A 72,089-nucleotide genomic window follows, 5' to 3' on the forward strand; every position below is an offset into this window, starting at 1 on the left:
TATTGCAGCCAATATGAAGATTAAATAAACATGCTTGCTAAGAGAGAAACAAAGGTGAGTACTGTATATGTGTCAAAATGTGTCTGCAAAAGTGGTTTAGCTGTTTTACTATTATTGCTCAGTGTTTTTAAGAACCAACAAAGTAAACTGTTGCCCTTAAATAACCTTGTTGTTGTTTTCAGATTGTTGGAGTCTCCAAACGTAATTCTATCTTGTAATGTTTAATTAAATGCTATGAATGGTTCAGGTTACTGTCCAGTATTTTGTTGAATTTGGTTCATCCACTAAGGAGGTGATTCTGATTGAATTGGTCCCCCGCATGTTTGCACTAGGGGCCGATTTTTGGTGACTGCGCATGTACATAGTTATTTATGTGCATGTGCAGCTTTTGTGTGCAAGCGGCCACAGCGCTCGCACATAGAAGTCTTGGTGGGAAGCGTGGGGGTTGTGGGCGGAGCATGGAGCGATGGCGGGGTGATCTGTAGTACACTGGGCCGGGGTTTATGCAGGTTCTTGGGCTCCGGGGGGAGAGACACTTCGGAGGAAGACGGACTACAGCTGCAGTAGAACACACTCTTTATTTTGTTCACCAAGTGAATAAAGTGCAAAACAGGAAACGTCTTATAATACTAAACAATAGCTCTAAACAACAGCGTGATTACTTTTCTGCACATATCGCATAGACAAAGGCACTTGAATCATAATAGGTCAAACATTAGAGTAATTAACTATACCTGAGCCCGGCAGTTCATGTTGACGCTGTTCGATCCCAGTCCTGAGGCCACAATGAAGTATCAATACGGTAAGTTAGGGATGTCACAGCGAAGTTACCAAATTAGGATACCTGAGTTCCACTAAGTATCAAACCAGTGTGTAAACAGCAGTTAAGGATAATCAATACTTGAAAACTGTCACCTTACTTGTTTATCCTGAGTGTGCAAAACAGACCTAAGGTTACCGGTAACCTTGACAACGTACAATAAACATCACTTTACAACACTACCTAATGTCCTGATTTTACAGGCCCTAAGGACCCGACCTGTGCACAGGGGTTTTGGATGGGGCCCGTGATGGTGGTCCTATCTGAATCCGGGGCACGGGACTGAACCAACAATAGTTCCTGGATGGTTACTGGTGTCCTGCCAAGGGGGTACTATGGTAGGCTGTGCATAAACACAGAAGGAGTCACTGATGTGTAGGTCGGTTTCACCGAAGGGTAAGGAGGCCTCCTGGCCCTTATAGTTGCTGTGTTTCCTTACCGGCGAGAGTATAGTGAGAGGGGCCTTAACGATGGTTCCTCCCTGTCGATGGTGTGTAGGGGAAATACTGGCCCGGTGTGCGGCAAGGGTTCTGTTCCGATGCAAATAGGCTCAGCGGGGGGGGGTAAGGGATGGCGCAAACAAAACATAAGTCAGCATGTGTGAAGGAGGGTACGTTCTTCCTGGGTCCCCCTGTGTTCCCTGAAGTCAATACTGGAGAGTGTCACTAAACTTAAAGTGGAGGATTTCGGGTCACTTTATCTCTTACAACTAATTGGGAGACCCAGGTGTATTGTTCCCAGGGGTCCCGGTTCAGTGAGGATGAGTAGGTGGCCAGGGAGCTCGGGTGAAATATACCAGACTGGGACAGGTACTGAGACATTCAATGCCACAAGGGCAGACTCACGGTAGGTGGAGCTGGGGTCACTGTTCTGCAATTGCCGTACCGATGGATGCTGCTGTTTCCACTCACTGCGGCTGGAGTGCATCAGGCACTACTGTTGCTGCTGCTGGTGGACACTGCTGCTGCTGGGCTCTGTAGTGCGGCTGGGCTCTGATGCTGCTGAGTGCTTCTGTTGCTGGGCTCTGTAGTGCTGCTGGGCTTTGCTGCTGCTGGGCTCTGCTGGGCTCTGTAGTGCTGTTGGGCTCTGCTGCTGCTGAGTGCTGCTGTTGCTGGGTCTGTGCTGCTGGGCTCTATAGTGCTGCTCGCTCTGCTGGGCTCTGTAGTGCTGTTGGGCTCTGCTGCTGCTGGGCCTGCTGGCCTCTATAGTGCTGCTGGCTCTGCTGGGCTCTGTAGTGCTGTTGAGCTCTGTTGCTCCTTCTCTCTCTTCTTCTGCACCCCTCACACATGCTTCCTCCTTCACCCCAGAGTACTCACTGCCCACTTCCTGTTTCTGTGTCTGTCTATCTAAGGCAGCTCCAGGTTGTCACTCAATGGCCTTCCCTGCCTCTCCCTAAGGCCGGGTTAACCCCTTTCATGCTGGGGTTCCTAGTGTCTGAGAATTGCGCAATTGGGGGTATTACAGATCCACTCATGGGAACATCCAGCTTTTCATGGGCAGTCCCATGAAAATTCCCCAATGACGCGGGTGTGGAGGGTGGGCAGCTGATTGCAGCGGATGTCAGCTGCCTGCCTGCTACCCGCACAGGGCGATCAAGATCTGAGACACCACAGAGGTTTCTCCGATCTGCGAATGCTGGAGAAATCATTTGATGGTCACAGACCATCGAATGATTTATCCCCCGATCCCAAGGCTGCGACTGGATGATTAATCAAATCATCCATTTGCAGCCTGTGCGGGGGATCGCAGGTGCGAGGGGGAAGGGCAGGTGGCCGTGCAGGCGGGCGGGCAGAGGGCAGTGTCTGGGGGACTCGCAAGGCTGCGAAATTCGAAGCTTTGCGAGTCAACCAGAATAAGGGCCTAAATGTACTGACACAACTTAAGACACAGTCCTGTTCAGTTGCAGATGACCAATGATGTCAATGGTGCTACAACCCCAAGTCGCAATGCCCTGTTAGCCACAGCCCAATTGACAGGTTTAAAGTATATTGGGTGACAGGAAGTGCTCCAGTAAATGGTGATGTGTCGACCTCCGTTATATGGTGCTGAAGTCAGTGGCTGCATCCTTGGAAATAATTTCACTGGCCCCAGCAGCTTAATTCTGCCTGACGTTCTGAGTAATCTGTGGTTTGCTACTGTGACCTATGTTAGCGATTTTGATCTGCCGGTGCAGCTGCTGATCAGAGAAGTGGGCAATGGGCATATTTTTTGCAAGACACTTTCTACGCCTTTTACATATTTTAGTTTAGCCGCAGTGAACAAAGATACAGCGATAACATTTGTGTTCACCACTAAATCAGGCCCAAAAAAGGCTCTATTACACTGTCTTGTATTTCTTTAGTTATAATCTCAATTGATATCTAATACTTACTTTATTGCATACTATACAATGCAAGCTTCAGTACCATATCAAATCCTTATATTTCCTTTACAAGTCAGTATATCTTTATCAGTGGTGGCTCCTACCTTTTTGTGGGAGGGGGGCTGCCTCTGGCCGCAGGCACCCCCTCCTCCTGTGGCTGCCGCTGCAGTGCTCCTCCCATCCCTGGTGCCTGTCCAATGATGACAGGTGTCGGGACTGGCGCATGTGCAGTACAAACATATGTACTGCGCATGCGGCCAGCTTCTATGGGCTGCTTCGGCAACAGCCCATAGAAGGAATCTTGGTCCCGGCGCCTGTACAATATAAATGACAGGCACCGGGACCAGCGCATGCGCAGTACCGATATAGGTACTCCGCATGCGCAATTGACGATTTTGCACGGCAGCCCGAAGAAAAGTGTCCCGGAGGGAGGGAACACCTCCCAATGGGACTGCCTTGGAGACTGGCAGGTCGGACTTCCAATAGGAAGTCACTGCCAGTCACATTGAAGCCAGAGCAGTCTCACAGACTGCATCTGTCTTCACTACAGTGGCGGATATTACCTGGGGGGGGGGGGGGGGGGGGGGGGTGGGCTGCAGTAAAAACCGCCACTGATCTTTACTAGGAAAATATATTTTGTTTTGGTGCAGTTTAGAGAATGCAAGCAGATTTGTGATTAGTGGCCATAGGTTGCAGAACAATTTTACACTTCGCTCCAGGCTATTAACGGAGAACCATTAATTTATATATTTTATTATACACAAAGGTCAAGCTATATTAGAACTCTATTCCTTTTTTGTGTACATGAATATCTTAAAACTGTTAATAAGATGATTTAAAAACATTTTTAATTGTTTTTCAGCCTTTAAATTTAATACCCATGTGGCCTTCTTCAGCGTTTACCTAACAGTTTCCAAGAGAGCTGCATCAAGCTTAAAAACCAACAGGAATTTTGGCTGCTTAACATTTTTTTGTGCATAGCAGCAATTGGCAACTTTTACAGACCGTGTGCAAGGCACACAAAACTTCAAAGGGCCACACCTTACCCTTATGTGCAAAACTTAAAAGAACAGCCCCCAAAGTAACCTTGGACACTGATACTAGGAGGTGTCCCAGAAAGGTGAAGGGAAGTAGTGACCAGTTAGGGACACTAGAGTGTCTCTTGAAAGACAGGATACCAGAGCTGGAGGAGGCCTGGAGAAGAGTCCATCAACCCACCTTTTTTTCTTTCTTCAGGAGACTTAGATGGCCACTCCAGAACCTTCACTTTATTCTGCTGTAGCCAATGACAAGTCTACTTGGCCTTGTGTTTTGGATCATTGTCATGTTGGAACATCCAAGTATGTACCATGAGCAGCTTCCGGGCTGATGAGTGCCAATTTTCCTCCAGTATTTTCTGATAACATGCTGCATTCATCTTGCCATCAATTTTGACCAAGTTCCAGTGCCTTTGTACTGTAGCTCACACATCCCCAAAACATCAGAGGTCTCATAACTCCAAATGACTTTGTTCCAGAAGTTTTGAGGTTTGTCTCTGTGATGTTTGGAGTATTGTAAGCGGTATGCTTTGTGGCATTTGCATAGTGCCTCCTAATTGTGCATCTTGAAACAACCACCCCACTTTTTTTCAGAGAGTCCTATATTTCAGCTGAAGTTATTTGTGGATTTTTCTTTGCATCCCGAGCAATTTTCCTGGCAGTGTGGCTGAAATTTTTGTTGGTCTACCTGATTTGGTTTCCACAGAATCCCTCATTTTCCACTTCTTAATTAGAGTTTGAACACTGCTGATTGGCATTCTCAATTGCTAGGATATCGTTTTATATCCCTTTCCTGTTTTATACAGTTCAATTACCTTTTTTGCGCAGATCTTTTGACAATTCTTTTACTTTCCCCATTACTCAGAATCCAGACACCTTAGTGCAGCACTGGATGAAAGATTCAAGGGTCTTCAGGAGACCAGAAACTCACTGACCTTTTATACACACACACTTATTACAAGCAAACAGATCACAGGTGAGGATGCCTTTAGTAGCCATTCAAACCCGTTTGTTTCAACTTGTGTGCATGTTATCAGGACAAAATCTCCAGGGTATGTAAACTTTTGATCAGGGTCATTTGGGTAGTTTCTGTTTTCATTATGTTTTAAAAAAAAAAATTGTTTGACAATACATGGCTTCACCCAACCGCTAACCATGAGTGAAAGAGTTTGTGAGTTATCATTCATATTCTCTGACCAATGGTCAGAAAATCACAAATTCTGTAAAATGAGCACAACTGTATATACTGTATATATATTCCTCTGTCCCTTTCGGGGAAAAAAAATAAGAATTTCTTCATATAACTTCATTCTGAAATGGCGGAGGAGTTTAAAGTTTTGATCCTTACGGAATAGCGTAAAACATTAAACCACAATATTGCAATGGATTGTTACCTACTGTGCGATATTCAGCCAGATTATTAATTATGGATAAGATAATTGCGATGTCTTCTCCGTTAACTGTTTGCCGAATATATTAAAAATGCACAAATTCCATTCCACATTTTTAGCATAGAAATAAACATTCTGAATAGAGCCCAACATGCTGTACTGAAATGTTGGTCTTTTCTCCCTGGAGTACACCATGGACTTTCCAGTAGAGTAGGTAAGTGTGCTCCAAGATTTGCACTTACATTCCCACCCTCACCTAGATCTAGTATTGGCCGTAATTTTTTAACTAACTCCAGTTTTTTATGGTTATGAAATACTTTAATATGGGGGTTTGTGCAGTAATTGTCTAAAAATTACCAAAATAAAACTCTTAAAATGTAACGTCATTTACAGATATGCAAATTACTTATTATAATTTGTTTATTATAATGGAAGTAAAAACTATACTTTATGTACATATTTGAAGCCTATAACCTATACAGAGTGAAGCTAAAATCCATCAAAGAAAAACTTTCATTGTCCGTTTACAAAACTACTATACTGGGACTCAGATGGTTAATTGGGAAATTAAAAATTCTAAAAATGGTTTAATGGATCTTGACTGACTATTGTTTCAGATACTAGATCACTCCTCCTTTCATTAAAAAATAACCTGGGGCATATACACTCTAATTAAATTTATACAAGGAAAGCGCAAGTGATTGAACAGGAGCTGAAATGCATTTAAAAGTAAAGACCAATTAATGTAGCAGTAATTTTGTATCCCAGAGTTGATTTGGTTTTCTTAACCAGTCCAAAGAGCATTGTTTATTCAAGTGTACTACAAAATGTAAATTAAAGGGTATTACAATAACTCTTTACTATTGTTCTATAGAAAATAGATAGATTGATTGATTGATATATGGATAGATAGTAGAGATGTGCACTGACCCTCATGTTTTCATTTTAATCTGTATTCATTTTAAATTTTTTGGTTTCGCAAAACTACCTTAACGTGTTTTGGTTTTGAATCCGGATAATTTTTTTTAATGTTAAAAACAGCAAAATTTTGACCACCTCACAGTTCAAAATATTGTCACCAATATTAGCCAAAGATTGGCTGGCTAAACTTAGCAACAGAATGGAAAAACACAAACAAACTGCAGTTTAAAAGACTATCGCACATATATGAAACATTGGGCCTTATTCAGATCTGCGTGCATTCGCACGCAGTTCCGATGTTGTATCTGCTCATGTGCAGGCATATGGTGCGTGCCACCCATGGCAGCGAGGGGGGGGGGTGGAGATGGGCGGGGAGCGCCGGGCTGCCCCATTACCATATGGAAATGAGGCAGTGACGCGGGTGTGGGGGGCGGGTGGCTGACATCACCGGATGTCAGCTGCCGGGCATATCCACGCCAGCCTGCACGTATATATACGCAACTGAAAAGTCATTTATATATGCGTGCACGCTAAACATCATTCGATGGTCGGTGACCATCGAATGATGTGGGCGGACACCCCAGCAAAGCGAATGGATGTTTATGCAAAACATCTATTCACTGCTGTGCGGGCGAAGCCGCACTTTGCTGGGGCGGCGGGGGGGGGGGGGGGGGGTGTGCGTTCGCCGGGCGGGGTTTGGTGGACTCGCAAGGCTGCGAATTTGCAGCCTTGCGAATCAACCTGAATAAACCCCATTGTCACAAAGCAGTGACAGAAACGATGGTAGTTAATAAACTATATAGCCACATGAAGGACTTCTAGCAGTTTCCAAAAGTTCCCAATTCATCTGTTTTGCAATGACTTAGACAGACAGACATAAAATAGTACACTGTGGAAAGGATTCATGACAAGTGTTAAATTAACTGATTAATTTATTGATTATTGATTTATTACTTTAGAATACATACAAATCACAAGAATTGAAGCTACTATAAAAAAAAGCAATGTATAAATCAAAAATACAATATTAATATCCACAGATTCCTAACAGGGGTTGAAATTTATTGATTACTTTATTATACAAAAAATACAAAAGTTTGTTTTGCAGCCACTAAGACAAAAGGCCATAAAACAAGAGAACAACATTAACAGCCAAGGATATGAACAAGAGTTGAAATTCATTGGTTACTTTAGAATACAAAAAAGACAGTAATCTGGTTTTCAGCCAATAAGTGAAAAGGCCATAAAACAAAAGGACATCTTAAATAGCCAAGGATTACTAACAAAGGTTGAAAGTATTGATATCTTTAAAATACAAAAAACAGACAAACATCTTTCTTGCAGGTGTGGTTGATGGTCCAACAGTTGGGATTTTAACGGTCAGTATTCCGACATTGGAATCCCGACATTGGAATTCTGACCGTCGGTACACTGGGTGTGAGTGCAAAGAATCCTCTTGCAGACTTGCTGAGGGTTCAGAGGCTGGCTGCACTCACCACAGGTTCTATTCCCCCTCTATGGCGGTTTTGAACCCACAAGGGAGAATAGTCCCTGTCCATCAAGATCCCTATGTCAGTATATTGACCATCAGGATCCTGACTGTAAGGCCGTCATCTGCCACCCCTCTTTTGCAGCCACTAAGACAAAGACCATAACAAAAGAATACAACAAGTATTTAAGAGTTGAAAGAACTGATTTATTAATTGATTAATTTACAATAAAATATATCACAATTACAAAAATTATACTAAAACGTATTGGGAGGTGGAGATGCTGGTCATTCCCCCCTCCTACCTAATTAGGTGACACAAACATGTAGTATAATTATGAGGTGCACCAAAGAGACTGAGAGAATGTTTCTTTCTCCTAAATCTAGTCCAAAAGTGGGCAAGATGGAATTGATATTGCCTCTGCCATTATGCTGGACATTAAAAAGGGCATGCACAGTTTAACAAATAAAGAGCTTCACCAACAGGGAATGACACTTGTATGGCTTAAGAGCTTGTTTTTTCGTCTTTGTCCCCCCCCCCCCCCCCCCCCCACAACAAAAAGTTACTTACAGTATGAGCTTATATCAGCTAATTGTGCTGTTAACCCTCTTTACAGTTGGAAAATGCCATTCTCCCCATCTCGTTCCTCACCCTCAACACTGTTAATATCATTCTCTCCACACAATGGTCCTAATTCAGATCTGATGATCAAAATCGTGTTTACTCCAGCTGAAGCAAATGTACAACATGTACATAGAGAGAAATAGATTTTAGGTGAGGTGTGTTCTAAATGCAATCTATATTGCAGTTTAAAAATAAAGCAGCCTTTATTTACCCTGCACAGAAACAAAATAACTCACCCAAATGTAACTTTCTATGCACATGTTACATTTGCCCCACCTGCAGTGTAACATGATTTTGCGATCAAGTCTGAATTAGGCCCAATTTTAACTATTACAGAAGTTTCTGCACTAATGTCATTGGTGGGAAAGGTATTCTTGTTAATTTTTATGGACATCAGCCACATTTTTTAGGAAATAGCCTCCTATGTCAGTCATTCACAATGTTCCCAGCTGTGCTAAATACTCTTTTCTGAGTAAAGTCACAGCACTACTAGTGAGTAACTGTGGCACTTACAGTACTTATTTTTTAAGTATAGTGCCTGAAGAACAACATACACTTGTTTTATAATAATGCTTTTTCTAACACGGCACAGTCACAGCCATGGCTGCAATCAGAAGCTGAACTGACAAAATAGTCAGGGCAACCCAGAAGAACTGACAAAATAGGCAGGGCCCCCCTTCCCTTTCTCAAACACCTGGAATGCCTGGTGAGATGTCTTCAGCACTGGCCGCACTACTCAACCTCCACATTACTTCAAGTGAAATGTAAACCTTTGGCCCCAGTTCTGTCTGGGCACAGGACTGGGGTACCAACAGTCCCCCCTTATGGCTGCCTTGGTCACAGCACTGCAGCCTCCAGAAGCCTTCACTACTCAATGGGGGAAATTTATTAAGATGTGTATTCTACTTCACATGCGATGTTGCTATGGGCAACCATTTAGAATCTACTTCTTATTTATTTAGCACCCTCTAGAATATAGTAGACAGGATTTGATTGGTTTCCCATGGCAACATCACATGTGAAGTAGAATACACATCTTAGTAAATTTCCCCCAATAAGTCATATAGCAGAGTAGGGGCGTGTTCATGGAAGTCTCCACGTAGGATATAAAAACATAGAATTTAACAGCAGATAAGAACCACTTGGTCCATCTAGTTTCCCCCTTTTTTAAACATGTTACCTCAAACCATATTTGATACTTATTTTTTTGTAAGGATATCAATATGCCTATCCCAAGCATGTTTAAATTGTTCTACTGTATTTGCCTCTACCACCTCTGATGGGAGGCTATTCCACTTATCCACTACCCTATCTGTGAAGTAATTTTTCCTCAAATTTCCCCTGTAAGGATGGGAGCCTGAGAGCCCTTTCACATGCAGGTGCCCTGAATGAGCAGTGTGAGGTGCAGGCTGTGCTAAAGGGTAATATTCCCTCCCATGCTGATCCGCCTGCCTGGAAGTGTGGAGGAGAAGGACATCAGATCTGCAACCCGGCAGGTTGTGGATGAGGGAGGACGGATGGCTAACCTGCTGCATACATGGCGGGCTGTGCGGGATGGAGTGGATGCAGGGAGACCAGTGGCGTAACTATAGCTCCGCAGCCCCCGCGGTGGCGGGGAGGCGCAGAGAAAGTTTGGGCGCCGGGGGTCTGCGGGGCTATAGTTACCCGCTGCTGTCTGCGGGTACCTGCCTGCCGTGCCGTCACAGTCCCGTCTCTCCTAGCGCTGGCTCCTGCTTCTATAATGAAAACGGACACTTAGAAAATGGCTGCCCCCATACTGCAGACTGTTTTCTGTCTGCAGTATGGGGGCAGCCATTTTCTAAGAGTCCCTTTTCGTTATAGCAGCAGGAGCCAGCGCTGGGAGAGACGGGACTGTGACCGCAGATGCAGCGGCGGGCAGGTATGTGCATGGGGGGGCGCCGAGGGAAGTGGGGGGGGGGGAAATGTGTGGCGGGGGGCGCAAAATAAGTAGTTACGCCACTGAGGGAGACGCGTGCAGGCAGCGCTCCCTAGCCCAGGAATCTGGCACACGGAGGAGGCCACAGGAGAGGGAGAGCCGGTGTGTCAGCGTGGGTCCCCGGAACAGCAGGGCAGCCATTTGGTGGCAGGAGGTGGCAGAGGACCACATATAAGGCCATCAAGTGCAGGAAGGACACAGGGGTCAACCAGTGGTCGCAGTATACGGCATATAGAAGGTACCAGCATTCACTAGGAGTATACAGGTAGTGGGGATAAGCATCCCCCTCAGCAGTAAAACTCCTGCCGGAGTGACAAAAGTGAGGAGCCGGGACCTGTTCTATTGAATAAATGAATTCCCCCTTATACAGTATTTGTGATATAATAAGGGTGGACAGCCCAGGATGTGTTGTGTGTTGGTATCTGGGTTACTGGGTGAATAAGTATCCTCCTCTCAGTATTTTGGTGCATTGGCTGGAGTGGAAAAAGTGTGGAGTCGGTACTGTGTTATAATAAGTAAATGAACTCCTCTAAGTTACCTGTGATATACACAAGGGTGGAAAGCCTGGGACTGTGTTATAATAAACAAGCAAATTCCTCTAGTATACCTGTGATACAATAAGGGTAAAAAAAAGCCCTAGCTGGAGATAACATTTAAAAACAGGGCAAGCAGCAACAGCTGCGAAACTTGGGAAATATGCAAGAGGCACCAACAGTCAAACGAGGTCCACAAACATGGAATCCCTGGAGTCTATGTCCAGGACCGGCAACAGAAATTTTGGGGCCCGGAACATTGATATCCCTGGGGCCCCCCAACACCGAATGCGATATATTGAATGTATTTTTTTATTATTAGAAATAAACAGATAATTAATGTTTACTATGCAATATAATAGGGAAGGGCAGATGGGAGGGCACAGCATTGTGCGTTGTGTGGTTTGTGGTGCTGCGTGATGTCACTAAACTCATTAGTACGGTTAGTCAGACAGGTGACTAGGCAGCCATGCTTACAGCCCCTGAGTCCCTCAAAGCCTTGGGGCCCCTCATCTGGTCAGGGGCCGGTACAAGTGTCCCCCTTGACCCCCCCGTCGCCTGCCCTGTCTATGTCACCCAATAAATTAATAATGTCCAAATAGACTCTCTCTGACCCTGTGCCAGAGGCCACTTTTCAAAAACTGCTGAAGGCAATTAATGGCAGTGAAGAAAGGCAATGGGAAAAGATTGAGCTGACCGAAGCTGAAATCTCACTACTCAGACAATCTGTGCAAAGTATACAAACCAGAGTTACTGAAACTGAGGTCAGAATTTCTCAATTGGAGGATACGCAAGCCCCCATTGGTGACACAGGTCAAATCACTCACAGGGTTAATTTCAAATGTACAAAATCAGTTATCTGAGATGGAAGGGCGCCACCGCCATAATAATATCAGGCTGATTGGCATAGCGGATAAAATGGAGGGAGACAATCCAGAATCATGTCTAGTAAAGTGGTTGATTGCTCAATTTGGCAAAGAAATTTTTACTGCACATTTTTTGTGTTGAAAGAGGTCATCGGGTACCGTTATGATCCCAGTCACCTGGCACTCCAGCCAGGCCAATGATTGCAAAACTGTTCAATTACAGAGACCAAGACATAATAATTCATATGGCCAGAAGTAAAAGTCAGCTGACGATTGATGGCAAAATATAATGATCTTCCCAGACTATGCCAGAGAGGTCTAAAAATAAAGAATTAAATATGTTAATAAAAGATTAGGGGAACTTAACATTCAATACTCAATGGTTTTCCCAGCAAAGCAGAGGATAATAGCAGATTATAGAAAAAAATGATTTACTAAGCCAGAAGAGGTCTCAGTATGATTGGATGGATAAGAATAGAAACCAGGGAATAACTGTACCTGATGTCTTTCACAGTGTTTTTTAGTTTTTATTCTCTCTTATTTGCTGTTATCTTCTTAAAGCACAAATAGTAATGAAATTATATATATTTATGCACCTCGTATAAAAATATGAACCATGTTAGGGGTATCATTGATCAGAAATTATTGCCCCAAGTGGAGGGTGAATGTGGTACAGTATATGGCTGGAGAGAGAGATTTCCCTGGCAACCACCAAGGGTGGTTAGAGTGTAGTAGGGTAGGTGGCGGTGGTGGCGGTGGTAGTGGTGGTGGTGGTGGGGGATATCGGATAAAGGTATACAACAACTGGGGTGGAATACAGAGTGGGGAGGAGGGTTAAGCTGGATTTGGTATTAATATACAGCCAAATTGTTTAAAAATACAGAGTGGGGGGGGGGGGGGGGGGGGGACGACAGGAAACACCAAATAGGGAATGGTGAAAGCAGTATATTGGAATGTATAGGGGCTAAATGACAAAATAAAAAGGGCCACTGTCATGAACCAGATAAAACAGTATGGAGCTCAGGTGTTTTTTTGGGGGGGGATTTAGGTAAAACCCATTTTAAAGGAGATAAAACCATGGGCCTTAAGAAAGCATGGGTTGGATGGATGTTCCACTAAAGCTTCTCGAATGCTTCCAGAGGTGTACAGTATCTATCCTAATCCCCAAAAATGTGATATTTGTATGTAAGAGGCAAGAAATAGACAAAATGGGCAGATATGTCTTTTTGCAATGCCAATTATATAACCTGCATGTTTGTATCCTGGCGGTGTATTGTATCCGAGCAGTAGAGTTCATAGGCAAATCTGATGGTGCAGAAATATTATGTATTGGAGATTTTAACAATGTGCTCGATCCCAGTGTAGATAGGTGGAGCAGAAGTGGCGCTATAAGTAATGTAGGAAACAAAGGTACAGTATTGATAAATTAATATTCTCATGTTATTCTGAATCCTTCAATTCTCTATCTTGTATTATTATGGCATTCACGGATGAAAACCTCTAAAATAGAGCAGGTAGAATACCTCCCACAGGGAATATCTGATCATGTACCCAATATGGTCCAGATTAAACAAAACCCAGGCAAGGGTTGAAACCTGTGGAAATGTCATCCCTCTTGGTTGGAATAAATGGGAGCGGGATTAGAACTAAGTGAATGGGAGACATACTTCTGCAGTAATAGGGGTCAGCCGCCCCCCAAGTCATAGTCTGGGAGGCAGGGAAAGCGACCACCAGGGGATCATTAATAAAGAGAATTGCCCAAATCAAAAAGTCAGCCAGACAGAAACATTTGGAATTGGAAAGATGCACTAAATTATTAGAAATAACCAGTAAAAATGGACACCGGCAAAGAGAAACGGCGACATGCAAATAGAGAATGGCTGGATGAATTGCAGGCATATTGTTCCCTCAAACAATATACCACAGATTAATTCTGGGCAGGGAATCACTGTAGATACAGCTCCGGAAATAGCACAGGTATTTGTGCAGTATTTAAAAAAAAAACTATATACATTCACAGTAGAGCGTGAACCACCAGAAACATGCCAATATTTTTTGGGGATAGATTTACCAAGTATTAGCAGGAGGGACTGTGATAGGCTGGAACAATCTATAAAAATCAAATAAGTTAAACAAGCTATTAGGCTATCACCGAGTGGGAAAGCACCGGGATGTGATGGAATACCCCTGGAAGTATACAAAAATATAGTGATCTAGTTTCTCCCAGAATGCCCAAAATGTTCAATACAAGTATGCAGGAGGGAAAATGACCAGATTCGATGAATGAAGCTATAATTGTGGTGATACCAAAGGAGGGCAAAGACCTAAGACAACCCGACTCATTTAGACCAATTTCACTAATCAATACAGACGCAAACATTTTAGTGAAGGTGCTGGCCACTACATTAGATGGGGGAACCCAAAGTATTGTCTATTCAGATCAAATGGGGTTTTGTAAAAACAAGAGCACCGCACTAAATATCAGAAGGTTCTATGTACATACTCAAGTTGAACAAGAAAACGATGAATTGGCTGCTATTACTTCTCTAGACTCAGCAAAAGCATACGATAGTATAGAATGGGAATAACTGTGGGCTGTATTAAGAAAGTTTGGCTTTGGCCCACAATTTATAAAGTTGATAAAACTTCTATACTCTGCCTCTAGAGCAAGGGTACATGTAAGGAAGGATTATACATATGGATCCTTCTTCAACTATCCATTTCTGTATAGTCATGGTGAGCCAAGGCCTATTGTTCTCAGCTGCAGTACAATACATAGAACAATACAGTAGGTCTGACAGCTCTGGCTCACTTAGGGGGTTATTCTGGTTTACTCCTTGCAAATTCCTTCTCAAATGGACAAAACCATGTGCACTACAGATGGGGTAGATGTTACTTGTGCAGAGAGAATTAGATTTGGGTGGGGTTTTACTTCAAAGTGAGATCTATAGTGCAGTGTAAAAATAAAGGGTACTTGTGTAGTTTCACGGCGGCAGTTACGTAGTCAGCGTAGCGTCCCTGTCAGAATCAGCGTAGTGTTCCAGCGGCCCCTGTCAGAATCAGCGTAGTGTTCCCGCGGCCAGCATAGTTATCGTAGTCAGTGTAGTCAGCGTCCCTGTCAGTGTAAGCACCGTGTTCCCTCAGCCGCAGCCAGTGTAGTCAGTATGTTTGAGGATAGCCGAAGCTTACGTAGTTAGCATAGTCAGTCAGCGTTACGCAGTTAGCGTGTAGTCAGCATAGTCAGTACGTTCGCGGCTAGCCAGAGCTTACATAGTTAGCGCAGTTAACATGTGTCATCATCATTGTTTAAGATGGATGACATGACAAGTGTGAATGTGTTCCTGAAACACCCCCACTATCCATGCCAGCCTGGAGCATGGCGAGTGCAGCGTGCCCCGCGAGGGGACGCGGTGTGCGTCCTCCTGACCTGTTCATACCCCCACTATCCACGTCGGCGTGGAGTTGTCTTCATAAAGTGTGGCGAGTGCAGAGAGCCACCGAGCCTGAAGCGTGGCCACACTTCGGGCTCATTTTATGCGTACGCTCGCCACACTTTATAAAATCAACTCCACGTTGATGCACCCCTCTTTGTGCACGAGACGCACGTGCTACCGAACCCCTAACCCCGTTTCCCTGAAGCGGACATGGTCAGGGTTGCCATACCCTGCCGCAAGAATTACTGAGACGAACAAGCGTCTGAGACCTCCAACCACACAAGTACCAAATAAAGCAGTCAGTATGTTCCCTGCACAGAAACAAAATAACTCACCCAAATCTAATTCTCGCTGCACATTTTACATCTGCCCCCCCCCCCCCCGCAGTGCGCATGGTTTTGTCCATTTGAGAAGGAATTTGCCTCTAAGAGTGAACCAGAATAAGGCCCATGGTTTTGTCCATTTAAGAAGGAATTTGCCAGAAAGAGTGAACCAGAATAAACCCCTTAATCCTTTTAAAGGGCTAGAGGAGGATGGCTCTATCTGTAGTTTAACTGTATGCTGAATGTTGTCTTTATGTACATTTAAAAGACATGTAATATTATAACAATGTATGTATTGTCATGCTATATGATAACATGGAATAAAAACACTTTATTTAAAATAAAAAAAAAGATCAGAAATAAGTGAATATATGACCCAAATTAGTGCTATTATAATGTAGTGTTAGACCTACACAGCAGAGACAGTGGTTATGGGGCTGCTGGCTTACCATATGTCATCTAATCTCTCATTTTCCATCTATGTATATTTAACATATTTTTTTAAACTACAGATGTGGCCTCATATAACTATCATTTTACACAATATGGCGTGCTTCCGGTGCTGTGCAATCTCTTCCCATTGTGCTACTTTTTTTTTTACAGTTTTTCATCTCAATTCGATTTTAGTGAACTGAGAGGCTGATTTATTAAGCCTGGGGAAGTGATAAAGTGGTTGGTAGTAACGCAGCATGCCATCAGCCCCTAACTGTCATTTTTCTAAACCCAGCCTGTAACTTGACAGGAATTGATTGGATGGTGTTTTATCAGGCTTAATATATCATATGTTACAAATGAATCATGGGGATCTATCTATCTATATCTATCAATATCAACTCAGCAGCAGCTCAACATCCTCCATATTTTCAGTGTTCTCACTGCAGACTTCATTGGCGATTTTTGGGAGTGGCATTGATTTGATTTATTATGATTATTATGATAATTCTGATTACTATATGTAGGTTTATATCATTTATTTATAGTTTTTTGTACCCAAATATACTATTTGGTGTTAAAAATAGCCCTACTTTAATCCTCAACTCAGAAGACATGTTTAATTTACCAATGACTGGTCAGAGAGCGACTAACTAACTAACTTCATTAGACAATACTTAAACAGCAAATTAATTAACATTAGAAAAAGTATGAACAATGTTATCTGGGGAGTTTACCAACTCCCCTATCATATTGCTCTAATCTTACTTATCCATAGCAGACAACACAGATGATTGACTGCTATGATGTAACTTCTGTTCTATAGCGTAGCAGTTATCTGGACTTCAGTGCATGAAGTATAGTCCCACACTCTCTAACATAATGATTGTAGCCTATGAGACTTTACTCATTGATTTACTGATATGCATATTCAATTTGCTTACTGAGAATGACCACCAAAACTCCTCTGCCAGGGCCAGGAAATTTGCGTCGGATGATGTAGCGCCCTGGCCTGGGTACACCTACAAAAGGGATGGTCCATGTCACCATCTACTATCCACATTCAAATTGCAGCAGCATGTAAATGATACTGCATTGAAGGGAGGCACTGCGAGTGATCTCCCAGAACAAGATTGGGACATGCACAGTACAGATTCAGCACATGCGCCAATTGGGAAACATTGGAGATGCACGTACAGCTGTGAATCAGGCCCTATAAACTTAATACAACAGGAACACCTAATGTAATGGAGACTCGCAACTAAAGGCAAATGGCAGTGCATGAGACTTCAAACAGCTAGTGGTACAAACAGACAATTTGGGCAAAATTGCCTAAAAACTAATGTCTACGAATAAGGCACCTTGGCCGGGAATCCCATTTCAAAAATGTACAAACCGCAAATTTTTGCTCAATTCCTAATGAAAATCATGGTATAACACATAAGTACGAATCAACAGACCATCGGCAAAATGCGGCAGGACTTTCCTTAGGCACCAGGAGAACACAGAAATTTACTATCATTCGTATCAGCAAATTTGGCCGATAATTCAGCTAAAACATGGATAGACCAGCTTTGGCCAGCTAAGGTTGCAGAAGCCTCCATGGATCAGTCAGACCCATGCAATGTGTTTGCATGTAAAAGTAAAAGAAAGAGTTAAATAAATAAATGGCGTGGGGTCCCCCCTCCTAAGCACAACCAGCCCAGTGCTGCTTCCGAAAATACAGGGAATAAGTTGTGTAGGGCTTCCCTTTATTAAAAGAACCAGCACTGGGCACTTGAACTGGTCCTGGTTCCAAAACTATGGGAGACAAACAATGTAGGGGTTCCTGTTAACTTAAAAACCAGCATGAGGCTCCATTAGTCAGTAAGATAATGCCACAGCCAGGGGACTTGTTTCTATTGCTGTGGCATTAGAGTTGATAGTTTTTGTAATAGTAAGCAACACATACATCTTGACAAAGGACCGGAATGTTGAAATGCACAAGTATCTGGTTGCCATGAGGTATTTAATTGGAACACTTTCATACAAGCCTAATGAGTGCTATCTTTTATACAAGAATATCTCTGTCATCAGGTAGGTGGTTTTGTGGGTAAATCCAGATGTTCCTAAACGGGTAACATTCAACAGGTTAGGGGTAGCAAAATAAAATTAAATCTTGCCCTATTCCAATTTTTTAAGCACATGCCCAGTGGTAGCAGCTTATTCTACCACATTTACTTTATGTGTTGATCTGAAACATCGCAATGGACCAGAGAAGAGACCGGAGCCTTACCATGAGGTGGGAGATTTATTATGTGATGTTTAACCTTTTCCTGACAGCCTATACTATAGACCGTCTGTACTGTTAAATCAGTGGCGTAAGTTCGCCCCAGTTGCCCGCAAGATATATATTGGTGCCCCCCCCCCCCCACACACACACACAGCATCTTATATAAATATACTGTATGTATGCATGTGTGTAAATATCTATGTATGTTATGTTTAAAATAAAGAGAGTGTGCTGTCTATGGTCCTACTAGGAGGGGAAGTCAGCCACAGAAGCAATATTGAAGGCTTTCAATGAACTGATTTAAATTTGCAGGGGAGGAGGGGTGCCCCTTCGGAGCAGGAGCCCGGCGGCAGATGACTCCATTGCCTCCCAAAGTTACGCCTCTGTGTTAAATATTAATACTCTCTTTCATACAGTATCCAGTGAAAAAAAGACCAATTTTTAGGGCTGTTACCGCTCCCCTAGACTCCCGTACTTACCAAATGTTCTGCAGATTGGGAGATATTAGATTACATTTGGAAAACCCCCTCTAAAAATCCTGCATTTGCCACTGGGAGCCAGGGATGGCAGCCGGAGCAGCAGAAAAAAAAGCAGAGACTGTGGTGGTGAGTATTCATGGAGGCATTCTGCATAAGGCACTACCGGGGGTATTCTGCATAAGGCACTACCAAGGGTATTCTGCATAAGGCACTACCGGGGGTATTCTGCATAAGGCACTACCGGGGGTATTCTGCATAAGGCACTACCGGGGGTATTCTGCATAAGGCACTACCGGGGGTATTCTGCATAAGGCACTACCGGGGGTATTCTGCATAAGACACTACCGGGGGTATTCTGCATAAGGCACTACCGGGGGTATTCTGCATAAGGCACTAAGGGGGGCATGCTGCAAAATGCACTATGAGAGGCGGGGGGAGTAGCACTGGCTCTTGCTCTCAGAGTTCCTGATACAGAAGGAATTCCATGGGTGACACCAATCCTAGTGACACCTCTGCATTATGCCCAGGTATAGAGCAAACTATCACTAAACATCATAAAACAAAGGTACCTGTTAACAATAAACTACTTTTCTAAGTATTAAAACATAATTTGACGGGGAAAGTGTGATGAATATATATATTCGTTTTAAACTTGTAAATATATTTTTTCATATTTCCATTCTTTCTTTTAGAATTTTCTGTTATTATCTTACTATTTGTTTGTGCAGCACATCTTATTTGACATTTTTTTCAAATGCCAATTATTTCCTTGGCCTCTAGATGGCACTTACTGTTTAAAAATACAGTGCAATACGTAACATGTAATAGGGATTTTTGCCACCAAGAAGGCAGTAGTGCAGCATAGTACTCCCCTCTTCTATTTTGACCACCATAAGGTGCCTTAGTTTTTGCCAAATTTAGTACTAGGAGCAGAAAGTGAACATAATTACCATCCAAATGTGGGCAAGCATATTCATAACAAAAGCATAAAAAACATGCAAATGGTTTTGCAAATAGTGGACTTCCTCATGTCAGCTAGAAGATGTTACAAACTGGATAGACTAGGAAAGGTAGAAAAATAAGGGTTAGATAAGTATTAAGAGATGAGCTGAAAACCAAATACACACAAACTTTGGAGTCCTGAGTTGAGTCATCTCACCAAGGCCCTTATTCTGATCGGTGCGGATTTTACCGCATGCGGACGTCCCGCCGATGTTGATCGTCTGCGCATGTGCAGAGGTCAGTCTGCGCATGTGCAGGCGAATTCGCCGCACGTATTCTTTATACGCCGCACAGGGGGCGTAGAGGGGCGTGAGGGGCTACTTAGCCTCATTACCCTATGCATACGCCCCGCGTTTCATGGGCGTTCCCATGCAAACGCGGGGCGTATGCATGGTAATGAGGCCGTGACGCGTGTGTAGGGGGCGGGCATCTGACATCGCCGGATGTCAGCTGCCCGCCCCCATACATGATTTCACACGGACAAGTGTCCGTGTGGTCTTGTGTGGCGGGACCTGGTGGAGCGTGCGGCCCTGCATTCGATGTTCGGCGACCATCGAATGCAGGGGCAGCTCCCAAGACGGAGGAGGCGTATCCCCGTCCAATTTCATGCGGATCGCCACATATCCGCGTACGGACGGAGGTGGCGATCCGTATGGAAGGCGGGGATTCGCCTGCACGGACATGGCCGCATATTTCTGATCGGGCCGCACCGATCAGAATAAGGCCCCAAGTTTTGATCTCGGGTCTAAAATCTAGCATATTCTACATTCCTCCCTCATGATTTAAGTTGCCATTTGACTCTGACTATAACTGGAAATTAATATTATTGATGTTAGTAAAACTGTACGACCAGAAACAGGACTAAGTGGGTTATTCTGGTTCACTCCTTCTGGCAAATTCCTTCTCAAATGGACAAAACCATGTGCACTGCAGGTGGGGTAGATGTTACTTGTGCAGAGAGAGTTAGATTTGGGTGGGGTTTTACTACAAAGTAAGATCTATATTGCAGTGTAAAAATAAAGCAGTCAGTATTTTCCCTGCACAGAAACAAAATAACTCACCCAAATGTTTTTTTGTCCATCTAAGAAAGAATTGTCCAGAAAACCAAAACATGACCATGTTTAGGATCCAAAACCAAATACAGATGATTTAGGGCCTGACAGCTTTGTTAGCAAAGCAAAAAAAGCACACAAATGGGCAAAACCATGCTGCACTGCAGTTAGGGCAGAGAGAGTTAGATTTGGATGCGGTGTGTTCAATCTGAAATCTAAATTGCTGTGCAAAAACAAAGCTGTAGAACATATGTGGGCTACATGCAAAAACAGCCAGCATTGATCCTGCTTATAAACAATATAATTTATTTTCTCCCATTACATAGCAACATGAGGCCTAATTCAGACCTGATCGCAGGACAAATTTGTTCTTAAATTGACCAAATCCATGATGCACTGCAGGTGGGTGTAACCCTGTTAAAGGGTTAATAAACCAAATACTTATGTAAGGTCTGTAGTTGATAAATATATGCACATGGTTGACGTAAAAACCCTTCATATATTCACACACAGGTAAAATAGGTGATGTTTATCAATGTATATGTATAATATAAAGTGAATATATATTTAGTACCATATTACACACAAAAGCAAACCAGTTTCATAAATAAACCAGCTACCAGGTCTAATGGTGTGTACACACGGCAGATCCTGCAGTGAGATGTGAGTCCCTCACGGCATGCTAGAGGGGCACAATTTAGACTATATAGTGCAGATCTGCACTATATAGTCTTGCCTGCCCACTCTATCTGGCTGCCAATATGTGCTCACACGGTAGCGCGCATCGGCAGCGCATCGGGCTCACAAGCCCTAAAAAAGCATGCGATTTGCATGCGATTTGGCTTCCGATGTTCCCTATATTGGGAACATCGGAAGCCAAATCTTACCGTGTGTACACACTATTAGACTGTACTATAAATATATGTCAGGTAGCAATGGCAGAGACATTATCCTAACAGTTCTAAGAGTGTGCCAGTATACTTACTGGCGTACAGCTGAGGGGGGTCCAGAAGACAGCATGGTATATGTACCAAATTGCCAGTGGTGTTATAAGAGAGATACATTTATACAGAGATTTGCTGAGACTACAGCAAAATAATAGTAACATTTGTGAGCAAAACTGCCAAATCTGCTTTGCTGCTTGTGACCTGATACAATTGTAGCCACACACTTTTATATGCGGTACTTATAGACCAAGAGTCTATTTCTCCTATCGATCTAGACAAATTCTGCTAAACAGGCTGATATGTTAAAGTAACTTCTCCACTTTCAGGACTTCAAAGAAAAGGGCCCCGACATGTGCACCGCTGAGCGCTTTGCTATTGACTACTCATATGTAGACCATTATACTGCAGTATAATTGTTTTATGTTATTTACAAAGTTATATATTAGTTACATATTGTTAAGAGAAATATATAGAAATCTGGAACCACACTGGGACTCCAATGCATTGTCCAGGTGGTGAGAAGTGTGAAGCACGTTGTACAACCCTAATGGGTATAAATGCATTGGATCTGTAGTTATGGCAGTAGTTGGATTGGGAAGTGAGGAGTATGGGTGGAAACCTGTTAAGTTTATATATTTATATTTTTATTATAAGTTAATTAATTCATCATTATAATGTCCCTTAAAGATATTTGAAGCTCATATTTTAAACTATATCTTAACTGGATATTAAGTAACTTTATTATCTCTTCCAATAAAAGTATTACAACTATTGTTTATGTGTTTGTGTGAGCCGTGGTGACGAGGCATTCCAACAGAATATAGAATTGTAGGTAGTTGTATATTTATATCAATGTCATTTATCCAATACCACTATGGGTTTTCCCAAGTAGACCCATTATAACATAGGATTACTTGGGTGGAGGCACTGACATAGAAAGGCAAAAACCCTTTAACCAAAGGATGAGGATGAGTAGCATATTCAAGACATACTGTAGTAAATTAGTAACCCGTAATCCCCATAGTGGTCAGAGAGGGGGGGGGGGGGGGTTACATGGGGATGATGTAAGATGCCCCATGTAAGATGCAGAGAAAGTTAGATTTGGAGGAGTTATTTTGTTTCTGTGCAGGGTAAATACTGTCTCATTTTTAACACTGCAATTTAGATTAAACACACCTCACCCAAATCTAACTCTCCCTGCTCATGTTACATCTGCCCCACCTGCAGTGCACATGGTTTTGCCCATTATGAAAACAAATTTATCCTGCGATCACATCTGAATTAGGCCCATGGTTTGTTCCAAACAAAAAATGACTTGCTTTTTTGCTTTAGCGAATGTGGGCCTTAAGTAATTATGATTTATAACCAAAACCAATACACAGCGTTCTGCGCACATTTCTAGTAACAGTAACCATATTGTGACTTTTTATCTCCACGTTATTTCTTGAAGACCAACAATCACACATGGGAAATTATGGAAAGCCACCAAACTGATACATGTAAATGTTAATGTACTGTATAAATAAAGTTGTGTCAATGTTACACTACCTTGTATTTTATTTCTACTTATCCCTAAATTGTTTAATTGATTACTCATCACATATACAGGAACTGTGATATAAAGAAGGCTTTTCAATTATCTATAAATATGAGTATAACTATTCAATAGAACTTTTGATATATATGAAATAATAACACACTATTGTCAACTTTCCTCTTCATTATATGACACAAGTTAGGTTGGAGCCTGACTGACATTCAGGATCATGTAACCAAATTTAAGGAAGGGGATTGGTCGATATCTGTAAGGCAGACATGTCATTTTGTAGTAACCCAGTTGTCAGTTTGTGCACAGCGACACATTGTGTATTAATGGTACTGAAGTGATGGCAGCTCCTGTGGATCTTCCTTTTTTTCTTTACCAATGACTCTATTAGCTTGTCCATCTCAGGCTGTACCCAGAGGCTAGGCCCATAGACACAGTAAAATGACTTAACATTGATAAATAGAATAATATCACAAAATGTACAGTATTTAAGGGGAGAACATGGATCCAGAGAATGATACGCAGAAAATAATGATCATTATATAAATGGCATACAATGGCATTCAATGCAACACACTTGGCATAATACTGTATATGACAATAGTTAGCAATACTGTAATGGGTAACCAATAGTAAGTATTGGCAAAATAAAAAAACAATATGGGACGACATGGTATTGTCTTTTACAAGACCCCATTGCTAAAGGCAGGCCATTCATAAACACTGCAATTGAATGAGAGTACTCAGACTATGGAAGCTCCTATGCTCTGACCAATCAGACTGCTACCAGTCATTCCTATGGCAGTATCTGCAAGTGACCAGCCTTTATCATCATGCCTTTATGCATCACTTTTCAGAGCATATTTAGGCATTAATATCAGTATCCGCCCCAGTGGAGCTTATAATCTATATTCCCAACACATATACTGTATACTGAGGTTAATTTGTCAGAAACCTATTAACCTACCAGTATGTTTTTGCATTGTGGGGCAGATGTATTAACCCCTTGAGTGGTGGGATTTGCTGGGGCAGGACAAACCTACCAGGGCAGGTTTGTCCTGCTCCAGCAAAACCCACCACTCAAGGGCAGCAGCCAGTCCCGACACCCCCCTCCTGTCACTACCCCCCCCCCGTGATCTTATGCCAGAGCTTCCCGACGTTATTCCCACTGCATCAGTGACCAGGTGGCAGGCCATGGCTCGGGGAGGTTCGGGGCGGTTCGGAGGGACTCAGACACCCGAACTCCTGGTCACCGATGTAGTGCTAATGGCGGTGGGAGCAGCTGCAGGGGAGCTCCGGTGTACGATTGCCAGAGCGCGGTTGTCAGGGGAGAGCAACAGGGGGGGGGGGGGGTTTGGGGTGGGCAAAGGGAGGGTGCTGTTAGAGGTGGTGTGCCTTGTGCCTTTGGTGCACAGCTGGAGGCACCACTGGCGCACACCTACCTGCTGGTGGCATGTTGGGATAGCCTACTGCGGCAGCTGAGCCACTGAAGTGGTTAAGCCTGGTAAAGTAAAAATTTGTTATAAAGGGGTGATATAGTGGAAGGTGACAAATACACCAGCCAATCAGCTAAAAATAACAATTGATTGGCTGCTGTGTGCACGCTTACAGGAAGTCATTGCATCAGCTGGAGTTACAGGAAGGCACGCATCAGCTGGAGAACCAGCAGCCGGGGCTCTGTTTCACTAAACCTGGACCCGCCCACCACACACACAGAGCAGCAGGCTCTGGCTCCATGTATCTGAGGAAAATTCTAACCGCTCAAATCTCCCTGAAAATGATTTTCAAAAGTAGGCAAGTATGGCTGCAAGTATACACAGCCTAGTGAACGGATCTGAATCAGGCCCTTTGAGTGTTGCTCTCCAGGCCTGGGAATGAAATGTGCGACATCATCCTTGTGATCAACACATTCCCAGAATATTGGTCTGTATGGAGTATAAGCATCTTCAGCTCTATGTAAGTACCACAGTCACTCTGCTGATCTTATACAGTATATAAATGAGCTTTCTATAAATATCATAAGTGACCAGACCAATAATAATTCCTCACACGCAGTGGAATGGCACCCGTGGACTCTGACAGCCGCAAGGCAATCCTTGAATTCATTGCTGAATAACTAAATCCAATGATCATGTTGAATTAAAACTTACAGATTTGGCAAGAAATGGAGTAAAAGCTTTTAGCTGGGCCTCTCATATAACAGCGTAATGCTTCCTTCATAGCTTTTATTTGAGACAAAATAATTTACATCATAAGACTAATCAAATCTGTGAAGCTTTTAGGGGATTTTACGCTTACTTAGACAATACTCTACAAAAAGAATACAAGACAAACTTAATTTCCTGGGACCACTGCTTTAACTGTAATATGCAACCAAACAAAAGGGCTCAAGATCATGTCCCGTGTATGAAGGATATTTACATTTATATTTACCAAGGTTTATGTTACTTTAACTGCATATATGGAGATGGTAAGCAACCCAAGAGACAGTAGCGTAACTTTAAATTGAGCGCCCCCCCCGCCCCCGGTAAAATAAAGTCCGCCCCTGTAAAAAAAAGCCTTACTCCCAAAACCCAACCCTGCAATACTCCCGCTGCTTACTGCCGTCGCTGAGTCTGTAGCCGGGACTCACAGATCTACTTGTCTGTGGTCCCGGCTCTACTTCTGGCTGGTTCCTGCTAATGAAAATGACCCTCACAAAATGGCTGCCCTAACAGCAGACCGTTTTTGAGGATGCCGCCGCCTTCTTTAGCATCCTAAAAAAGTGTCTGCTGTATGGGGGCGGACATTTTGTGTGGGCTATTTTTCATTAACAGGAGCCTGCCAGGAGGAGAGCCGGGACTGCAGACAAGTAGATCTGCAGGTCCCAGTGGCAAGCAGAGGGGAAATATTGGTCCGGGGCACCCGGCAGCAGTGCAGCGCATTGATAACCCCACAGACCACCAGCACCCACACTTACTCAGTGCCTCCCCATGACCGCGGGTCTGCGGGGCCATTGTTATGTCAATGTCAAGAGATCATATAAATGTGTCCTTATACACCTAGGGGTAAATTTACTAAAGCTTCTAAAAATAAAAATATGTGATGTTGCCCATAGCAACCAATCAGAATCTGTCTATCATTTTCTAGGATGCAATACAGAAATGACTTGTATAAATATTGCATCTTGTAGCTGCATATAAAGCTACTGACAATGTATTAGATATATTAGGTTGTAACTTTGATACAAAGTAATTGTTACAAGTAATGTGATAAGGGCCTGATTCAGACCTGTAAGCAAGGCTGCAATTTTTGCAGATGGACAAAACCATGCTGCACTGCTTGTGAGGCAGATGTAACAAGTGCAGAGAAAGTTTGAACACACCAAATGTTCTAATCTGCCGTATTTACTGGATTCGTATATTCCGATGGCATGGGCAGCCGTATCCATTTGTATATGTATTTGTATATATGGCCGCCAAACACAAATTGGCAGCTTGCACTGACTGATCCATTCATACTGCTGATTCGTATTCATACTTCGTAAAAAAATAATAATAATAATTTAAAAAACTGTGAGGGGTCCCCCGGCCGATTATTACCAGCCCATGGCTCAAAGAGCCCGTCCTGGTTTTAGAGATTAAAGGGCCAAAAAGAATGGGGTTCCCCCTTATTTCTAAAACCAGCACCTAGCTCAAGGACCAGTCCTGTTTACCAAAATACGGGGGACAAAATGAGTAGGGGTCCATCGTATTTTGGCAACCAGCACCAGGCCCAAACAGCCAGCAGGGTAATGGCGCCACTGGGGGAAGCTATTTACACTACTTCCCCCCAGCTAAAGAATTATCCCCCTGACTGTTGAACCCAGACAGAGACCCTGGGGGAGTGGGAACCTCCCAATGAAGGGGTTGCCCCCTCCAGAATACCCCTGCCCAGGCTTGTCCCTGGTGCCCCAGAGCGGTGGGCACTGGACTGATCTTCTGGTGTAAAAAATAGAACAAATAATATTTTATTCTGTGTTAGAAATACATGCCCCTGCAAGCCTGCACCGCATGCAGGGACTTGGAGACCACAAGTCCTAGAATGTGGGGCATTAAAGGGTCCACTGCTACTTGTAGTTCTACCACAGAACAAATAGTTACATAATACATGGACACAGAAAAGTAAAACTTTAATACTGAAATACACTCTACATTTCATTCATACACTATACTTTCATAGGGGTTCCAATGCTGGCCTGTCCCCTTCTTCAGTAGATATCCAAGTGAGGGTACCTGCAGAAGGAAATTAAACTTACTGAGGCATCGGGCGAAGATTGTGTCTACGTGATTCTGAAGTAGGCATCCCGCCAGGTAAAATAACAAACCGACACATGCGTACCCATTTCCGGACAGAAGCTGAGAATGTTTTGTTTACATTCTCTGCAACTCCCTTGAACCGGGGGTTAGTCCTGCCTACCAGCCAATAAGGAGTGGAGTTTCCTTGTAGGACGCTCCTGATTGGTTGGGGGGCAGGACTTACCCCCGGTAAGGAGAGACATGAATGAAATGCTATTGGATGGAATGAGTAAGAAATTATGCAACCTGATGCTAGGACAGTTCTATTTTGAGGTCTTTCATGGAACCATGTTATGGGGTAGAGAAGTTTTTCCAGTTTGGTAGTTTGGCACTTTATTGTGTAGTTATTGATGGTGTGTTGTACTGAGGTGCTACTCTTCAGAAGAGGATTCCACCGATGCATGTTCTGCTGATACAAAATTGTTAAATTCTCATTTAAGTGGGCAACTTCTTGTGGAGGACAAAACATGAACAGTTTTTGTCTACATTCTGCTGACATGCACTCCATGTGGCTTTCAAAACATATTGCTGTTCTTGCCCAGTGTAGGAAAACTTGTAGCACTACTTACTGACCCACCTTGACAAACACACCTAATGTGCAAATCCCTTTTGAGTATGTTGTCTGGAATATTGCAGAAGTTGAAGGGAAGCAACAACAAATTTATAATGGGATATCACTAGTCTGGTCATTTAAACAGGACACAAACGTTTCTGTCAGTTCCAACAAATAACAGGCATATTTTTTTTATCTGGCAATGGCCCTATGAGATAATAAAGCCCAAAGGACAGTCCATATATTCTAGTTGGGAACAAGAAGATAACGTGTCATGCTAATTTCCAGAAACTCTGTCATGAGGAAAGTCTAGAAGCCTAGAAGCCAGGAGTAAGAAGCAGTAACGACAGGAGTAGTGCAAAAACCTGAGATTCTCAAGGATCCAGATTCCAGTAAAATAAAACAAGAATTTTAGGCCAAATTGGGGGTTTATTATCGGTACTTGTGTATTAGCAGGGCACCCACTTAGCAAATTGCTTAGTGGGCGATTCTGCATAAGAAAATCGCATTGCATCGCATCGCATGGGCCGTTTTAGTGACGTGTGATGCGATGCGATTTTCCTATATAATTTATTCACTGCTCTCTTGGCCCTATATACTTCTATGAGATGCAATGAGATTTAGGCACCCCCCCCCCACTATCCACGCCACCCCGAAGCGTGGCGAGCACAGAGAGCCCCGCAAGGGGTGGCGGAATGCGTCCTCCCGACCTTTTCATACCCCCACTATCCACGTCGGCGTGGAGTTGATTTTATATAGTGTGGTGAGTGCAGCGAGCCACCGAGCCTGAAGCTTGGCGAGCGCAGCAATCCCCACGAGGGGATGCGGAATACATGTAAAGTAATCCGTGTCCCCTTGCAGGGCTCATTACATGGCATACACGTGCATAGTAAATTTTAATGGAATTGCACCCTATAAAATTGCATGTGATTGCATGCGATTTAGCGTGAGGTGTGATCGCATGCGGTGCGATCCGCCGGGGCCAAGAGAGCAGTGAATAAATTACATAGGAAAATCGCATCGCACGGCACTAAAGCGGCCCATGCGATGCAATGTGATTTCCCTACGCTAGCGTACGTTTGCGATTTGGTCGCCCTGCTAATACACAAGTACCGTATTTTCATCTGTTTCTGGATACACCAAAGTAGGCGAATCTGGAATAAGGTGGGCGACCATGGAGGTCATTCAGTAAACTCCTCACACAGAGTCAGAGCAAATGAAGCCGGTCCATCCCCAAAAATAGCATTATACTGCAATGGGGAGGTGCTACAAACAGGACAGCCGAGAGGGGGGGGGGCAGGTACTAATTACCAGGGCCCAGGCTTGCTGGAGGGGCCAGGCAGGGGCCCTGGTCCGACCCCCCCCCACACACACTTCCCCCTAGTTCTCTCTCTCTGGAGCAGCACACACCTATAGCATGTGCTGTGTTGACAGCAGGCTCAGCATGTCTCACTGGCAGCGTGGGAGCTCATGCTGAGCCTGCTGTCAGCACAGCACATGCTGTACGTGTGTGCTGCTGCTGAGGGGGGCAACAACTACACCCCCACCTCACTACCCCCCACCCATCCCGTTGACTTTAAAGTGAGTTTTCACCCCCCTAAATATTTTGGGGGCTTGGCCACACCTCCCACAATTAGGCCACACCCCCAAAATGTTAACGAGGCCGGCATACCTCTCGGCTGCCCTGGCTACAAACACAGGCCACAGACATTGGCCATTGTATCCCCTCCCCCCAACATGTGCTACTTTCATGGTTACATATCCTTAAGTGCAGGACCGCAAATGAAAACTCTGAGTAGAATGTATTTAAGAGCATGTACAGCAGTGGCGTAACTATAGCACCGCAGCCTCCGCGGTCGCGGGGGGGGGGGGGGGGGGGCGCTGTGCATATGGGGGCACCGGGGGGGGGGGGGGGGCTGCAGTGCTATAGTAATCCCCCCGCCCCCCCGCATGCTTACCTGTCCACGCATCCCGGCTCCCCTCCTGGCTTCAATCAATGCTGTTCTCTGAAACTGTCTGCGGTATGGGGGCGGCCATTTTATCGTGGTCCGTCTGCATAGAATTTATTAAAGCCAGGAGGGGAGCCGGGACGCGCGGACAGGTAAGCATGCGGCAATGGGGGGAGGGGGCACGGGGGGCAGGCACGGGGGGCGGCCGGACGGGCGGGGAGGGGGGGCGCCCCCCTTTAACGGCGGGGGGGGGGCACCCCAAACAAAGCTACGCCGCTGATGTACAGAATGAAGGATATTGCAATTAGCAGCATGGAACAAAGATGAATGTAAGATATGCCACAGTATCATAGTTTAGTGTACAGACCACTTTTATCCAAAATCTAGAGGAGAAAGTTATATGTTGTTTAAATTATATATTAAAAATTTTTTGGAATGGGTCTCTGACGTCAGAACTGACCACTTCCAGCTTGTCTCAGTCGCAGATTAGTGGTAGCCTCAGACTAAAGCTATGTACACACTGGATGATAAAATGAGCGATATTGCTAATTTTAGCCATTGTGAGCGATATCGCTCATTATATCGCCCAGTCTGTATGCACCCACTCCATCATCTGTGTACGTGGTCACGACGGAGAGGATCATTAACAAGGGCCATACTGCAGAATGCAGCATGGCCCCCACTTGCCCTCCTCCAATGTTCTTCGCCTGCCAGCAATCAGCAAGTATGTGTGCAATAGCTGATGCCGGGTCCCTGCTACCCCCAATATCGGCAGCAATGTACATTGACCCTTGTGTACTGATCCTTACAATTTGCACAAACAGCAGGAACTCCTGGATGTTCTGGGTATTGCGAATGGATTTGCGAATGCACAGTGTGTTTAGCGATACATTTGCATATCATTAGCATTTTCGCAAGAGCCATTTATTCTCTCCTTGTAGGTGGCGTATTTTTGCCCGCAGTCCACTGTGTTTTCTCTCGCGATCCAGCCTGAATTTGCCTCATAGTCATATATTTTAAATGGGATCAACATACTGTATACTTTTATATTTATTTTTACATTTTTTATTACGTCAAAAGAAAGAAATAATATACTTTAATTTACTCCGATTTTACTATCTTCATTTAAGATGTTCAGTGCCGTAAATATAAAGGTAAAAAGGATAATTTAATGACAAAGAACTCACATAAATAGAGACAAGAGAGTGTTAAGAAATAAGGAAAAGAACGGTTCTCATTTTATTATATGTAAAGAGACTGTAAAAGATATCGTTTCCATTTTAATCTTACACATTAATGGATAAGAAGGACTCTGAAAGATTCATTCATCTAATAAATATATAGCAAGTTATTTAGTTCTTCAAAAATAAATGGGAGACCCTGATATTAAAGAAACTATGAGCTGCCTTAGATTTTAATAAAGATTGCATATCTTCGGTTCTCACTTTTATAGCTCAAAAGAGCTTGGGTTCCATTAACAGAAGATTGAAGATTCATTTTAGAGTCCAGGTTACTATTGGTGATATTTTAGAGTTACAGTTGTACAGTTACGCTCTACATGAAATGGGAGCACAGGAGTCTGTAATGGTTACGTTTCTGTTAAAATAATTTTTGTCAATGTAGCACAGGATCATCTCTCACACGGAGGAAGCTGCAGGACAAGACATTTACAGAGCGTACACAAAAAGAAAAGAAATATCACTGTTTCCATCTTGAAGTGGCAGTAAATAAAAGTTTAGCTAATAAAAAGATAGTAATAAAAACAAAAACCTAAACCAAACTATAAATCTGTGTTACAGTATATGACTGTGAAAAAAAGACATTGAACCATTCCACATGTTGCGGAATAGTGAGAAAATCTGTGAGCAGTATACAAGCGGCACTTTGTATAATAAACTTGACCATAGTGCCTACTGTACTTGTCATCTTTCCCTTGTTGTTTTGGGAGACTCCCTGAAATAGTACCCATCTCCCCGACTCCCTGACAACTTTATCAATCTCCCTCATTGCATCTTACCCCAAAATGTACCTGTTATGTACTTGGGAAAAAAAATTGATCAGGGATGTAATTGTCCAAAATTGTTTTTCTTCTTCTTTACATTGGTTATAAGGAACATTTTTATACCAATGGCTACATGGCTATTAAAATACTGGGAGGTGCATAAAGGTTTGTTATGGGGAGAAGTGTTATCAACACACACTAAAAGATAGCACACCGATATGCAGGGAAAATGTATGAATGGTCAACAGCACTGTCGATATCCATAGTTACAGGGTGGCGATAACCAATCACAACATCAGGGACAGCGCTGCCCCTGTCTATGGTGACCACCACCTCTGGGCTGTGCAGGAGATCTCTTAATAATAGCAAGATCTCATATTTTCCCAGTTAGCCGGCCGGGGGAGAGACAGCGCTAGACTCTTGGGGGATTTTAATCTGGCGCATGCGTAGTAGCGTGGCCGCAACGCTCATGATTTTTTTTTTGTGAAGAAGCGGGAATCGATATTTCAAAGTCGTAAAGTCTACTTTCATACATCTACCCTACTGTTTCCTATGGTCACTTGAAAGAATGCAGTAACTACTTAGAGGCTTGTTTATATTTTGATGTAGATCAATTTCAGAACAGGCCTGTCTGGCATTGTACATCCACTTTAACATGGCATTTAAGCGGTGTGCAAATGGTGCAATTTACTTTCTACTCCATCTCATGGTGCCATGTACACATTCGATTTAGACTATATAGCACAGATCTGTACTATATAGTCTTTGAAAAGTTGTAGTGGTCCGCATAGGCGTGCGCAGCCCATTTTATTAGGGGGTGCACCATTGGAGGGGCGTGTCTATCACCGCCTACTGGGCGTGTCTATCACCGCCTACTGGGCATCAACACAAACTAAACAGATGGTGACTTATTTATGTATATGGGCTTCATAATGAGTCCCCCCCCCCATAAACACACGGTAGAAACAGGGACAAAAATGTACATCATAATGCCCATTACACATTATGCCACACTCCGTAATGCCCATTACACATTAGGTCACAATCCATAATGCCTATGAAACTTTATGACACACTCCGTAATGCCTATTACACATTATACCGTAACACCGTAATGCCCATTACATAGTATGCCAAATGCTGTAATGCCCATTACATCATATGCCACACACCATAAATCCAGTTGCACATTATACCACACACTGTAATGCCAATTCCACATTAGAAAACATGCCTTATTATGCCACATAAGTGCCGGGCGGGGACAGTGGACGGGCAGAGAGTGGTGGGCTACAACGCCCCTTAAAGAAGCAAAAGAGAGAACGAGGGGAGTGAGTGAGAGGAATAGAGTGGGTGTCATGGAAAGAGAGATGGGGTGGTAGAAAAATGAGAGGGACAGTGTCAGGGAGAGAGACAGACAGAGTGAGGGGAAAGACAGTATCAGTAAAAGAGAGGTAGAGACAGTGTCAGGGAGGGGAAGAAAATGTCAGGTAAGGAGAGAATGTGACAGAGAGAAGGATAAAAGCATAAGGAACAGAGAGAGGGAAAGAGGAAGAGAAAGTGTCAAAGAGAAAGGAGGGCAGACACAGTGTCACAAAGCACTAAGCAAAAATATGTGTACATAAAATGTTTGATTAAAGGTGAAATAGTAACAAAATGCCCGTGTATATATACTCCAAATAATAGCACCCTCCCACCCCACCTTTCTCCATTAAGACAGAGAGCGACCACTACCAATTGCACACCCAGCTCTCCCTCCCCCTCTTTCTTCCCTGTCCCATCCTGAATCAGCTCACCTGAGCTAATGGGCAGCACCGCATCCTATCTTCATGGCTTCTCTCTCATGGCTAATGGGCAGCACTGGCATGTCATTTGCAGCACACTGTGACAGTGTATGGGGGGCACGGGGGGAGATCCATGCAGCTCTTCAACATGTAATAATAGAGCATTTATGCTGCATAGCAACTGTAGTGGACACCATAAACCCGGCGCCGCCAACAGGGTTATTTAATAATATCATAGGCTCTATTAAATAATCCTGTCAGCGGTTCCGGGCTCATGGTGTCCACTACACTTGCTCTGGTGCAAATATGCTTCTGCATAAGTGCTATCAGTGGAGGAATGAAAGGGGATCCGCTCCGCGGCAATTGGAAGCAGACTACTGCGGTGCTGGGTACCAGCGTCACTGCTTACCAGTCCGTTCCCCGCTACATGCTCATGCTGGGCTCCAGAGCCCCTATCACCGTAAGTTCTGCTGCTGCACCCGAACTTCCGGTTTCTAGCTGTGCGCAAAGCACAGGGAGCGCCTGTCTGCAAGTTTCACCTGCCTCGCTTCTTGAATGTCACCATGGGCACGAGGAGAGCCGCTGCTGCCGCTGGTACTGTGTGTGCAAGCGTGAGGGGGGACATTAGGAGGTGCCTGTGCACCCCCGGCACCCCCTGTGCGCACGCCTATGGTGGTCCGCACTATATAGTCTTGCCTGCAGTCTATTTTTCTATTAGATTTTGATGTCACAGGGTTGCGATTCGAGATCGAATTGAAATCAAACTTGTTCGATTTCCATTTGATTTTGATTTGAATTCATTCGATTTTGCTTATATAACCAAAATCAAATAGAGAAATAGATGAAATCAAACCATGGATGAGAGAATCAGAAAGTGAGAGATTTGGTAAGAATCTCCATTTTTTTTTTTTTGTTGGTAGGTAGGTTCAAATTAATAGATTCAGCAAAGATTGAATTGTTTATTAAGTTTATTTATACAGTATTTGTTCCTCATTGTGGTTTTGTTTTTTACATGGTATTCCATGACAAAAAAACATTTATTCGGATGCATTGCAGAAGTTGAGTTCGCATCAGAAAGAAGAGTAATGTGCAAATGTGTAGGCAACGTACTGTAATCCCATAAAAAAACATTATTATTAACATTCATTTTTACAGTATATCCCCAGCATGCTCTCTAAAGGGGTGTACTGATGGTTCAATGTGGTGGCCATTGATACCAAAGCGACATCGATGGCCGCCGGGACCCGGCGGGTGATGGCATCAAACAGGAGGGAGGGAGGTAAGGATGGTGCGGTACATAGAGCAGCATGTAACTGCCTTCAATCTGTTAGATCGAAGCAGAAATAGACTTTCCAGGCAAGTCTATTTCTGCTTTCAATCCTGGTGCCGCTGGGCCGTGCACCAAGATCAAATCTGCATCGAAGGCAGTTAACACGATTCTATTCAAGGTCATTTGCGATTCGAATCGAATATGACCCTGGATCGAAGCATGTGTATGGGGCATAAGGGGTTTATTTACTAAGTTGGGAGTTCTATTTAAGATGGGATATTGCTATGGAAAACAATCAGATCCTTATATCTTCTAAAATGTTCTAAATTAACCAGTAGTGCATGCTAAGGTATACAGTCGTTAGGTTGACATATATAAAGTCCACATACATTGGTTCGACCAATGAAGGTCAGCATGGCTTAGGTTGACACATCATATAGGTCGACATACCTATTGCCGAAATGGTTGAAATATTGACACAAGCATTAGGTCGACACTGGCTAGGTCGGCAGTCAAAAGGTCGACATGGAATTTTAACTTTTTTTATTTTTAGCCGACAGGCAGTATTTCATGTCCTACCATCCACTAGGGCATGGAGGGAGAATAGAATAGTGTGCTCAAAGCATGGCGAGTGAGGGGATGCGGTGTACTGATACGGTGTCCATGTCGATCATGTCGACATTCGGGACAAAAAAGGGAAAAACCCATGTCGGCCTGTTGACTGTCGACCTAGCCAGTGTCGACCTTATGCTTGTGTGGACCTTTCATCCATGTGTACCTTAGGCATGTCGACCTATATGAGGTGTTGACTTAAGCCATGTCGACCTTCAGTGCTCGACCCAATGTATGTTGATCTAATATTGGTTGGCCCAATGACCCATACCCAGTGGCAGAACTCTGGGAGGCAATGGAATTATCTGCCCCAGGGCTCCTGCTCCCAAGGGGGCACCTCTCCGCCCCTGCTAAATCAGTTAATTGAAAACCATCAATATGGCTTTTGTAGCTGAGTTCTGAAATATATGTGTTCTCGCTCTCTCTAAATATATATAGCTACACACATATATATATATATATAGAACAAATATATTTCATATATTATTTAAGGTCAGGGTTGTGTGTGTGTGTGTGTGTGTGTGTGTGTGTGTGTGTGTGTGTGTGTGGGGGAGGGGCACCAATATATATCTTGCCTCCGGGCAAACGGGACAAACTTACACCACTGCCCATACCCGATGCTGATTGGTTGCCCATAACAACATACTATTTGAAATAGACTCCCATCTTTGTAAGTAAACCTCTAAGACTAATTGTGGACAAGCAGAGTAAGAAACACATGAACTGACAAAAAAGGTCAGAGGGCCCTGCTTGCTCGCTAAGAACATCCTTTTGCCTATACAGTCGTTTAATTGTAAATATAATGTTGATGTCTCTACAGTATATCTTGAAAACGCTGCCCTTTTATTGACAGATAAACGCGTTGGTGATCCATTTGGGACCTGTCTTGGACTTAATAAATTTACCTGCTCATCGTTTTGGACTCTGCTACAGTCTTTTCCCACCCCTGGAGCATTCACCTCTCTCAAGCACAAGCACACTTTATAGAGGATCCCCACATGTTTACCATACCCTCCAACTGTACCGATTTAGCCGGTACAGTACCGTTTTTTTACGGTCTGTACCGGCTAAATCAGAGTGTACCGAATGTACCGTTTTTTTAGGCATCCGCCTGGGGCAGCACCGCCAGCTCCAGCCACAGCCCCGTGCGCGTCCTTCAGCAGGAAGCCGGAGAAGATGTACTCTGTGGCGATGTGGACGATTGCCATGGCTGCTGCCCGGGGTCACCGCTGGTGGGAGAGATGCGGAAGTCAGTGCCGGGGTCCCGTCATTCCCTCTGCCCATGTGACTGTCAGTGTCTGACACAGTGACACACTGAGTGAGCATACACACACACACTGTGCGCTCGCTCCCGGCCGGGCCGGAGGCGGGTGGTGTGGTGGGGGAGGCAGGTGTGCGCCGGGACAGGGAGGCAGGCTGCGACTGCGGTGTAGAAGGGGAGGGTGACCGTACAGCACAGACTCGCACAGAGCTGTGTATGTGACAGGCTCAGGTTCCTGCAGGACATTCCTGCTGCTCAATGCTCACTACATGTGTGTGTCAGTGTATCAGTAGTACATCAGCGTGTAATGTGTATGATGTACAGAGCTGCCAACATTGGATGTAAATTATTCCTGAGCCTAAGGGCTCTTTGCTGAGCTCCACTGGCTCTTTGCTGAGCTCCACTGTATTGATGATTATTATTATCATTTGTTCTATATATCAGGGACTGGCTGGGAACTGGTGGGGGTCCTCTTAAAAAAAAAAAAAAAAAAAGGGCACAGTACACATTCGGAAAGGGGGTGTAACCACGCCCACTTTAACCATGATCACGCCCACTTTAACACGTGGCCACACCCACTTCCCGAATGTGTACCGATTTCTGCCCTTAAGATGTTGGAGGGTATGGTTTACAAGCCCTCCATAGGACTGGGACACCTCCAGCGATACTCTGGGATTACAAATTGGACTCCAATGACATTTGGTCCAACTCCTCCATTCGTGTTGGGAATCTGATGGACCAGTGCAGGTTTTACTATACTCTATCGACAGGTCCCCACTATCGCATTGTTTTTAGACTTTGAAATTTGTTTCTATGTGTTTTATTGCCACCTTATATTATCAATTCCCTTATTAAATACGTTTTTAATACCGTATTTGGTGCAATCATTAAAAACGAGCGCTGCAATATCTCGTTTGCTTTGATGTCTATATCTGCCTGCAGTAATGTTAAAACATTTCTGTTTTGTGAGCAACAAAACACTGTATCATTGTGAAAAATGCCTTTTATGTCAAATTTTAGCCATTTTAGTGCAATTTGCTTTGCATATGTCTCACATGTTCAAGTAAATCTGATTGTTGCTTCTAATAAGCTTTTAGGTGTATTATTCAGTGGATAAGATAAATGGATTGAAGTGGTAATGATTCCGTTTAGCACTCAAGCTTAGCTGTAATACCCAAATAAATGAGGAAATCCCAAGGGCTAGGGTGGTTGATACGTTTCTTTGTGGGATAATGCATATCAAAGCTAATGGATGATAAAAGGAGTGAAGCTAATAGCAATAACTGGGGATTATAGGGTGGTCTGTGTATGGATTAAGAAGGAATTCAAAAGAGGAACTATAGCAATGAGGAACAAACCAAGGCACCAAATAAACTAATCACATTTTGCATGAAACATATTTAAATCATGAATGAGACAGGCAGACTGAGAACTTGAGAAAGCATACCACAATTTGTAGGAACTGTGGCCCTTATTCTGGTTCACTCGCAAAGGCAAATTCCTTCGCAAATGGACAAAACCATGTGCACTGCAGGTGGGGCAGATATAGCATACAAATGTCTTTATATGGGTTGTACTATTTCTTGACGGGTATTCAATATATTACTAAGGATCAAATATGGTTTGAGGTAACATGTTTAAAAAAAGGGGCAGACTAGATGGGCCAAGTGGTTCTTATCTGCCATCAAATTCTATGTTTCTATGTATGCACTACATCCACCTCCCGTACACTGGCTTCCCTTCCCCATCAGAATCCAATTCAAGCTTCTCACACTCACTTACACAGCCCTTACCTACTCCTCTTCCATTTACATCTCTGACCTCATCTCCCTTTACACTCCTGCCCGTCCTCTACGCTCCGATAATTCACACCACCTCTCCTGAACTTCTTCCCACTACTACCTCCAAGACTTTTCATGTGCTGCTCTTTTTCTCTGAAATTCTCTACCTATCCCGGGGCCAGATGCACTAAGCTTCAAAAGTGATAAAATGGAGAGTGATAAACCACCATCCAATATAACTCTCTATGCCTATATAACTCTGTTCAAATACACCATGTACTACAAACTATTGCTCTGCATTGCTCTCCATGGTCTTCTCTCAAAATCACTTCTTTCTCTCTCCCTGAAACTCAGCCCTCTATACACATTTCTGCCTCAATTATCCATGACCCTCTTATTAACACTCATGAGATTATTACATATCTCTCTACATTGACAATAACATCCACAAACTGTCGCCATAAACAACATTCACAAACCACCTGCAGCTAAATCTATCTTTCTCTATTGCTTCTATTACCTGGTGACATTTCACTTAATCCAGGCCCCAGCTGCTTGCCCCACTTTCAGATACCTAACTCTCAGGAACACAGTAATCCAGCTAACCTCATAAACGTCAAATGCCTTCCTTCACCCCCCAAATCACTAAAATGTGCATTATGGAATGCACGCTCTGTTGGCAACAAATTAACATCCATCCACGACCTCTTCATTTCAAACAACTTTAACCTGCTGGCTATAACAGAACCATGGCTCTCACAATCAGACACAGCCTCCCCTACAGTCCTGTCACATGGTGGTCTCCACTTCACACACACACCCCCAGGCCTGGTGACAGAAGAGGAGGTGGGGTTGGAATTTTACTATCCCAATTCTTCACATACAAAGTTCTTCCACACTCACATTCACATAGTTTGAAGTACATTCCATAAGAACTTACACTCCTTTCTTGCTACTTGTTGCAGCTATCTATTGCCCACCTGGGCAACCAACACGATTTCTGGAAGATTTTTCTGTCTGGCTCCATCACTTCCTTTCCTCTGACATCTCAACAATCATCACGGGTGACTTCAACATTGCGATTGATAGCCCAAAATCTGCTGCTCATGCCTCCAAACTTCTCTTTCTAACCTAAACTCTCAAAACAGCCCTGGATGAAGTGGCTCCAGTTACCCACCACACTCCACATAGGCCTAGACGCCAACCGTGGCACTCTAAATTATCAAGACACCTACAAAATCTCTCACGCAAAGTTGAGCGTAAATGGCGTAAATCTCACAGTCCAATGGATTTGTTTACATATAGGACTATCTAACAGTCCTATAGTTATGCCATGGAAACTGCCAAACAAACATATTTCCAAACTCTTATTTCTGCTCAAGCTTCTAACCCAAAACATCTTATTAATGCATTTAAATAACTTCTCAACAACCCTCCCTCACCCAAGCCACCAGCCACTATCCATACACAAGATCTTGCTTCCTACTTCAGGGATAAGATTGACAAGATCATAGATGAATTGGTATGCTCCAACTCAGTTGGTGATCTGCTCAGTTCCATACCTGAACCCTCTGACGCATTTACTTCATTTGATCCCACAAATGAAGATGAAGTATCTGCACTTTTCTATTCCTCCCACTCTACTACCTCTCCTCTTGACCCCATGCCCTCACAAATAAGCAAATCTCTGTCTCCTGTACTCATCCTAATCATAACTAAAATCTGTAACCTCTCTTGCTCTACTGGTGTCTTTCCTTCATTGTTCAAACATGCAGTTATTACGCTCTCTCAAACTACTGTCCCATCTCTCAACTTCCATGCACCACCAAATTGCTTGAAAGACTTGCCTACACTAATCTCACACACTTTCTTAACTCGCACAACTTACTGGACCCGCTTCAGTCAGGCTTTCGTGCCCAACACTCCACAGAGACAGAACTAATTAAAGTTGTGAGGCCACTATTCTCTACTAATTCTTCTAGATCTCTCTGCTGCTTTTGACACTGTTGACCACACACTTCTCATACAAACACTACAATCCCTAGATCTTAAAGACACAGCCCTCTCTTGGTTCTCATCCTACCTATCTAACCACTCCTTTAGTGTTCATTTCTCTGATTCTACCTCCTCTTTGCTACCTCTTTCAGTTGGAGAACCTCAGGGTTCAGTTTTAGGTCAGTAATGACTGGCCAATATAAGATTGCACTATTTTACTGCAAAATCTGATGGTTATTATTTGCTACCTGTGGTTTTTTACAGATGGTATGATTTGAGAAAAATGGTAGCATACACACCGGGCAATCAGTAAAAATATCTTCAAGCTATATCTATTTTTCTATCTTCTAAAACTATTTTATTACTATCTTGATACTACTGGGCGTTCTCTCATTCTGATGAAACCTACAATGGTCTCTGCAATACGCGAGTAACAGAGACATTAAGAGGGGAATCCAGAACAGCAGAAACGACTATCTTTGCCTATCATTTCAATCTGTGATTGTCAAAGTGATTGTCTCTCAACAGCTATTTGAAGCATTGTATGCTGATATCTGACAGCAGAACAATCACCGCAGACTAAACATCCCAGTATTCTTTATAACTTAGAACAAGGATATAGGCAATCCTTGTTTCTACTAAATTCCAACAGCAAGGCACTCTCAGTTAGGTAGTCAAGCGAATACCATGTATTGCTAATGAAGCAACAAGGTCGCTTTGAGCAACCAACTCTGACAAGCAGAAGCCAAGTCTGTTTCTTCTTTCATTAAATTAAGTGTATGGAAACACTACATTACCTCTCTCTCATCTGGCATCTGATACTGGCTTAAGATGCCAGAAAGCAGAGGAGGGAAGTAGAGACACAAAAACACACTATTTTTTTCCCTACCTATCCTTCTCACTAATAGCAACTGCTATATGCCAATTGGCAAAAACTGTGGATCTGGGAGAAAACCAATATATAAAAATGAATGGGGAGCAAACATGATTTAAAATATGAATTAAATGCGAGACATTGGCAAAAGGTTTAAGATTGAGGTAAACCTTAAAAGGCATTTCTGTGCACATCTGTTATATGGTAAAAAAATCTTCGCAAGTGGAGATACATTATTTCTGTGTATAATGAATTTCAATGACATACCTGTATCCAAATATTGAGGACACAGATAGCTATATGTGATTCAGACATACCTGCATCCTGATCGAAAGGTGCAGTGAGCACAACTGGGATATTTTAAACACAATAACTAATATTCCCAAAATAGTGACAAAAAGTCACCCCTCCTTTTAAGAATAAAAGAATTAAAAGTTACGTTTAAATGAATTATAATAATACTAAACACATTTAAAGAAAGCGTGCCCCAGGTAAGACTTTTTCAGTCTTAGTCTTGCACCTCACCGCAAGAAACCCCCCCTTTTCCAGTTCAGTTTTAGGTCCTCTGCTTTTTTCAATCTATACCTCATCTCTTGGCAAACTAATCAGCTCTGGATCTTTGATTTCAGTATCATCTGTATGCAGATGATACTCAGCTCTACCTATCCTCCCTGGACCTGTCCCCATCTGTATTGAGCCGTGTCTCTGAATGCCTTTCATCCTGGATGTCATCTCGCCACCTCAAACTTAATATTTCAGAAACAGAATTAATTATATATCCGCCAATAAATAGTAGTTACCAACCTGATATCTCTATTGCTGTTGAGAATATGACAATCACTCCTACCTCTCAAGCTCGCTGCCTAGGTGTTATCCTTGACTCTGAACTTTCCATTGTACCCCACATTCAATCTGTCTCAACATGATGCCACATGCACCTACACAGGGGCGGGCTGGGCCGGGGGGCAGGGTGCCATGTGCCCCCCGGGCCGCTGAAACGTTTGGTGTGCGGGCCGCCATTGTTCTGAGGCTGCTGCTGCAGCCAGGGAGGCTGACCAGTTTCCGACTGGTCTCCATAAACATGGCCGCCGGCATCCTGCACTGAGGACATGTCTAGTGCAGGAGGCCACTATAGAGAATCTCTGTGTGTTCTACCTACTTCCTGCCTGTGCTGCAGCCTGCCTCACTACACATTGATTGTCTGGCATCAAGCTAACTAAGAGGTAGTGGGACTGTACAGGCTGAGCAGCCTGTATGGTTTAGTTATACAGGGGGAGCAGCCTGTGGGGGTCTAGTTATTATACAGGGGGAGCAGCCTGTGGGGGTCCAGTTATTATTCTAAGGGGGAGCAGCCTGTGGGGGTCCAGTTAATATTCTAAGGGGGAGCAGCCTGTGGGGGTCCCATTATTATTATTATACAGGGGAAGCAACCTGTGGGGTCCTGTTATTATTATACAGGGGAGCAGCCTGTGGGGTCCTGTTATCAGCAGCCTGTGGGGTCCTGTTATTTTTATACAGGGGGAGCAGCCTGTGGGGTCATGTTATACAGGGGGAGCAGCCTGTTGTGTCCTGTTATTATAAAGGGGGAGCAGCCTGTGATGTAATTTTATTATACAGGGGGAGCAGCCTGTGGGGGTCCCGTTATTTTTATACAGGGGAGCAGCCTGTGGGGGTCAAGTTATACAGGGGGAGCAGCCTGTTGTGTCCTGTTATTATAAAGGGGGAGCAGCCTGTGATGTATTTTTATTATACAGAGGGAGCAGCCTGTTGGGGTCCCATTATTATTATTATACAGGGGGAGCAGCCTGTGGGGGTCCTGTTATTATTATACAGGAGGGGAGACAGCCTGTGGGGGTCCAGTTATTTTTATACAGGGGGAGCAGCCTGTGGGGGTCCCGTTATATACAGGGGGAGCAGCCTGTGGGGGTCCTGTTATTGTTATCATTATTATTCTAATACAGGGGGAGCAGCCTGTGGGGTCATATTATACAGGGGGACAGCCTGTTGTGTCCTTTTATTATAAAGGGGAGCAGCCTGTGATGTATTTTTATTATACAAGGGGAGCAGCCTGTGGGGGTCCCGGTATTATTATACAGGGGGAGCAGCCTGTGGGGGTCCCGGTATTATTATACAGGGGGAGCAGCCTGTGGGGTCATGTTATACAGGGGGAGCAGCCTGTGGGGGTCCCCTTATTATTATACAGGGGGAGCAGCCTGTGGGGTCATGTTATACAGGTAGCAGCCTTTTGTGTCCTGTTATTATAAAGGGGAAACAGCCTGTGATGTATCTTTATTATACAGGAGGAGAAGCCTGTGGGGTCCTGTTATTATTATAAGACAGGGGGAGCAGCCTGTTGTGTCCTATTATACAAGGGAAGCAGCCTGTGGTGTACTTTTATTATACAGGAGTAGCAGCCTGTGGGTGTCCCATTATCATACAGGTGGAGCAGCCTGTGGGGGTACTATTATTATACAGAGGAGCGGCCTGTGTTGTCCTGTTATTATTATAAGACGGGGAGTAGCCTGTGGTGTCCTGATATTATACAGGGGAGCAGCCTGTGGTGTCCTATTATTGTTTTTATTTATTAATACATATTTTTAAACCGCAAAACCTAAATTTAACGATGCGCTGTTACTTATGGGCCAGTGCTCTGGACTTGCCCCCCAGGCTAAAAGTTGCCAGCCAGCCCCTGCACCTAAAAAACATATTCAAAAGTTGCCCTTACCTTACACAAGACACTGCAAAAACTCTAATCCATGCTCTCATCCTCTCACGGATTGATTATTGCAATAGTCTCCTTATTGGATTTCCCCAATACAGACTCTCACCACTACAGTCCATTATGAATGCAGCTGCAAGGCTAATCTTCCTAGCCAGACGTTCATCGTCTGCAAAGCTACTCTGTCAGTCACTTCATTGGTTACCTGTATTCTACCGTATTCAATACAAAATTATTTTACTTACACACAAAGCCATAAACCAAACTACACCAACATATATATCCTCTCTTATCTCAAAATATCATCCAACCCGACCTCTACGCACCTCCCAAGATCTGCGTCTCTCATCCACACTCATTACTCGCTCCCATTCCCGATTGCAGGACTTTCTTTGGGCTGCACTCACTCTGTGGTATGCCCTCCCAAGCACAAAAAGACTCTCCTCCAGTCTCCAAACCTATAAGCCAGGCATTCCCAACCACGGTCCTCAAGGCACACCAACAGTGCAGGTTTTAGTGATATCTAGGCTTCAGCACAGATGGTTAAATCAGAATCACTCAGGTACTAATTAAGTCACCTGTGCTCAAGCCTGGATATCACTAAAACCTGCACTGTTGGTGTGCCTTGAGGACCGTGGTTGGGAAAGCCTGCTATAAGCGTTCCCTAAAAACTCATTGCTTCAGACAAGCTTATCAAATTCCAGAACCAGTCACAGAACCTTGTATTCTGGTGGAATTGATGCAATAAAGAATACAGTATCTATCCTTATGTATCAATGCCTATTTCCCCATAGATTGTAAGCTTGCGAGCAGGGCCCTCCTACCTTTTCACTGTCTGTAAATACCCTGTTTGTTGTATCACTGTCTCTTTTTGTAAAGCGCAATGGAATATGCTGCCTATATAAGAAACTGTTACTAAATAAATAAATAAATCCAATCAGATTCGTATTCCTTTTTATTAGGCACCTTTTAGAAGATAGTAGATAGAATCTGATTAGTTGCTATTAGCAACAGCCCATCTTCAATAGAACTCCCATCTTAGTAAACTTACCACTCACTGTCTCCCCCATCTGTGTCACCCATGTCTGTCTGCTCCACCCCTTTAGAATGTAAGCTCTTGGGAGCAGGGTTCTCTTCCCTCATGTGGTTTTCATTAAACCATCTTTGCTGGCACCAGTCCCTACGTTTTTTTCCCACCCTGATACTTCTGTCAGTGTTGTCTGTGGAATCTGATGCAGCTACGTGTATGTGCCCTGTACTTGTCCTCTATTGTATTTAATTGTAAGCCACGTTTTGCTTATTCATTTATGTACTCTGTAATTCGGCACTGCGGATCCATTTTGGTCATATAAATAAAGGATAATAATAATAATAATATTGCTCCATTTCTATCAGAGTTGGTAATAAAATTTCAATCGGGTAAGGGATATGGATCTTTAGGTCGACACACGAAAGGTTGACACTCCTTAGGTCGACACCGGAAGGTCGGCAGGCAGAAGGCCGACAGGGACTGAAGGTCATCAGGGTCCTTAGGTCGTCCAGGCAGAAGGTTGACAATGCAGAAGGACGACACATATTTAAAAAAATTTTTTAGGTGTCTAGATCTAGACGTCTAGTTCTGGACACTCGCTACGCTCGGCACACTACTCTATTCTCCCTCCATGCCCTAGTGAATGGTAGCGAATGAACTACCGCCTGTTCTGGAACCACAGTGGGGAAAAAATAAAACAGCGTTGACCTTCTGTATTGTCGACCTTCCTCCGGTCGACCTAAGGACCCTGTTGACCTTTAATCCCTGTCAACCTTCTGTCTGTCTACCTACGGTGTCAACCTTTCTTGTGTCGACCTAACGACCGCATCCCCGGGTAATAATGCCATGTTTCACTGTCTTCTAAGACTTTGCTTGTACAGTCCCGATGTGATCTTTTTTTATGTTGTGGAGATACACAGTAACACTTTTTCAATGTATATTGGGGTAATTGGGGTAATATTGGCAGCAGAGAGGTTTTATTATCAATAAGTGGCATAGGGGCAGATTTATTAAGCTTGGAGAACAGATAAACTGAAGATAAAGCGGAGAAAAGGTAAAAGGAGATAAAGCACCAGCCAATCAACTCCCAACTGTCTTTTTCAAACACAGTTGATTGGCTGGTGCTTTATCTCCTTTTACCTTTTCTCCGCTTTATCTCCAGTTTATCTCTTCTCCAAGCTTAATAAATCTGCCCATAGTCTTGCACTCCATGTTTTGTGAACAAAGTGATAGTGATAGGGAAAGATTTGAGAGATTGTATATTGTTTTTAGAAGAAATGAATGGATATAAATAATGGATATTGAGTTTGGAGGCATGGTTTGATTGGAATCCTATATTATTGGAATATGCTGTATAGAACAGTGTGATGCTATTACAACTGATTCCGTCCCCGCTGCGGGCTTCTGCGCGCCCTGCGAGAGACTTCGGCGGGCGAGGATGCCCGCCCACATTTGTGACGTTGCCGGGCAGGCCCGCCTGGCAAAGTCACGTATATGGGCGGGCCTGCCCGTCCACATTTATGCCATTGCCCATATTCATGAGCCTACATTCGTGACGTCGGCGGGCCCTCCTGGGATGCTGGAGGAAACACTAGTGGATGTCTTAAACACCCATTCCGTTAGGTCACCTCAAGTATAGAGAGCAACCAATCAGCATTTAAATATCATTTATTTAGCATAGTTTAAAAAATAAGAGAGGCTGATTATGGGCAACTTATTTGCTTTATCTTCTTTAGAGTTTGATACCTGTGCATCTCCCCTCTTTGTTTTACCAATTCCAGCAAGTATTGTTCCCGAGAAAAGTGCGGATTTGAGAGCCATTACAGAGATCAGGAGTGTTACCTTTAATGAACTGTGATATGCCACACTTCCACTTGCAGTTGGCAGTGACAGTTGGCATATGCCATATGCTGTGACCTTGCCCAGATGGCTGAGATGCTTTAATGTGAAGGTGGAGAAATGTATCTTATAAAATGATAATGAGAGAGGATCCTGTTTCCTGGGTTTGATGGGGTCTTTTATCATTAGTTATTGGAAATTGGAAGACAAAGCTCTATAGCAGATGGAATTCCTAATCAGACATTGGATTAAGGATATTTAAGCTCCACATGAAAGAACCAGTGCAAAGGGGCATTGATTGTCATGGAAGCAATATTCGATTGAATTTTGCTCTTTCACCCATAGGATTCAAGGTTCTTTACAGAAATCAAAGACAAAGTATGTGGTTCAGACAATTTAGAAAACAAAAAGCAGAAAAAATACAAAAAAAGAAAAAGATAAAGGCAACACCTAGAGAGTAGGCATAATGCAGGGTTGGTGTAGTCCTGGGTGTGGTATGCGCCTCCGACAGTGGGGATTCTGACAGTTAGTATCCCGTAGTCAGGATCCCGACTGCCGGTGCTCCGACAGGGGGGCGAGCGCAAAGAAGCCCCTTGCAGGCTTGCTATGCTCGCAATGCAGAGGGCCTGGTGGCTCGCTACATTCGCCACAGGTCCCTGTGAGTCTGGATCTCACCTGTCGGAGCACTGGCATTCAGGATCCCAATATCGGGATACTGACTGTTGGGATTCCCACTGTCGGAGCGTCATCCGGCACCTGTAGTCCTAACACTAGGAGTAGGGTCCCAAACCCAACTGTCAGGTCCATGTATTTTTCATCCCATCCACATGCATACCAGGTAAGGCAGCCATGTTGGGCACACTATGAAGGTTATACTGTGGGAGACAAGGACCCATGGCATGAATGGGAACAATTGACACCTGTGTAGTATGATTTACTCTGTATTTAGTCAACGTTGTGTAAAACAGTAGAGGTATAACATAAAGTGGGAGTTACAGGAAGAAAGTCTAAAGGCCCCCATCTACTTATACGAGGCATCGCATGCCGTATCTCACATGTGATACCACACCATTTCCCCAGGCATCTTCTGGGCAGCAGGATCGCATCAAATACATCATATGTGGTCCTTTTGCTTGCGATTTATCGTATGCGATCCTTTCCCTGGCTGTGGGATGTGACGGATCATTGGTGCAGCAGTGATGAGCTCTGGCGCAAGGTGAACACGCATCGGATCGGAATCTGAGGTTAAACATTTGTGATGTGGGCCCTTTACATCTGATTCCTTGGACCAATGCCTCGGAATCGGATGAAAACAGCCCAAATAGCACTAGTGGATGGGGGCCTTAATAGAAGAGTGAATTAGGGGTAAGATCCAAGTTATAACAGTAAGAACATATGTGAGAGGAAGGGAGGGGTTAAACCTATTAAAATTCAAATAGAAAAAAACTGCAGAAGCCCCATGGATGAAGCTGCCAGGAAAAGGTCAGTTCAGTTGTATCCCTCAGCGCCCTGCTGAAGGTGGCACTGTGGGGTAGATGTCTTGCCATTTGAAACAGCCGGGTAGGGTTGATGGTGAGCTGCATTTTTTATAACACCTACCACCCACCTCAGTGCAGTTAGCCTTACAGCAGCCAGGGAAGATACCAGGAGAGGAAGAAATCTCTGCCTCACATCCCCACTCATCTCATTGGGTAAGCCTGAGGACATCACTTGGGGGTACTGAGCTTCGGTAGATGAGAGGAGGTGACAGATTACCTGATGCATGCTAGGAGGCAGCGGGGGAGGCAGCACAGCTCCTGGGTCCAGAAGTGGCAAGATCACAGCTAGTCGATAACCGCTGGTAGCTTTGGATAGGACTGCATCCAAGGAGGTCCAAGCCAGGACATCAGCCAGGACCTACATCACTGACTAGAGGCTTGTCTAGTCTGACTGATTTACAAGAAATGAGTGAAGACTTTGCTAAAGTGCGACCACTCTGTACAGTGGGTAGAATAGGCTGATCTAATTGGGCATGTGGCAAATTATTTAGTTTTGCAAGACATCAGTGGCATCACTATGGGGGTTCAGGGGGTGAGGGCCACACCTAGGTGTCACCCGCCAAGGCTCCAGCATTGTAACATTACATGCAGCACCAGGCTCCTGTCACAGAGTAGGTGGCAGCACTGCAGCATGTGCAGTGTCTGGGGCATCCCGCATTTTTCTACTCCCGGATTGATGGAAACAATCACCTTTTCACAGACCCTCCCATGTTGCACCAGGGCTGAAATGTAATAGGGTGTGATTTTTTAGTCAAAAACGGCCAAAACTGTTTTTAAATCGCAACCTCAGCCTTCTCCAGTTGGGGGTTCAGATTTGTTATTTCTTTTTAAATCCCTGGATCCTACTGGAGAAGAGTATTCAATGATTGAATACCAGGCTGTGTTAATCTCATTATTTAGGAGAGGGGTTTTCCTCTTTTTATTGTTTCAGGCAGGAAGCCCTCCAGTGAAAACTGTCTTCTCAACTGCATTTCTTAATAAGCTATGTATCTTTAATTGGGTATGTTTTAAGATTTTTTTTCATTGTCTTTAATGTGAATGTTGTTTGACAGAACACTTCTTGGTAACCATTAGCTGCAAAACCTTTTTGGTTCTGCGCTTTATTTTTGATCTCCATTCTACCAATACTCTCAGCCAATCAGCAAACACCAGGGGGTATAAAGGTGTTCATTCCACAAGGAACTAACGCCAGTGCAACACTATCCTTCAGCTAGTCTGCATCAATGTTCTGATCAGCTGATCATATCAGCTGATGTGAATCTAATTCAGTACTCAGCTAGACGTATTTCTTCAGTCTTCAGCTCCAATCCAGTCATTCTGGCCTTGCTGTCTGCTGACACTTTTACACACAGAAGAGGACCATAAGGTATGAAAGGGATAGATAGATAGGTAGATAGATAGATAGATAGATAGATAGACAGTGGCGAAAGTTCATCTCAGCTGCCCGGAGGCAAGATAAATATTGGTGCCCCCCCTTCCCTACATAAAGATGGAGCCCACATCATGCAGCCGGGGCTGGTTTCCGCCAGCCACCGGAAGGGGGCACGTGCGCATAAGACACTTGTACGTCCCATTCCGACGATGCGCCCCACCAGCAGAGTCTCCCCTGACAACCAATCCCAGCCTCTGACTGGGACGTGCGTGCGCATGAGAAGCTTGTGCGTCCCAGTCAGCTGGAGTCCAGTGCTCACCAGTGGGGACATTCTGGTGTGCACTGAAGATGAATGAGGGGCTCCATCTGTACAAACGCACACACACACACACACACACACATACCACCTTATATTAAAAATATATGTATGCATTTGTGTATGTATGTTTAAAATAAAGAGAGTGTGACATCTATCTATCCTGCTAGGAGGGAAAGTCAGCCACAGAAGCGATATCAATGGCTTTCAATTAACTGATTTAAACTTGCAGGGGATTAGAGGTGCCCCCTTGGGAGAAGGAGCCCGGTAGCAGATGATTCCATTGCCTCCTAGAGTTACGCCCCTGGATAGATAGAAAGATAGCATACCGGGAACCTCCGCAATCTATTTGGACATTGATACCGCCCGCATATTCCAGCACCAACCTCAATAACCTCAAAGGAGCTGTATTACATTATATTTGATTTTTACAGGTACATCTCATATAAATAAACAATTGCTCCTATACACATTTTTAATCTTCAATTCCAATCACCAGTACTTATTATTCTTTAGTAACCACAATTTTTTAGGACTTGCATAACTTCTGTAGATCACCTCAGTACCAGTCCAGACAGAGAGCCCAGACAGGCTGCACATCAAGCGCCACAAAAATCCATACCCCCTTGCAGGGGTTTTTAGTGAATACCCCATATGTCTTATATTCTGCACCACTGTCCTGGGTCAAGCCAATCTTTCTCTTCTGCATTTAGCCCGGTCCCCATTTATACGCAAGCAATACACAGTTAAATTACAACTCATGTGTTCTAATCCGGAGAGTCCTCAAGACTTCCAGCCATGCCCACAAAAACTTAACTACCGTGACAATTCCCAATCTAAATGATCAAACTCGATCTTGTCAGGGCTTTCACCCAAAGCAACCCATTAAAGTCCCCATAGAACACCATATGTTCACCAGAACTTAGCTGTCCTCAGGACTTAAACTTGAAATTGTGATAGTTTATCAGGCGAATGCTCTCAGGGAATTGTAGACTAGAAAATAGTAATCACTACCCTAAAGGTAAGTGTGGCCAGAGACCCCATCCCACATTAACAAAATGGACGCCTTGGCACTGAGAGAGTTTATCCCTGTACTGCGGCAAAATCTTTAAACGAAATTGGGCACTTGACAGGTTTAAAATGTGTTTTTGACTGTAAGAGTAGCACTTAGCTGGGACAGGTCCATACTGCAGTGCTGCTGTGGTATGAGGCCTGGTTCAGAGCACCAGGCACAGAGCAAGTATATAATATATAGAACAAATGTATTGATATATAAAGTGTACCACAAATGCATTTTACAAGTAAAACGCATATTGTAAATGACTGGAGGAAGGAATCCAGCAACTTCTGTGACAAAGAGATGCTTATTGTCATTTCCTAGCAGAATTTCTGTTGAATGACCACTGCACAGCAGGTAGAGGACTGGGTGTTTGCCATCCTGTTTGCACACTGTTAGTAGTAACAAGAGATTTCTGTGTTTCTTTATGTAAAGTGACCAGGAGATAATCAAATGATCTCCACCTTTCTTGGAAGTTAAATATTCTAAGGAAATTGGATTAATCTCTTTGGCATGTAATCTTGATTTAGTTATGGATTGCAAGTAAAATTATCTGATTGATATGCAAACCCCTAAAGTATATGGGTGGAGAGAACAGGGTGGAATTACCCCCTGCAGTATTTTGTGTGGAATTGGGATAAAAGGCACAAGTTTTACCTGTAAAGTTGTACATCATGCGTATCTGACTGCTGGAACATCTGTATGCTGACCCCCTAGCAATATAGGGAGAGTTTTCTTCAGAACTTTGAGCAAATCAACACCTTTTTCCTCAAGACAACCGTTTTCAACAGGAATACACCAGTGGAGAAAGGGGATTGATTGTAAATGATCACAAGCAGGGCCCTCTGGATTCTCTACATAATCACGTAACCAGAGCACTATAATTAAGCAAATCTATTCTGTTTAGTTATGTTGTCATCTGCTCAGTACTATTTAGCACTTTTGCAATCTGTTGTATATTTTATACCTATGTGATTTCATTTAAAGTAAAGGTGTGGTATGACGGCATGACAGTCAGGATTCTGACGGTAAGTATACCAACATCGGAATCCCAACCAGCGGTACTCCGACATGGGGCAAGCGCAAAGAAGCCCCTTGCGGGCTTGGTGGCTCCCTGAGCTCGCCATATGTTCTATTCTTCCTCTATGGGAATAGTTTACCCCCACGAGGGAGAATAGCCCCTGTAAGGGCGAGATGTATTAAGCTGAAAATGCAGTAAAACCCCTGTTTTACCACATTTTCCTATGTATTAAAACCCGGCCGCACCAATACCGCATAGTAGGGTATCACCACCTTTGGGTGGCGATACCCTGTAGAAGCCTATGGGCTTCTTTTCACCTCCGCCGCAACCCCGCCACCTCACCGACCCCCCTCTCCCCCTCCCTCCAGCTTACCATCTTGCGGGTCCTCCTGTACCCCGGAAGGTAAACCACTCCTCCCCCTAGCAAGGCAGCGGGACGTCCTTCCAGCTGCAGGGGGGAGGAGGAGGTGCCAGGGACAGTCACGCTGAGCTGTCCCGGCTGCAGGGGAGCAGTAGGCGGCTGGGAGGTGATGGAGACCCCCCGCACACCACAGTACAGGTATTGCGGGGGGCATCCGTCACCGCACCGCGATGCCAGCCACATATGTTAGGGGCCGTGGCAAAAGGCATCGATGTATATTAATACATCCCGCCCTAAGTCAGGATTCCGACTGTTGGGCATTTGAACAGTCAGGATTCCAATGTTGCTATACTGCCTTTTGGGATCCCAACTGTTGGCCTGTTATCTGGCAACCATAAATACAACATAATAATAGAAAGAAGCAGAAGATTGGTTCAGGCTGTGTTGGGATCAATAAGCAAAAAGTATATTCAGACAGCAAAGGAGACAGAGGCCAACGTACTAAGCCTTGGAGAGAGATAAAGTAGACTGAGAAAAAGTACCTTGTAACATTTATCAAGTACATTTATCTAGAAAATGGGTTGCTATGGGCAACTTATCCACTGGTCCATTTCTCCACTCTTTCCACTACCTTATAAATGAACCCCACAGATATAAGATAAGGTACAATTTACTTGACAGCTTAGCTTTGTTAGTTTGACCCCATCATCATACATCATCTTCATATAATGTGCTTTGTCCCTATGAGGAGAGCATTGTCAGAAAGGGATCTTCTGATCCCTCCCCAACAGCCTTCAAGCTACTTCCCTCATAGGCATCGCAATTTTCTTTTATGCCAGATGGCCGTCCATGTGCAATGTTCTAGACTGCAGAAAAGTGATAGATATAGCTATAACATTACTATACTGTTGCAATAATTACCGCCCTACACACTGGGACATGCTTCTATTGGAGGCTTAGCCCTGGGAAGTTTTTATCATTTGCTTAAAACTCATTCATTATCAATGTAAAATGTGGTAACAAGGAATGATACTTTTAGAACCTGACTGTAAGGAATAATAAATATACCATTAAGTTTCCATAATATCTTGACCAGATTAGCACCAGCAAATAAAAAAAAGGGGAACTCGTTTAAGCATCTGGCAGGAAAGGTTACGGTTGGGAGGTCGCGGGCGAGGGTTACTCACCAAGCCCCTGTTGGTATTCTGACCATCCAGATCTGGGCCTGATTAAAGGTTCCAGGTGCCCTAAGCTAATGCACATGTAGCTCCCCTTGTAACACACGTGTATGGGTACTCAAGGACACACCATTCATACTGCCCATGTGCATGTAACGAAGGGTATACAACTGGCATTTAGGATAAAAGTTTTTAGCATGGGAAGGAGATGGGAAGGATACTTTGGCTTTAGGCTGGACACTGTGGCACAATGTACATAAAGCATTGGTTCCATCAGTAAATTACATTGGCACAGCCATCTGGCAGTCACCTTAAGAACTTCACCCGCAACAGTACATTGGGACAGGTGTCATGGAATAAACTAGGCCTGAATTCCATTCCTTGGCTGTTACCTGCAAGGTGCCCTCAAACCCCTCCCCAGTCCTGGTGCCCTAATCAGCCTATTGGTTAATCAGGCATTGATCGGGAAATCACTGTCACTCTTCTGACTGCTGGCATCCTGACCACCGGCCATCTGTATGTAGTCCAATGCATATGGTCAATAATAATATAATGCACCATGGGCGTCCCTTCCCCTTCTCTAATCATTTTATTACAAGTTATTTATAGATAGATAGATAAATAGCTATATGGATAGATAGATAGATAGATAGATAGATAGATAGATAGATAGTGTACATATATATATTTGTGTAATTTTACTATCCCCTAATACATTGTATGTGCTTGTTCTAATATAAGCAAAACATACACCTACAAACATTGCTCTACTTTATCTGCAGACTGCTAGCAACAAACATTCATAAACTAATTTTGAGAAATTGCATAAGATTAATACATATTTATCTCTGTTTCCTTGGTGAAACCCTTGCAGTATAGTTTAGGTTACATCTGCCAGAGCAATCATCAATTGCCTTACATTTTCTAGCATCGCACGGTGATTAGATGTAATGAATTCCTTTCAGCTACTAGTATAGAAAAAAAATAGAACTATGAAAAATGTGAGAAAAATCAGCATGTTGAAAATGCTTCAAGGTACCGCAAACTGGAAATATATGAAGCCATCACCTTTGTTGTTCAGTTGGGGGAGTGAAAGAGACTAAGCATTAATGCTACTTTTATCCAGAAAAGCTTTATATTAGTTAAGTTTAAAATTGTGTTCTTGGGCAAACCTTGAAAGAATTCAAAAGTATTAGACACCCACTTTTGTGCTGGAATTTAATATGCAACTTTTTATTGGAAAATAATCGTCCATGTCTGGCAAAATCCACTGTGCAATATTTCTGTTAGTAGGTATAATGCAATAAAGACAGGGAGTGCTATTTATCACTCCAAATTTTGAGGATTTCAGGATTCTTTTTATTATTTTAATATATTTCCTTGATATTAAATCAGAAAAAATGATAAATTACACCTGTCTGGAAAGCTTCTCCCCTTTCACTGGAAAATGATGCACAACCTAATTTTCATGGTCATTGTGGCTTTTCACAGATCCGCATTTTTCTATTAAAAAGCCTTCCTGCAAATCATCGCTGCACTTGAGGTGTTTGTTTATGTCTATTATATATATATATATATATATATATATATATATATATATATATACAGTGTATATATATACTGTGTGTTTATGTATATGAATATCTATATATATATCTATATATATATATATAGATATATATATATATATACATATGTGTGTGTGTCCGTGTTGTGTAAGTAAGTACACAAAATATATATATATATATATATATATATATATATATATATATATATGTTGCCCTCTTCTTTATTTTTTCAGAAAATGCAGAGGTAGGGGCCCATGCTTGGCTACAAACCATTAGTGTATTGCCTGGGCCCTTTAATTAATATACAACACATAGCAAAAGCTGTAGGTATAATGTTGACACATAAAAAGGACAACATGCATTTTTTTCTTGATTTTTTTCCAATTTTGGGGGGGATTTATGTGTACAATGCATGTGGACTCGGGAATGGTAAATTGTGCCGAGTGAGTCACCTGGCCCAAATCATGATGAGATAAGCGAGCCATGCAAGGTTGCAAACTACACTAATTGAGGGCTCAGGTGTTGCCATGAGTGCCTCTGCCTCCAGCCTCCCCATGTGTACATATCAACTCTTCTCCCCACATTTGAACTTCTACCTCCTGCATCACTCCCGATTAGTGCTTCTGCCTCCTGTCTCCCCATGTGCACCCATCATCTCTGCTCCACCTTATGTACCTCTGCCTCCTACCTGACCAAGTATGTCTTGGACCCCCCCTTGTGCTCTGGCCTCCTACCTTCCTATATGCACCTATCATCTCCCTTACCCATATGTACCTCTTTGCCTGTCCCCATGAGTGCTCCTGACCACTGCCTCTCCAGTTTGCCTCTGAACCCTGTCACATGAGTGCCTCTGCCTCCTTCTTCCCCACGTGTGCCTATGATCCCCCCTCTTTATATGTACCTCTGAACTCCCCAAAGCATGCCCCTGACCCTCCCCACCCCCATATGTACTGTACATCTAGCCCTTTTCTTCTCATGTGTTCCTTTGTCCCCCCCTATCTATATGCTCCTTTGATCCCTTTTTGCCCGTGTAGCTACCATCCCTACTGTGCCCTTGTGGATGCTGAAAGAGCATGGAGATTAATCTATGACAAAGGGGAGCCAAGCAGTGATGATTTTAGTGAACAAGTAAAAGATAAAATAGATGTCTGAGCGCGGGAACAAACAAAGGTGCATGTGTGGCCTGTCGGTGTGAGAACATACACTGAGATCGCCTACAATAAACGAGTCTGTTGTGGCATCAAAATGCCTCTTTTTTAAGGAGCTCCTCAACTAAAATGTAAGTATTGAATGACCATTATGCTGAGATGGAAGCGGATATAGGTTGTAGTACATGAAATTTCTCCCGTGCAAAGCCGGGGTGGGTCGCTAGAATATATATATATGAACACATAGGGAGAGCTGGGTAATTCACTGCTACCATAATGCTGTTGTTTTCAGAGTGACTGCACTGTTTCTGTTCATTTCACCTTTCATTTGCTAAAAGACATACATTCTAAATGTACTTCTGTGCCAGAATTAGCTGTCTCCTGAAGGCTTTTACCCTGCCTTACTATTGTACAGTGCGTTCACTGCAAGAGATCTATTCGTTATTATTAGTCTGCTTACATTTTGTTTACTGATTAAAAACTATTTATAATTCCTCTTTCAGATTTGTCGCGAGTTTTTATTTTCGTACATACAATAAGAAATAATCTGTTCAACCGTAACAATTATGTCACATAATAGCGAGCAAAATTATATATTTTTAACAATAAGATACATTATATGATTTGTAAAGCCGCGATGATTTAAATTATTTTTACAATTATTTCAGGTTTGCATATTTAGAAATATATTAGCTCGATTTGATTTTAATGCACCGTTATTTGAATTATAAATCATTATGTCCCTTCTAGCTGATCAGTCACAAAATATCTTTGAATGTATTTGCATAATGGAAGACAGTATGTGGAGTGTATTCCGGCGGTTGGTGTTTTCCTGCAAATTCGCAGAGCAGCGCCAATAATTACACTTGTCTTAGACCACATCAATAAAACACTATTTGTGATGAGAATTTTTATATACTTTTAAAAGTAGCCTAGTTTAGTGTTTTATAAATAGCAATATAATAGTCTTGCGATAGACTTATTCAGTAAAGTTGCATTTAATGCCATCTGTGTCTAGGATATCTCTTATATATTTGGCTACATCTGTCACTCAAAGTGTGTGAGTGTGTGTATAACAGGAGGGACACATTGCTCTGTTTCTGGACTTCTCCCTTAATTAATGATTGCCAGCACCTGTGTTGAAGCACCTTTCTATTCAATTAATAACATGTGTGAAACAGGTGATGGCAATCATACATTATGAGGGAAGTCCAGAAACAGAGCAATGTGTCCCTCCTGGAGAGGGTCATGTTGGGAGGTATGTGACTGACTCACATGACAGAGAACCAGCCCAGTGAGCCCACAGTGCCAGACATCCTCTGCCTCCCAATGTTGCCCAGCAAAGACACTGCACCAGGTGAGCGCCCCCCGCCGCCTCACCCACGATTCGCGCCCCCCTGTGACCCCCCTCCCGCGATTCGCGGCACCCCCCCGCGACCCCCCCTCCCGTGATTCGTGGCAAAACACCCCCCGCGACCCCCCCCTCCCGCGATTCGCGGCACCCCCCGCCCCACCCACGATTCGCGCCCCCCTGTGACCCCCCTCCCGCGATTCGTGGCACCCCCCCGCGCCCCCCTCATGCGGTTCGCGGAAACCCGCGATTCGCGGCAACCCCCCCCCCCCCTCCCCATGGCTATGGTCGACAATGAAAAAGGTTGACATGAGATTTTGAGATTTATTTTTCATTTTTTGAATGTTCTCATATTCATTCTCATGTGTCGACATGGACACCAATGAAATGCCACACTTATGTCAACATTTACATTTGTTGACCTTTCTGTGTTGATTTTTTCTTGTGGTGATTCGCGGCACCCCCCCGCGACCCCTCCCGCGATTCACGGCACCCCCCCTGCGACCACCCCCTCCCGTGATTCGCGGCACCACCCCACCCTGTGACCCCCCCCCCGCGATTCGCCGCCAACCCCCCTCCCATGATTCTCGGCAACCCCCCTGCCCCCACGACCCCCCCCTTCTGCAATTCGCTGCAACCCCCCGTGCCCCCCCTCCCGCAATTCGCGGCACCCACCCCCCAACCCCCCCTCCCGCAATTCACGGCACCCCCCGCGACCCCCCCTCCCGCAATTTGTAACCCCCCCTGCGCGATTCACGCCCCACTCCTGCGCTTTGTGGACCCCCGCCCCCTCTCGAGATTCACCGACACCTGCACCCCCCCTCCAGCAATTCTGCCTCCTCCCTCGATTCACGGCACCCCCCGCGCCCCTCCCACAATTCACGGCACCCCAGCTCCCCTCTTTAGTCCCCCGTATGCCCAGACACCCCTATCACTACCCAGCTTCCTGCTCTCCTGAACCATAACTTCCACCACTGGGGACTCGCTGACGCTGTGTTGCCCACATACCCCTATCATGCCTCATAGCCCAGCCTCCTGCTCTCATGCACCCTAACTCCCACCCAGTAGGAGGAGACACTGACTCAGGGCCACCGTCCTGTACTCCTGTACTGCCATGCTGGACCCTCACCCACTGGCAGAAGCTGCACAGTGTCCCCCACCCTCCTCTTTAGTCCCCCTTATGCCCACACACCCCTATCACTACCCAGCCTCCTGTTTTCCTGTGTTGTGACCTCCGCCAGTGGGGAGCCGCTGACTCAAAAACACCCTACTATACTATTGCACACACACACACACACACACACCCACAGATGTCACTGTCCACACTATCAATGTACATCTTACTCTGTAACTGATTTTTAATTAAACAAAGCAATACACACCCCCTTCCAAATCATATGCTCTCTATTTAACACATTTCACCTATAACTCAAGTTGCAATACAGGCATTTTTTTTATACATCTCTAACCATATTTCTCACAATACAAACGTTTACAAATTAAGGGGGCGCAGCCCCTTACGACGGTGTGAAGAGCGCCCGTAGGGCGCGATGAATCACCTAGTTAATTATAAATGAGCGTATTTATTAATAGCATTAGCTATTTAGTTAGCTATAGTTTTTTTCACTTTTAGGGTACTATGTATTAGTAGTAATAGCAGGGTTGCCGACTTTTACAGTCTCCTCTTCGGGAGAACCCCAGAGAGGAGACTGTCAGCATCACTTCTGGGGGCGGGGCCTGATGGAGACATCATCAGTCCCTGCCCCCAGTGATGCAAATCCCGCAATATGCGGGTCTCCGGTGAGGGGGCGGAGCTAAATATGACTGATTTGCATATTTAGCCCAGCCCCTTCCGCCGAAAAGCTGTGAATCGCAGCAATTTCAAGCTTCTGCCCCCAGGTACATGAGGGGGGGGGGGGGGGGGAAGGGGACCGCCGGAATCCGGGAGGGTTGCCCACCTTTCCGGGGGGAGGGGGACCCGATTTTCGGGATCCTCCCGACCATTCCGGGAGGGTTGGCAACCCTGAGTAATAGGGATCCAAATGCATTCAGTAAGCCCACCGGTCAACGGGCTAATTCAGTTACAAATCACAGATCACAATTTTTGCCAGGGAGCGGTGGGGGTGGTGACCGACTGTTATGGGGATGGTGACTGATGTTTACAGGTGCATTGGGACCATTCTGAGGAGGAGCCGCTACTACTAGGAGACTACCGGCAATGTGCTACACAGCGTTTCCCTTCCCTCACTTTAGTGATACAAATGCAAAATTGTGCATTTAAATTGCATGGAGGGCCCCGGCGTGTTCGGAAACAGCTTGCTCTGTGCTGGACGGCTCCCCACGGCCTGCCGCTGGGAGTTGTAATTTTGAGAAAAGTAAAGCCATTACAACTTATACTGAATCAGGCCCAATGTGCATTCAGAGGAGCAGCCAATTCTGTACAGTGGCGGATTTTACCTAAAGGCTGCAGGACTGTGCAACATCATCACATTTTTTGGTAAATCTTCATTGAAAACTACAAACTCTGGAGTCAATTGAATTATAGGTTGTGATGTTAGCAATATGGCATGCATATTTGCTATATATAGTAGGATCTTCTATGAAAAGTCATAATCTAGATGCGAGGGTTGTGTTCGGATTCGATCTGCATTCATTTGAATTAACCCCTATGTTTGTGTCAAAAAGAGCCAACATTTTAGTTTGCTGTTTCTATCCAAACCACTGCTGTATTAAAGACCTGATACAGAGATGGACGCAGGTTATACATATGTGAGTGCCACAGGAGGTGTCTTGTGTTCATAGATGCCTCCTGCTGGCTTCTGTGATCCACTGCTGCATCCTAGAACATAGGATCATCTGCATGAACACCGGCGATCTGAGTGACTGTCAATGTTAGTCAAGGTGGCCGATGTGTTCATGATGCAAGACGAGGAAATCTGCGCAGAAATTCGCATAGACCTCATCCCAATTTATTTCTCATTTTCTCTACTAAATCTATGTTTATTTCATTTTAATAAAGCCTGCTTGCTGCATGCCACCTCTTGCCTATCATCTCAGCAGTACCATTTACTGTCATTTTATATTTATTTATTTTGTTTTAACACTTTTGGCTCTTCCAGTTGTGGGCCGGCTTTTTTAATCTTGCTGGGTCACATTGTCCTCTGATTGGGGTGAATTTGAGGCAGTAGTTACTGCAACACTTCCAGGAAGTTGTCACACTGCACCAGGAAATAAAGAAAATTTGAATGTTCTGCTCTGGAAGTTGGTGAAACATGTAGTCATGATTGGAGGTACACACAGTGCCGAATTTCCCATTAGGCACGTGCCTAGGGGCAGCACATGTTTGGGTGCTTGTGATGGTACTGTCAGCCCAAAATGTACCAGTAACTGCAAAAATATTTCCACTGTACTGTACCATATTCCATCTTGAATAGAGTGTTAATGGATTGGACATGCAGATACTGTGCCTGTAAACTGTCCTACCTAGTTAATATGTATACATAATAAAAAATAAAAAATTTAATTTATTGTTTTTTTGGTACGTGCTGAGTTTCATGGCGGCACTTCCCAGCAGATCGTATGTAAATTGCATGCAAATTACATGCAATATTTGCATACGATTTGCATATGATTCGATCTGCGGTGCGATTTAACACACCCCCACTATCCACGTCAGCCCGAAGCGTGGTGAGCGCAGTGTGCCCCGTGAGGGGACACGGTACACATACTCCCGACCTGTTCATACCCCCACTATCCACATCGGCGTGGAGTTGATTCGATAAAGTGTGGCGAGCGCAGCGAACCCCATGAGGGTCCGCTTAAAACAAGCCCGCAGTGGGGCGAGCGCAGCGAACTCCACGAGGGTCCGCTTAAAACGAGGCCGAAGCGTGGCGAGTGGCCAAGGAATAGACATCAAGTAATCCATGTCCCCTCGTGGGGCTCGCTGCGCTCGCCACGCTTTGGGCTCATTTTACTCATCCCCTCGCCACGCTTCAGGCTCGGTGGCTCGCTGCACTCACCACGCTTTATAAAATCAACTCCGCGCCGACATGGATAGTGGGGGTATGAACAGGTCGGGAGGACACTTACAGCATCCCCTCGCAGGGCTCGCTGCGCTCGCCACGCTTCGGGCTGACGAGGATAGTGGGGGTGTGCTAAATCGCGGCGCGGATTGCATCGTATACAAATAGCATGCAAATCGTATGTAAATCGCGTATGATATTTGCATGGAATTTGCATACGATTTGCATGCGATTTGCATACGATGCGATCTGCTGGGAAGTGCCGCCGTGAAACTAAACAAGTATCTTTTTTTATTAATCCATTAATTTGGCTATTATCAAATGAGGGCTTATAAGTAATCAATAAAAATAATACAATTAGGTGGGAGGGGCGGCTGTTATTGTTGTGCCTATGGGCACCCTCACCCCTAAATCCGCCCTTGGGTACACAAAGACACTTTATATCGCGAGGCACTATGTACTACAGGACATGATTCTACCAATTTCCTGTTTAATTCCTGTAACACTGGCAAAATGCTGACACTGTTTCAAACGGTCAATGACTGTGGATAATAACCATAGTTCCAAAAAATGGCCTTTGTAATGAGGACAGTTGTTGTATGCAGATCCACCAAAGACAAGTGCTATGATCAATTATTTGCTGATAGTTGCAACAAATTCAAAATAATGATGAAATCACTCTCTCTGATTGTCTGTCCATTTGTTTGTGGTGACAATATCAAATTCAAGATCTAAAGTGTGGAACTTTATCAGAATAATCAGGTAGACAATGCGGGCTGTAAAATCTTTTGAAGAATAAATAAGCCATGTAGTGAGTATCTTGGTCAGTGGTACAAACGGTTCAATAAATACTAGAAAAAAAGTGCTGAATACTGAGTAACTGATTTTTGCAAATTTGTAGTAGGGAAATACAGAGGAGAATTAATGGCCATGCAGACATATTTCGGGACCTGAGCCTTGTAAACATGGATCTCTCTTATAGACTTTGCAAAGTGGTGATTTGCAAACACAATACGTCTCCTGAGATCTTGTGTAGCGTGATTCTTCTCTCCAGAAAGCTGGGTAACAAACTATGAGACTGATCCTGATTTGCATGATATTGTCTAGTCAAAGCACATGCCTTGTTACTCTTACACCCTAGTCTGTCAGTAACATGGGGGAAAATGTAAGAAGACAGATAGAATGGAGAAAGATAAGTTATCCAAACAGCTCATGTCATTTTACAGGCTTGAAAATTGGTTGTCAGTTTATGTCACCCCATTTTATCCCTCTTCAAGGTTTTCTACCTCTCACACAAATAGCAAAATGTAGATAGAACAACAACAGAAATATGAGAAAGACCATGCTTACCCTGTGCTGGCCCCGCCTCCTTTTCGTGTCACGTCACACAGAAGGTCCCCATCAACAAGATGTAGTAGACAGTAGGGGGCACTGCGGGGGGCACTACCACCACGCTGCTGGCTTAAGGGTGCCGTTCAATTCACTATACCATCCTGAAGCGCAGTCAATGGGGCCTATGACAGTGCACCCACAGAGCACCTGCGCTCATTGCTTGGCCATACCTAGTTACGCCACTGGTTTTTCTTTCATGTTCAGTAATTGCACAGCATCTGGAGTTCTAATTCACTTCATCCAATAGGACTTTGTCAAAGGGCCTATAGATACTTCAGAGCATGTTTACAAGTTCCTAAAAGGCCTACGAGCAGTAGCAGTTTTTACTTATGGGCTACAGGGCTGCAGCCCCCCCAGGTAAAATCCATCACTGTGTGAAGCCATATGCAGTCAGACTGCACTGGCTTCACCGTGACCTGCAGTGACTTCCTATTGGAAGTCCGACCTGCCAGTTACCCAAGGCAGTCCCATTTGTAGGTGTTCTCTCCCTCCGGGATGCCTCTCTATGGGCTGCAGCAGGGCAGCCCATAAAAACTGGTTCTGCGCATGCGCAGTACCGCAGACAATACTGCGCATGAGCCGGAGCCGGGACCATCAATACGCATCTACAAGTCTGCTTCCGAAGCAGCCCCATAGAGGTTGGAGCCAGCGCATGCGCAGTACAGAAGCAGCTAGTGCGCATGTTCCGGTCCCGCGATGGTGATCGGGGCCAGCAGGTATCGGCGGCGGGGACTGGTGGGGAGCAGCAGCGGCGACTCTGGAGAGGGGGCCCGGCATGGTGGCAGCCCCTCTACTCTGCCGAGGTAAGAGCCGCCACTGCCTACAAGGTCTATTTATATGGGGATTCTCATTAAGCCATTTTGCCATATGGTCACATCGCATGATTACAGAGAATTTCAATCAGTTACAAAAGTTTCAATACAACACTGTCACATATTATCACAAAATCAGTAATGATGAAAAACAATTACTAAAACAATAGAATACACAATTTTCAGGGAGATAAAATCTCTGAATATATCCAGGACATAGGCCCTATATTTAGTCACACCCCTATAAAATTAGGTGAACCATGATTTTCAGTTGGAAGCAGACCAATCCTGAAGCTGCAAATACAACATGAGACTATCACAATGGGGCCAATATTAATTGATGTGCATGTATCATTTATAATTTACTACAAAGGCACAAATATTATTAAAGTGGAACATTTATTATTGATTTACTCCAAATGGGGCACTAATGTTTTTTTTTTTATTTTTTTACTAAAAAAGGTCATATAATTCTTTATTTATTTTATCCTAATGAGCATATATTATTATTATTATTATTATTGTAATTGGTATATTACTCTGTTCATTAAGCTGAGTAGTGTTATGTAACAGCTCCATGACTTGCCTTACACCTAGTGCCAGGACAATACAAAATATGCAACATATGGATGGCCAAACTCAGGACAATAATTTCAATAAAGGGATAGGGGTATTGTAAATTAGAGCTTATCAGCATATTGGGCTAAACATTTTACGTGTCACTGATATAAAATCAAAACACTATTGCATTTAATATTATTTACTTTTCAGCAGATGGTTTTCAGAGATGAATTTCAGAGATGAAGATCATGGAGCACAAGGTAGATTGTAACAGTACGTTCAGGTGAATCTGCATGTCCATTGGAACTTTCCATTTTCAGTAGAATTTCTCATCTAGATATGATATGATTAAAAGTGTATACCCAGCTTTACAGTATTGGGCACCCTACAAGCAGAGTTGGATCAAGGGGGGGGGGGGGGGGGGGTTACAGGGGACACCCAGCCAGAAGCACACTGGCTCTCCTTCTTGTGCAGCAGCAGAAGGAAGAGCTTGGCCAGCCAGAATTTGAGCAGAACAGTAGTGTAATGCAGACAGAGACACAGGAGGATCAGGTTCATGGGCTGCCGACAGATCTTCATAACCAGATAAGAGATAAGAGGGGGCAGAGGGCTATAAGTGACTAAGGGGTCCCCCAATATGTACACAGCAGGCTAGATTGATGTGTGTAGGTCCTTTGTAACCTGTTATCTGATGAGAGCATTTGGGACTGGAAAAAAGAGAAGCTCCTGAGTTCTGTCTCAGGGCCAGATGTATCAAGCTTCAAAATGTGATAAAACGGAGAGTAATAAATAACCAGCCAATCAGCTCCTATCTGCCATTTTTCAAACCCAGCTTGTAACATGACAGGTAGGAGCTGATTGGCTTCATACATCTGGCCCTCAGTGTTTAAGTACTACAAAGGCTGTGTATTTTATTTACGTTGTCTGTTCCACTGCAAGAAAACTTCATAAAATAGTTGTCTCTTATTTGTGTCAAATTTTCTAAGAGTGTCATTGCTTCTATCCATGGCATAAAAGCCCAGCTCCACGTGCAAAAACTATCACTGACATGCAGGGGCGGATTTAGGGGTGACGGCGCCCGTAGGCACAAAATCAATGTCCGCCCCCTTGCCTAATTGTAATATTTTTATTGATTAGTTATAAGCCCTCATTTTATGATTTGCTAAGTAGGACAACATACAGGGGCAGTATCTGCATGTCCTATCTATTTACACTCTATTCAAGATGGAACCTGGTGCAGTAAAGTGGAAACATTTTGCTGTTACTGGTACATTTCAGGCTGACAGTACTATCACATGCACCCAAGTGCCGCCCCCAAACATGTGCCGCCCCTAGGCACGTGCCTCACAATTCGGCACTGCTGACATGGACAAGGCCGGTGCCACCACTAGGCAGCTTTAGGCATTTGCCTGGGGCGCCGGCCACTGAACAGTGGCAGTTGGGAGCAGGTCCCGCCTGGATGGAGTGAGTGGCGCCGCATCACCCCCCTTCCCCCCCGGTGGAGCGCTGGACGCTCCCCCTGCCTGGGGCACTCCGGTGCCTTGCACCGGCCCTGGACATGGAGTAACGGCATCTGGAAACTCAGAATGGTATGATTTAGACAAAGCATAGCCAATTTTATTTAAATGGTTAAACACATACAGTACCCTCTTTCCCACTGTCAGTAAGTGAGAATGGGGGTGTGTTTAATTTTAATTCCCAGGGCAGTTGGTGCTCGATGAGGCGACATTGATCATAATAAAATAAAACATCAAAACAAGTGGCAATGTCACTCTTTCAGAGTTGTGTTTGAACATCTGAAATGAGGTATGGGTCTACAGTTATTAGGTCGAAAGTCAATATGTCAACCACTATTGGTGGACAGGCCATAGGTCCACACATGAAAAAGGTCAACATAAATTAGGTCCACATGATCAAAGGGTTGACACAAGCAATAGGTTGAAATGGAAAAAGGTTGAAATGAAAAAGGCCGACATGGATTCTTCATGGTTTTTGTGGTCTATATCGACATTAGTTCCACATGGGTACCGTATAAGTGTCGGGGACTTAAGCTGGCCATACATCTACAGATTGATTGTTAGATTGGGCTGGTTGGGACAAAAACCTGGTAATATCTGAGTGACAGTTTTTGGCAGTTTTCCAGTGTTTCAAAGGAAATGGTCAACTGCCATTTGCTCTCATCCATTACCAGGTTTTTGTTCCAACCAGCCCAATCTGACAATCAATCTGTAGATGTATGGCCAGCTTTATACCATACCCACAATACATTGTGTGCACAATTTTGAGCCAATCCTATGCGCGACTTTGTAAAACGTGCTTTTGTTGGATTAACGTGAATCCAAACTCTACCAGGTACATAAGAGTCATTTCCAAGAAAGCTTGGCCCTACTCTGTGGCAGTGCTTGTGTACCGTTTAACAACGAGCTTCATGGAAACAATGATCTTGAATTGAAATAAAAAATGCTGCTTGCCCAATGGAGTCATTATTTCCATGATAACCGTCTCGCTTTCATCCTTCTGTGTTTGAGCACACAAATGCTAATGCTGCTGTTGTAAAGCAATTTTTTATGAAATCGTCTTGAGTGAATGCATAACTACAAAACAAATACTATAAAACAAAAAAATGTTCTTTGTAATAACTACAGTAGTTAAGCACACATGCTGTAACCTAGCAACAATCAATGTAATATACATGACATATTTGCTTACTGTTAAAACAAATTGTGTTAAAAGAACAGCAAATGAAATGCATGATGTAGGACTAAAAAAAAAATGTTTCTCTTTTGCCAATGCCATGATGTGGCAGATGCAATCCATTTTGAAACCGTGAATTTGACAGTACTTGAGGTTATACCATAAATAAGATAATTGTTCAACATGGACAATGCTTTGAGAAGTATTGGCAACATTAACTGTAATTATAGACATCTGTCACAGCTAGCTATTCAGTAGTAACTCTGACATCAATATACAACTAGAACACTAAACTGCCTACAGGCAAAGAAATGGACACTAGACACGAAGTGAGCGATCATTTATCCCATTAGAATGATCTGTCAGTGGTTCCTCTTTAACACAAAAAGCTTTGACTGACTTTTGTATAATATACACTTGAAAGGCCAGCTCTGTCAGAGGCAGCTTTGTACAAATAACCATTGTTTGTCCTGCTCTCTCTCTATAGAGACATCTCATTAACAAAGCCAATCTTACGGCATAATACATATGCTTAGGATACACGTGCTTTCATTTTCGATATTCTCCTTTCACTTTGCTGCCTGATTGAACATTTTGTTGTGTCTACTACGTGGAGCACTGTTGAAAGCCGAGATGCTGTATACTGTGTATATTATTGTTCTACAGAGGAAATATATCAGTTTTTCACTTAATGTGCTTTTGTTATGTTTTGAGTTGCTATATATCGTAAAATATATCGAAAGGAATAGGAGGAAAGGACGCAGGAAGATGCAAGGACATTTAGAATTCGACTAAAACAGAAGTCTGCGGGCTAAGGTGACTGTTATTTCTTTTTAAGTAAATTAGTGGTTATTATTGTTTGTTAAATACTCATCTGTTGCTATTGATTACTGAATGAGTGTCCTTTACTAAACTCCATTTTATTTAGTATAGTTCATAGGTTATACCGGGGGTTCCCAAACTTTTTTAAATCCCAGCACCATAGAGTATCAAACATTTTTTTCGTGCCACACCTAGGTCAAAGGTTTCTTATTGAGAACTTTAGAAAAAAATATTAAATTCAATAAGTTGTGTTTATATGTCATCATTCAGTTATGTGATGAGGGACAGGATTCGCTTCTGTTTGTCCACATAGTTTATGATTGGAAGTCACAAGCACTGGCTATGACAATTACATTGACCATAAATAATTTGAATTGGACCTGAGGCACCCCAGGGTGCCACAGCACGCAGTTTGGGAACCACTGGGTAACACAAACACAATAAGACAACATTTATTCCAATGTGTCTCAAAAGGTGATCTATACACTGTTGTATATTTAGATGACTGTATTGACTATACTGTATGACTTTCATGGGATTTCAAACTCATTTAGTTTATATTGTTCCTTTAAAGTGTATCTGTAATGCAGTTTGTAAAATTCTAAACATGCACAGTACATTCCAGTAGTATACCCCTTTCACATTGCACTTTTAAAACGGTATATTGCCGTTTTTTTCCCATTTTAAAACGTTTAAGGCTGCAATGTGAAAGTGCCAAAGTTGATTTACCGGTTAATGATAACCGGTATTTCAACACGGTTAAAAAGCAGAGTCCTACACATTTTAAAGCCGTTTTTTAGGCAGTGTGAATGGCTCTATTTCAATGGCTTGAAACGTGTCCCTTGGGGGTTAAACGGGTTGAATTTTGAATGGTATTAAATGATTTTTAAAACGGTTTTCACCTGCAATGTGAAAGGTCTCAAGGCTCAGACCCGTTTTAAAGTCCCATTTAAGAATACCGTGTCATTACCCATTTCTGCAATGTGAAAGCAGTAGTAAATGCATATTTGTGATAAACAAAACATTGTTTTAGAATTATTTCCAAAAAACTGATTTTTGTCCCCCTTCTTCCGCCCCTCCTACGAGGATGCATGTGCAATGTTCCCCCAACTCACATCCAGTATCAAAGAGGATTTATTTATTTATTTCTTATATAGCGCACACATATTCCGCAGCGCTTTACAGAGAATATTTGAACATTCACATTGGTCCCTGCCCCAGTGGAGGTTACAATCTATATTCCCTACCAAATGTACACGCACACACAGACATTCTAGGGTTAATTTTTGATGGGAGCCAATGAGCCTATCAGTATATTTTTGGATTGTGAGAGAAACTGGAGTACCTGGAGTAAACCCAAGCAAGTATGGGGAGAATATACAAACTCCGCACAGTTAGGGCCATGGTGGGAATCAAACCCATGATCTCAGTGCAGTGAGTAAAGCAGTAATGCTAACCGTTATCTGCACTGCCCATTATGAACGGTTGGTTGCGGTTCCGTGTTATTTGCACCTGTCTCTATGTCATAAATGATTAGACATAGCTTAAATTAACTGTTTTAGTGTGAGTATGGGCTCAATGTGACCACTCAGAGCCATTATAATGAAGTCTGGTGTTTAGTAATGTCACAGAAATGTAGTCAGTAGCAGAGCCATCGGAAGCTCAGATGGGCTTGACTATTGGTGGTATGTGCTAATATGGGACATGACATACAACATACCACAACAATATGTTAACATAAAAGTGCTATGGGGCAGCTCCAGGTGTGCAATCACCCCCATCTCTCTGTTTATGACCTCTGACCATGCCTGCATATGGGTCGAAGGAGCCATTGAACAGCAGCAGTCTTCTCTCTCACTGCTTGATGTGCCAAGGAGAAGTGGTACAGGTGGCACACTGACCGCCTGCTCCCTCGATACACACCTGACTCAGCGTTGCAATAAAGAGGGACAGTATCTTCCTCAGCAGCAAAACAGGACCACGCTGGCTTCCTCCACCTTGCCCATGCCCCGGTAAGCATCCATTGTCAGCAGCACTGAGAACATGTTCATGATTGCTTATGTAAAAATCATCCTGCAAGTAAAAGAAAACAACCCAATGTAGATAAATATATACCGCAGCAGCGTGCAATAAGTGTAGATTATGGTTAGCATTGTATTGTTTGTTTGGATTTCTGTAAAAGTCAAATTGTGTATTAAAATAATGACATCACCATGCACGTTTTATACATACTGTACATAGTTTAATTCCAGCTTTCCATTAATTAAATCTATAAATGTGTAATGTATGTAAGTATTGACAGTATGTAAACTAAACAGAACAAATGGGAGGACAATTCATACTTGCTTTTATCATTGTATATTCAGTTCAATACAAAATATCAGTGTTATAAATAAACTGCTTGGAGTTTGATGTATTATACATTTCATGTATAGAAGGGACAGTAAATATAAAACACCATTTTATAGTACAACATGCTGTAAATGTAAGTAACCATTAGCCTAAGTAAATCAACAAACAAGTAATAATAATAATAATAATAATAATAATAATAATAATAATAATAATAAAAAATTTAATTAGTGTTCTTTACTCCAACTGAACTCAGGGTGCTGATGACAGCTTTAAACCTCCAGCTATTCTGGGTCAAAGAGGACCCACCCCTCCTTATTTGACACATATAAATGGGTCCTCTGTACAAGTGTGAGCGCAAAACAGCTCCCACAAAGATTAGTAACTCCAACAGCTATAACTTATTAAAAGGAACTACCCCTCAACATATCTTGGGCCGAGGGCTTCTGCCAGTGGTGCCCCAGAGAACAAAACACAAAGAACAAACATCAGGTAGTGGATGGGTGGGAATTTCTTCTAGAGCAAGTTGAACAAACATACTAACTAACATATTGGTGCTATTGACAACATTTATATCCTCCCCAGAGCAAAAACTCCTCCCCCTTTACTCCCATTGGGCAAACTCGATCCTCAGGACCCCACACAGTTCACCTTTTTCAGGTAACCGGACAGGTGCACTCTTACTGACTGACACATTTTAAAAGATACACAGGTGGAGCTAATTATTTGACTTGATTCTGTGAGGAGGCCTGCAAAACATGCACTGTGTTGTGGGGTCCTATGATGTAGAGAATGCCAAAAACAAATATCTATCTATCTATCTATCTATCTATCTATCTATCTATCGATCTATCTATCTATCTATCTATATATATATATATATATATATATATATATATATATATATATATATATATATAAAGTCCAAGAGATATCGGCACTCTCTCCAAAGAAAAAAAAAAACGGGTGCCACTCGAAAATGCAGTATGTAGACTTCCAATGGGGTGATGGCACTCATGGAAATAAGAGACTCAGACGCAAGTAGTTAGCT

Source organism: Crinia signifera, chromosome 4 (assembly GCF_055691185.1).
Source record: "Crinia signifera chromosome 4, ASM5569118v1, whole genome shotgun sequence".
In the NCBI taxonomy this organism is placed as follows: Eukaryota; Metazoa; Chordata; class Amphibia; order Anura; family Myobatrachidae; genus Crinia; species Crinia signifera.